General features: G+C 29.0%; 4 protein-coding genes across 4 annotated transcripts; all 4 read left to right on the top strand.

Moving 5' to 3' along the window:
* The first annotated feature begins 4452 nt into the window (after window positions 1-4452).
* LOC129959953 (uncharacterized) lies at window positions 4453-11843 on the top strand. The gene is made up of 3 exons (XM_056072873.1): window positions 4453-4510; window positions 6125-6169; window positions 10758-11843. Exons 2-3 carry the CDS (start codon window positions 6136-6138, stop codon window positions 11399-11401), a joined length of 678 nt encoding a protein of 225 aa, XP_055928848.1. The 5' UTR covers window positions 4453-4510; window positions 6125-6135; the 3' UTR covers window positions 11402-11843.
* Window positions 11844-17030: 5187 nt separating this feature from the next.
* Window positions 17031-22020, top strand: LOC129960593 (uncharacterized). The gene is made up of 3 exons (XM_056074091.1): window positions 17031-17076; window positions 18894-18936; window positions 21163-22020. The coding sequence occupies exons 2-3, from the start codon at window positions 18903-18905 to the stop codon at window positions 21813-21815; spliced, it is 687 nt and encodes a 228-aa protein (XP_055930066.1). The 5' UTR covers window positions 17031-17076; window positions 18894-18902; the 3' UTR covers window positions 21816-22020.
* A 3974-nt stretch (window positions 22021-25994) lies between these two features.
* Window positions 25995-34033, top strand: LOC129959936 (uncharacterized). The gene is made up of 3 exons (XM_056072852.1): window positions 25995-26104; window positions 30780-30872; window positions 33379-34033. The coding sequence occupies exons 2-3, from the start codon at window positions 30803-30805 to the stop codon at window positions 33978-33980; spliced, it is 672 nt and encodes a 223-aa protein (XP_055928827.1). The 5' UTR covers window positions 25995-26104; window positions 30780-30802; the 3' UTR covers window positions 33981-34033.
* Window positions 34034-37012: 2979 nt separating this feature from the next.
* Window positions 37013-44340, top strand: LOC129959643 (uncharacterized). The gene is made up of 4 exons (XM_056072527.1): window positions 37013-37472; window positions 39772-39872; window positions 42658-42758; window positions 43118-44340. The coding sequence occupies exons 1-4, from the start codon at window positions 37389-37391 to the stop codon at window positions 43273-43275; spliced, it is 444 nt and encodes a 147-aa protein (XP_055928502.1). The 5' UTR covers window positions 37013-37388; the 3' UTR covers window positions 43276-44340.
* The last annotated feature ends 27749 nt before the right edge of the window (window positions 44341-72089 follow it).

Below are 72089 nucleotides of genomic sequence, written 5' to 3'. Positions count from 1 at the left end.
AGCTTTAAGACATTATTTTTAGCCTTAATTTAAAGAAATAACACTGAAGCTATTAAAGTTAATTGCCATTTAGTTAGTAAATCAGCATTTTTAGATAATTCATGAATAAAAAAATCATTATTTTCCCATAGTTTCGTTACTATGGATAAAAATCCATATAATAAACTTATCTTTGTAATAATAATAAATATTGGACTTTTTATCAATATAGTTGTGGGGTTTTTTTGGATGCATATTTTGATGTGAAATTAATTTCCCACAAAAAAACTGCATAATGCTTTTTCTAAGATAGTTCTGTTAGCACTAGTATAATCCGTGAGAAATGGTATTAAATTACAATAAATAAAATTCTCAGTAAAAGAATGACGTAAAAGGCTGTTTAAAACAAAAGCTTTGTTCGAGATTAAGTATCAATATCGAACGATTTAAATTATTTTTACAATGTTGTTGAAACTGATAATAACAATAAAAATAAATAAATAAACTCAAATCGACTGCATATAAAAACAATTATATTTGAGAAGTATTCAAGTTTCAAATAAACCTTTACGAAAAAATCTTTATAAAAAAATCAATTTTTCTATCGATAATTTTAATTGTTCATACTGAAAATACAAAACCACTATTTTTGTTGATAATTTTTGCTTATTATTTTATCAATTCTAGTTTATCTAATTTAAAATATCATAAGAATAGCATACTGCTGTAGAATGTATAAATTTAAGCTGACTGCACATTTTGATATTAAAATGATCACTTAATATGTTCGTCGCTGATAGCGACATTTGACTCATGCCTGTGATTCATGCATACTATCTAATTAAGGAGACCGTTCTCTACGATAGTTAACTGATAACACAGAAAATCTTGCCTAATTAAACAAAAGGTCAGAATCGCAGGAGTGATAGATTGCAACAAATGTGTTAAATGTGAAGATAAAAATTGAAACACTAAAAAAAATCAATATAATAGGAAATTTTCTTTCCTTAATTTACGTAGTTATAAAAATGATGAGAAGAATGTAAAACAGATTATAAATCTAATCCACTGATTTTTAGAAAATGGTAATCAAAAAGTTAAACAAAGTGCATTATTAAAATGGAAAAAGTGTGTACTTAATTATGATTCCCCCAAGAGTAACATTCTATGATTGTAAATACAAATAGTTCCATTTATAGATATTTGTCGAACTAATTCTCACATTTTCTTCTAGGTCTTCTCAATGATAACCGTATTCTTTTCTTCTTTGAAAGGATTTCACACACACACAAAATCCAGTTATTTATAATCCTAATTATCGCAAGAATGAGGGTAAAAATCTACCTGGAAGTCATTTCAATTTGTATTATTATAAAATACAGTCTTCCTTAGAGGAAAAAGACTCTGTTTTTTTTAATATTTTTTTTTTCATTTCATAAGTTATTACATTTTATTTTATTTTTCTTTATCAAATTCTAATCTCATGGTTAGCGCGTCTTCCCCGTGATCTGGGCGTCCCGGTTTCGAGTCCCGGTTCGGGCATTATTCTTCTTCTTCTGTGTTCTATCTGTAAAGTGTGTGAATGTCCCCCCCCCCTGTTAAAAAGGGTTGTGCAAGCAAATGTGGCGCATAAAGTAGCTAAATCGTACTCTTGGTCCTAGTTGGCACTACTGAAAAAACAAGAGACGCTCACTCTGCTTAAATCACTGACAGATAACTGTCAGCGGGCTTGTAAAATGTCTTAAGTCACAACAACAACAATCTCATGATGATTTAACGACTCAAATATAAAGAAATCAAAATGTTTAAAAATACATGCAATCTAGAGAAACAGGAGTGAAATTCCGTAAATAATCTAAACTCTGTAAGAACTGATTCACAACTTTTCTTTTGCCCACAAATACTATGTTATAATTCATCATTTTCAACTTTTGCTTATAAATACGATGATATAATTCACCACTTCGAACTTTTTCTCACAAAAACTGTGATATAATTCATAATTTTCCACTTTTGCACACAAATACTATAAAATAATATGTCATTTTCAAATTTTGCTCACAATTACTGTGATACAATTCATCAGTTTCAAATTTTCCTCATAAAGATTATGAAGCAAACTTAAAATCTAGTCAAGATTTCATGGCAATTAATTAAATAGTTAATTTTTTATTAACTAAAAATTTTCCTCTACATAGAAAACATTATTTTATGTTTAGTTTTGCCATTCGCGCAGAATGAAAATATTATAAATATTTCAAATCCTTTTATTTATTTTCCTCCGAGTTACGTTTCGTATTGCTTAATAAGCTTTTGTATAATTCATTAAAAATTATTAATATACACTATGTGATCAAAAGTATCTAGATACTATCAGATTTACACATTTTTTCGCATCTCTGCCGATGAGCTGAATGAACTGCTCTTGAATTTCGTCCAAGTAAAGAATGTGCATGAACTTAAGAGTGTAGATTCGCTTACAAGGATATTTCAGTCCAGAAATTAACAAAGTATGAAATTAGCTGGGTTCACACATTTCATAGAAAACTGATAATAATTTGTAACTTTTATCATTGATTGTGTTTGCTGTTACATGCATTTTCACTACAATATTACTTATATTCAAAAAGATATAAAGGTTTTATTTTTTAAAAAAATTCCACGTTTTTCCGCATACTTTTTTTTAAATTTAACATGGTTACTTTTCAACCATGTTATACAAAACTTACAGAATAGGTGAAAAAGTATTATTAAAGTATTATAATTAAACTAAATTACATGTGTATTTAAGGAAATATGAGTATGCGTATTAAATAAATTTTAATTGTGAATGTGGAAAATATAACATATTTTGCTTTTCAAAATTTTAAAGCCTAATAAATGCGGTAGATTATAAAAAGCATACCATCTGAATACCGTGAAAATTTAAAAAGATACTGATATTGCAGCATGCTGAATTTCAGTTATGTTCTTAAAGAAGCTAAATGATTTTGTTTTATTTCTATAAACTGATATTTTCTTAACTTGAATCTTCGAGTACTGTAAATGAATTGTAGATAAGGTAGAAATATCTTTTCATATTAAATCGCAGCTTCCATTCAAACTTCTTTATTCTCTATAAATAAAATAAGATTTACGAACACCTATAGTTTCATGATTCCTTATTTCACCCTTAATATACTGTTTAAGAGTTGAAAAAATCGAATATCTTAAGTATTTAATATAAAATAAGAATATTTTCATGGAATTTTATTTAAGATAGCAGTAAAACGATATCTCGGTGAGAGTTTTGAAAAACTTCTTTATTACTGAAATATGACATGAAAAAGTCTATATATTATTTTCATGCCAAAGTTTTCATCAAACGAAAGCTTATATAAGTTGAGAAAATTTTTAATGTAGCATTATTTATATTCAATTAATTTTCAGTTGAATGAATCATTAATAAGAAAATGAAATTTGCACATTTCAAAATTTAGAGTAGTTGTAAAACAATAATTTGGTAATAGTCGTGAAAAACTTTTTAATCACTGAAATATATCAGGATGAAGTCTATATTTATCATTTTCATGATAAAGTTTTCATCGCACAAAAAGTCATATCATCAAACTTCATAAAAAGAAAATCCATATATTTTTTTTTTTCGTTTAATGGTGCGGTGTCATAATTTCAATTACTCATAATTCAGCATTAACTTCAGTGAAATAGAAAAGCTTGATGTTTCAATTATAAACAAATTTATTAAGGAAAATTTGAATATAAATTTCAAATTTTTAATTGCTATTTGAAAAAAATCAAGCCAGTACGAATTTAAATCTGAGACTGTGTGCGAGCTCATGTAAAAGAAAATTTGAATTAAGTATCAGCTTTAATTTTCGTCGTTTAATTTTTTGATTAATGGCAGTTTTTTCTGCATATGTTCCACTTTTTGACATGAAAAAAAACAACATTCTGTTGCCTATTTTTGTCTAACTCACGTCCCCAAACATGCCAACACTTTGGGAAATAGAGCAAGCAAAAATAACATTATTGAATAAGAGGCAAAAAATTTGATTTCCTTTTCTGCAAAGTCATACCGGAATTTTTGAATGTTAGCATTTAATGAGCCGATAATGACATGAGCTCCGAAAATTCAACTATGGAACCTCTTTTGCAGTTTTTACAAACAATTTTTTAAAAATTTGTTTTACTTTGTTATGCCATTTACTTTTGAAACATAAAAAATAATGCGAGTCCTACATCAAATATACGCATTTAGATCTTTCTACATATAATACATTTCTATCTTATTAAGAGATTGCAGAAAATGTTAAGTTAAATGTAGAAGGGTTGTCAAAACTTAAATTCGAAAGCTGTCGTCGTTGCTATTTTTCAAGCAAATTAGTAACATCTGTTCGTTTTTGGCATATCTAATGCGTTATCTTCTGCTACTCTGATTTAAAGAAACTCTTCTTTTCTGATAAAATTTCCTATAAAAATTATCACAGACATTTTCCATTTACTAAGCATATTGTACTCTGTGGTTAACCAGGTAAGATTTTTTGTGTTCTCTATGCATTTATGCAACGTACCTAATTTTACTTGGAACATTTTCGTAAATGAATTTTATATCATTTTTAGAGAACTCGTAATTATCATCACCATGATGTTAATCTGAGCTCGTAAATGTCTTTTATATCTATTATAGAAAAATCTAAATTATTATCATGATGATCTAAATCTAGATTTGTTACTTAAATCTCGACGCGTGAAACGATAATACGGTTGCAAAAAATTCTGTAGTAATTTTATGCTTTTGGATTGTTTGGAAAAGAATTTAAAAAGTCATTATAACAAAAACATCATGAATTAAGATTTACTGAATGGTTGCTTATAATCAAATTTCTTTCTATTCAACGTTAATTAATTTCTGTTTAGTTGTTTAGTTTTCAGTTTCAAGAACACGATAAAGTTTTTAAAAAGAAAAATGGGGTAACAAGAAGAAGTAATTTAAGAAGATCTGATCTGAATTATTAACTAGAATATACATATCACGTAAAATTACTCAAATGATATTCATCTCAGAATTTTACAAAATGCGATGCATATAGAATTCAAGATTGAAATATTGCAATTTGATTTTTTAATTTATCATTAAGAAATTAAAATAGAATCTTTGCTGTTTTAAAAAGAATTAGGAATGAATTTTGTTAAGATTTAATTTCATTATGAAGTCCATTTCACAACTAAATTGCGTCTTCTTTATAATTTAAAAAAACTGAAAAACCCAATACTTTATGTTTTTATTGTCCAAAAATAAATTAATCGAAGTATAATTATTACAACTGTTGTGCAACATTTTATGCTTTTTAGATATTATAGTTTTGAAAATGAAATTACTGCCATAGCGGAATATTTTATGAATTATGAAATTTCTTCATTGTGACCTTTCGAGAAAAAAAAATGTAATTCCATTATAAAATTATTTTTTGTTAAGTCATAAGTTTGGTTTTACTTTCTCTTATTAAACCTGGCTTGCTTCATGTTTGTAAAGAAGGAATTTTTAAACGAATTTTTACTCACTTTCAGATGTTCTAGAGTTTAAAAAGTTAACTTATTTACATGTTCTTGAAGGTATTATAATATTTTAATACTTTAAGTATTTAATTATCAGTTAATCGACTCACTTAAATTGGAATTACACACGTGGCGCCCCCTGGTAATGAATTTTTTAAAAAATGATTACAAAATTTCATAATATTTATGAAGATGAATTATGAACTAATGATTTAAAAATAGAAAATCGGGAAAAGAAATTCATACAAAATATTTTCGAAATTTAATCATGAATTAATCGATTAATCTTAGTAATTTTTAATTCTATACAAATTACGCCACTTGGTAAAGAATTTCGGAAAAAAAATATTTCTAAATTCCAAAGTATTTTTAATAATGAATTATAAATTTCACACTAAAAAAAGTATAAAATTATAAAAATAAAAATTCTACTTTTTAATACACTAAATAAGATCATTTTTAAGAATCATTTTTATTAATTATTTTTATTTTTTAACTAAATAAATTCATATTCACGCTTGCATTATCATCTACTGTTACAAATTTTTAAAAATTGCTTCCTTTGATAAAGCTTATAAAATTCTTTTAGAGGAAAGAAGCATGCAGTTCGTCACAGTTATTTTCCTGGCCCTTGGTAAGTTTTTTTTTCTCTCTCATCGAGCTATAGATGTTCGTAATTTCAGTTATTACATACAATTTATGTTTAAGCTAATACTTTTCTTTATTTAAATGTACGTCTTAAAGAGTTGCTTTAAAATTTCAGCAATTTATTGCAAAAGAATCTTACTGAAAACGCTGAAGTATAACTTGCTTTGTTTATTTAAAGCAATTATTTTTTTTAAAAGTTCTCACTTAACAAGTTGGAACTATTTGAAAACACGCACATGACAATTAAAAAAAGACAAGAACCAACTCCAAGTTGCATTCCGAAAATGTATAAACTGCTATGAATTATTACAAGCAAAATCACATTGATTGAATTAATGAAAAAAAAAAAGAATTATACTGCGAGAAAAGAAAAAAAAATTAAATTGCTTATTGAGATAAGATGTAGAGAGACTATACCTTGAAAGGAGAAAAATTAGTATGTATATACGTAAGTGTGTGTGTGCATGTAATAATTTCTAATTAATCTACATTTTTTAAAAAAATTTCCTAATTACTCGAACGTCGGCTTCATTGTAACTTTAAATTCTGAGTTGCACAGGCTATATTTTTTCCCTACAGAACCGAAGCGCTGTGTCGGCAAGTTCTTTTTAAAAATTATATAAGCTCAAAATGCTTTCTCACTGACTCTCTTTCCTGCTTTCTTATTTCCTATTTGTTCACTGTGCTGCTTTCGTCACGGCTTTAACAAAAAAATTTTGACAAGAAAATAAAAATTGGAATTGAAATTTACCTTGTTGTTTTCCTTGAAATTATGAAGAATCAAAATCGTTTAAAGAACTCCATGCCTGTTTCTTCAAAGAATATTTTAAACCCATACACGCATAAACACACACATGCGCACACACACATATATATATATATATATAGCCTTCACCCAGCCCAAGCAAGCGAAGTAACCACATGACCCTCACTGCGTCAACTCGGTGGTGAGAATTTAGGATGAGTTCTAATGGTCATTACTGGTTGTAAGAGGTACAACTCATCATGGAAGTGGAGGCAACTCAAACCCCATAGCATTTTTTCTTTGGTAAGAGTAGTGAAATGAGTAATGAAATAATTTTATTATATCTTGTATCTCTGAAATGAAGATCCTACATTCAAATTAATTTCCTATTACTGTTTCATATTGTATGCAAATGATATAAATATACTTATATACATATTTTTGGCGGCTTTTCAAAAATAATTTTTGTTAAAAGAAGTAACAATAAATAGAATAGTTAAAATATTTCTGGCATTGCCATGTATAAATAAATTATGTCGCACAGTCAGCTTTTCATGTTCATATAGTTAGTTCATGTTTATTTGGGGAACTAAAATCGGCAGGATAGGTATTAAATCTTTGATGAATTTAATTAATATTTGAATCTTTCTTATTTTGAATATGGGTAAATTTTTTGGGATTTAAAAAAGTGTAGAAGTGTAGAGATTTAAAAAAGTGTAGAAGACAACTTAAATTGGCTTAAAATAAAAGTTATGTGAATATTAAAACCGAACACAATAATTCATTGCTCGTGGTTATATCATCTTGAATAAAAAAAAAGCAAAGCAAGCAAGTTAGCAAAAATAACATAGATCAAGGAAGATGTTGGAACTGTTAGCCACAAGTTGTATTCATCGTTTGCATTACTTGCTCATAGAATTCCAAGTATTCTAGAAGATTCAAGAATGTCTACGACTTCCCCGGCAGATACTGCGAATCATGTAATCAGTTCCTCGTTGTCAACGAAAGTGCCATACGCAAGTATCTTCTCCCACCCACGGAAAAATTAATCATGGCATGTTAAATCTAGCGATCGAACAGGCCAATGTATTGGACCGTAACTCGAAAATTTTTTGTTGGTCATGTAATTATGAATACTATGACTGAAATGAATGGAAACTCATCGTGTTAGAACTACAAGGAAGGTCACATTTACGCAGAAAGCTGTTCGGTGGGCAGAAGATAAGACAACGCGTTTTCTAGAAAGATAAAGTAATTTAACCCTATCAGACCTTCAGAAAGCAAATAATGTCAGCTAGCCACAAAATTGTCCGATGAAAAGTATTAGGGTTCCAATCCAGAAGGGGAATAAAGATTCCTTACAAGAACTATCTGAACTTCTGCACCCATTCTACCCCATCTACCACTCCAGGAAAACATATCTGATCCTGCATTACAGTGTGATTATGAATTGTCTAACTGTATCCTATCCCTCCCACAATTTTTTAATCACGATACTGGAAATATATATGGTTTTATTCATTATATTCATGATGACATCCAAAAGCTAGCAACCCAGGTATGGGGATCAGAAGCTTCTGATGTGGTAGTTGTTTCTCGCTTTCTTGTTGAGTATTGCTGTCCGCCAAGAGAACTCTTGCCGCAAAATGTTTTCATTTACAACGGTCGCTATAGAAACAGGTTATCATTCGAAGGATCCATTTTGGATCGATAATAGTTCCTTCAAATTTCTTACAATGGCACGTTTAATGCCAAATTGGCAACATCTGGTATTATAACCTTTGACTTTTGAAAACAAATTATTAGAATACCCGGAATCTTGAAAGTATCCGATATCCCTATCTTATGTATAAAAAGAGCAGCACAAATCAAATGAAAAAATTATATAATTATTTGTATAGCACACGATTGCACAATAAACCGAAAAAAATCAATTAAGAAATATAAATTAGCATTAGGATCAATTCATACCAAAAAATAATCCTTTTTATTTCATTTGTATTAAATTCAGTTAAGCAATAAACACCAGAGTCTCCAAGCAAACTCAGGATAATTCATCTAATTGAACATAAAAACTATAGTATAATTAGTCGTAATTATTTCAGAATTTTTATAAAAGTTGGTTTATATCTTAATATCAAATGTTCATTATTAAATATCTACGAAACCTTTTCGAAATTTATATTTATTTATTTTCTTAAACACAAAACTAGTAATTATCATGTTACAAAACATTTAAAAATTGTTTGTAACTGAATTTAATTTGTAACTTAATTTCAACATGCACATACTTTCTAAAACATAAATAACTTCGCAAGGTTTATTCGTAAAAATATTCAGATTTTTAAAACAATTCAACTGAACATTCAGGCGTGCTCCATAGATTTCAAACTTAAAGGAGAGTCCAAATAAAACCTTGTTTCCCTCCCCCATATTTTAAATATTGCTTTAAATTGTTTCTACAGAAAAAAAACCAACAAAAGTTTATTTCAGATTGTATTGCACATGATCAGAAATTTTTTTTCCGAAGCTTGAAAAAAAGAAACCCAATTATTACAAAGAAAATATTTTCTGAAGAAATGTCATTCAAACCGTAGATTGAAAAATGAGCTTTACAATTTCCATGAATAACAATATTCATTAGCAGTACAGCGATAAAGGAACAGTCCTCAGAGCAAAACATTCCAACTTTAGACATAATTTTGAGTGCTTGGGAGTTTCAAATCTCTAGTTTCTTAAATCGATAAGTAATTTTAAAAAATGCCTAGCTTTAAGAAACAAAACAAAAAAGTTAGTAAACAGCGAAATGCAATTACATTATTTTGGAAAAAAAATTAATAATATTTAAAAGCAGCAAGATATTTAAATATAAAGACACGTACAGTCGCTGCAAAAACGATGGACGAATGATCAAGAACTTTTTCACTGAACTTAAATTGATGCTGAGAATACAATAAACCCCTGAACTCCGACGGGTTCCTTTTATCCGAATCCTAGACACTTGGCGGCAAGAGTTCTCGTGGCAGACAGACAGCAAATTAAAGGGGTTGTTCAAGTTACCTCCAGTCTGGTGACGGTACATACCTTCGAAGGGTAGATGTACCGTATCCAATGATGACCATTAGGATTCAATCTTAGTTCCCGTCTTAGCTACAGTCCTGTCGGACAGACAGTCACTCAATTTAATCCTGAGTGCCTTCGGATGGGGCAAGAATAATTTCGATGTGGTTATATTCATGAAAAACATATACATTATGAAGATAACAGACTTAATATAGTATGAAATTCCGAATGAATATAACTGCGTAAATTGGAATAAAACAGGGCATCAAAGGGTTAGAGATGCTTAGTTAACTGCAGAAGTATTGATATTGATATAGCTTAAATAAATAAATTTACAGTTATTCAGATATCATTAATAAAAATAAAACACAAACTTCTGTTCAACTGATTTCAGATAAATGCCTTCATATAAAATAGACTGAACAAATATAACTTTCATTTATTTCATGTTTTTAATCAAATCTCTTAAAGTTTAAATGAACTTTTAATGAAATGTAATAGGTATATACTCCTTTCCCTTAAAAACAGATTGTATATTATTTCATAATTATCTTAACTTTGAATAAAATTATTTCATTTTTTCCACTTATTATTATCTTTGATTTCCGTAGTATTAATGCACGGAATTTACTTCTCTCTCTTTTAAGCATTTCTGTATTTTAATTTTTGCAAGAAAACTAATTAGATTCCAGTTTCGAAATAAAGATAGTTTCTTGTTGCGAATTATTACGAATTTCAAACATAATTAATATTATTCTTATTTCAGCTTTCACCTGCTGCATTGGTGACAAGCTAGATGACGCTAATAATTACTTGGATGAAGTCCTCACAGACTATCTGCCATCGGCCATTGAAGCTGAAAATTTAAGAGTTTACGAAATGCCAAACTTCTCTCACAATCACCAGGATAGAACGTCAGATGGTGCCGTGCTCAATACCAAAATTATGTACTGGGGAGGAAATTTGACTGGACTGCAAGACGTAGTGAGAGAAAGCTGCGAAGAGCCATCATGGTCATCGGGAAATGTCAGTTTGGTTTGTCATATAGTTACGCCCCATTTACAAATAGAGTATGAGGGACGATTTCAATCTATTAAGGGATACAATAACCCCTTCGGTGTACACATACGACAATTTGATTTTAGCCTCGATATAGATATCAGACAAGCGAAAGCCAGATTAGAAGTAACCTCTTCACCCCTCACTCAGATACCTTCAATAAAAGAACTAAGTCTCGTATCTAAAGGAGAGTTTTCTATAACTACCCACACAGCAGATACTGTCAAAGAAGATCCAACTGAAGGAGTAAAACATAGATTAGATGAATTTTTGCTCGATCTTTTCAACGGACCTTTCAAAAATGCTCTGGAAGAAGCTGTAAGGAGTGTTCGTTACCCTAAAAATGAATGATTTTATAGCTTTACATTATCCTGAAATATTAATTTATGCATTTAATTTTAGTGAATTGCACGAACTAATCTTCCTGTTATAATTTTATTGCAACTGAAGAAAATGTTAACTTTATTAATGTGTAAAAAATTCTTTTGATAGTAAATTAATTGTTGATTGCAATTAATGACATTAATTGCAATCAACAATTTATAATCAAGAGAAATTTATAATCAACAATTATAATTATTGTCATTTATAATCAACAATTTATAAACAAGAGAAATTTCGAAAAGAAATCCCATTCAAAATAAAGTTTAGATGTTAAGTTATACTTTATTAATTATTTTTCATTCTATCAGAAAAGTTTTAATATTGAGTGATAATGTCACTGCTTTGAATAAGTATAATAATTATTTATTTAATCTTCTTATTAAATAAAAATATTTGTCCACCTTCTGAATTTTGAAATTATTTTTGCAAGTTCATTCATAACAGTACCATCATCTTTCTCAGAGCTGAAAGAGAAAACTCACATTATAAAATAAAAGAGATTTATTTCAACTAAACGTACAGCATTCGTTCGTGTAATGCTTGAAACAATGCTTATGACTCATGATTTATTGTAGCTTGTTCTCTGAAAAATGGCGCGTAAATTAAAATAGTGTGGTTCATATCATCGTATTCGACTTCACACATTGATATTTGATCACATTTTAAGGAGGAGTCGAATCTGCAGTCTGAAGCTATAATTTTCTAGGCTTGGTTCGATTGTATTATACGTATATTCTGTGTGAAACGTTTTTTACTTCATACACTGAAAGAATAACTATCTATAAACAAAAACTAAAAAAATTGGCATCACTAAAAACTATTTTTTTAAAATAAAATATATATTATGAAAATGTAATGTAAAAGTTACTCATGTGTGATAATATGATCTTAAGTTAATAAGGAAAAACATTAACAACTCACTTAATTTTTAAATAATTTATAGTCTATTTAATCTTTCACAAAATCCCTTTCTATTGTACAAGAAATAATTTCGGGTTAAATTTGGTAACTCTTAAATCTAACGGTTTGACTCTTTGAGCAATTTTGGACCGTTTTTGCATCATGCGCATTGCAGCTTTCCGAAAATATATTTTTTAAAATTATTATTGCATTAAAATATTTTATTTGGTTTCATCTTCCTCTGTTAGTAATAAAGTTACCTTTTTGTAATACATTCACTCCACTTCTACAACTATTAATTTGTTCAAAGATGAGGTTTCATTTCTTTAAACCATTTTTGCCCAAATGTCCCAGAAATTGATTTATTATAATCCGCAATCAAAGGCTACCCCAAAACTTCATCAACTCACTATCAATATATACCCCATAATATATACACATTATTAATATATACTCTAAAAATTACTATACTCATACTAAAAATTACTATAACGTATACTCAAATATTTTGAAAATGAACTAATAGAAAACTAAGACAATTTTCCAGCTCTGTAAAATTGATTTTTCTGTCACATATATATTTGCATTTACCTGTATATTATTTTTTAAATAGAAGTGACACATAAATGAAAGCTTTTATGCAATTTTTCCATTGAGTTCATTCAAAATTTTGGTTCTTCAAATCAAGGTTGGTTGTAAATAGTTACTAATTGTTTTATGGAGTTTAAATTATTTATTTTTGAAGGAGATTCCTTTTATAGAACTCAGTGGCTTAATCAAACAAACTTAAGTGGAGTTTTAATTCTTAAGGCTCTCCACATTTACATTAAAGACATCCCTGTTTACTAAAGTAAGGAAGAAAATTCTGTTAATAGGTTCTCATGTTTTATCCTAAGCAAAATATTTATGTAAAATAACATTCACATGTATTCATGATGTTATTTACTTATTTTTCTATGTTATAGGTAAAAGCAAGAAAATTTGGGGAACAAAACAAACATGAGATTTCAATTTTCACCTATATTTTATAATAAGACATCTTGTACCTGACTGTACTCAGGATAATTTTCCTCTAGAATACAATTTTAAAGATAAAGTATAGTGAAAAAATTTCTACTAATATTTCATCTTAATTATATTGATGTTTCAGAACACTCTTTATGACGTCAAATACCTACAGATATCATATTCATTTCCTGCTTAACAGGATTAAATAGGAATAACAAACAACACAAAAGACACAGATATTAATCGAAACGCTTTTCACTCATTTTAAGCATTTAAAGATACAATAATTATTTTAAAAAATATCAACGAAAAATTTTAAATAGTTGAAATTGGAAAAAAACAATAAACTTGTGGAATTATCGTGTTTTGCTCACAGATCCTACAGGGATTTAGTTGCTACCATGATTATACAGAACTTTTTAGGCGAAAAGAATATATACAGCAAATCGTTAGACAGGAAATATTAGACAGGAAATCGTTAATTGAATAAGAATAACAGTTACACATAGCGTACCATCACATCCACAGCTTACCAGCTTACTCCACAGGCACAATTCCATAAAGATATTCATCCATTTATTTGATCTCCTCTTATATAGCTTTTTAACAAAGCTTGTCGTTACATGAAATTCCTCAGAAGAATCTCTAGATATCGGTTCCTAATAGTGATAGAACCCTAATTCTAGCATTTCCATTTCATTTCCGTTGCCAAAATTACCAAATTTGTTACCATGCCGCCAAACAGTCGTCTCAGTCCGGAAACGTTGACTTGGCATCTATTAAGTATCCCTGATAATCTCTCTTTCCAAACATAGACTAACATGGCATAACGTATTACAAATTCATAATACACACATACATACATGTGTACATACGCATAAAAAAATAAAAAAGACTCAAACAGACGCATTTTCCAAATTGTTTAAAAAAGCTTTCAAATTGTGGCTTATAGTATTTTATAATATCCTATAAAAGTTTAAATCTGGAAAAAGAAGATTATTTATATAAATGAACGCCAAAGGAGCTTATTCGTAATGAATCATTCCAAAGAGGTTTTTTTTATCTATATCGGATTTATATATATATATATATATATATATATATTTGAAATTTTTAAGAAATCTATTTGCTTTTTTTTCTGCATATCAGAATAATACAGCAGAAAATTTTAAATAATACGTATTTTAGAATTGAACTTTGAAATTCATCTTGCCTTAGAACAAATTAAGACAAAATATCTGAAATTTTAAAAATAAATTTCAAACCAAATATAAATATTTTTACAAAAATACCTTTCTTTTTTAGAATATTGGGAAACCATTACTATCCCAATGTTTAAAAACACATTCTTTAAAACTATTTTCAGAAATGCAGTGGAATCCACATATATCGAATTCGTTTTAGGAATCTCAGATTTTCCAATATAAACAATTTCTGAATACAGAACCGAATATGGAATATACAATTTCGAATTTCTGAATATTTCTATATATCAACAAAAATTGTCAAATGAAAAATTTTGTATAATTATTGCAATTAAAAATGGCCAATTATTTCTATCAAAAGAAGGAATGTAAATAAAATAAGAATAAATTAAACTGTTCCACTGATACTTATTGAATTCGAAATTTTTGGAAAACCGGAAACCGTTTACATAAAAACAATAAACACTTGCCAATGAATAGAATGTTATTCGTAAATTTTGTTTGACGAATCCATCTCCTGACTTGGAGCGAAATTTTTACTTTAAATTCAGTTTAGCTTTATATTTTTCATTTTGAATATGCTTCTTAAATAAAATTCTTGAAAAAGGGATAAAAAACTAAAAAAACTGGCAAAAAAATGAAGAAATTTAGGAAATTTTGGCAAGTACATATAAAAAGTTTTGGAAAATCTTTATTTATATATTTTTCAAAAAAAAAAAAATCTTTGATAGTTTAATTTTTTTAATTCTCAAAGTCTTTTTAAATCTTCCTTAACACAATTATTTACGCATATTGTTTTTAGTAAGAAAAAAATGAAATTTTTTCATTATATATTTCTGCGTATTGTAATTTCTTTATATATTTAAATTTCAAGACATCGAATGTATTTCCAGGAGTTGACAGAAATTTTCAGGACGATTTCTTAGAATCTCTATTCATTTTAACAGATATTTGAAATCCGTTCTAGATCGGTGCTGAATCGTTGTTGTTTCTTATTGCACTTGCCACGGACAAGCCAGCTGTTCGAAGACAGCAGATTTAAGCCTAAGGGGGAGCACCTCGTGGTTTTACCGTAGAGCCATCTTGGACCAAGAGTACGACTTGACTAAGCACACATCACTCATTCTCTTGCACAACCCCTTTTCACAGGAGGGCACATTCACACATCTCACAGGTAGTACAGGAAGATCAACCATGCTCACTCCGGGACTCGAACCCGAGATGCCCAGATCACGGGGAAGACGCGCTACCCCTATGCCAGGACGCCGGCCGTGCTGAATCGAAACAAATGAAAGGGTTTGCGAATTTATCTTCAAGATCTCGCAAATACCTTCTTGAAAGGTTTAAACAAGTTAAAAATACCTGTTTCTGGTTTTATATTAAAAGAAAGAAAGAAGAAAAGGAATAAAGCATATAAATAAATAAATATAGGAAGGTTTCAATATAGAAGGCTAGTAATATTATAGTTTAATAACAGCTTAATTTTGTCCGAAATTTGATTGTTGTTTGGCATTTTTAATATAGATGATACAGCCTTCTTTTAACCTTTTTACTAATGAAAGCTTTTCTGTTCATAAAAAAATATAAAGGCATCAAAGGGAGCAAAACGCGAGCTGCGGTATTATTGCTATTAAGTAATTTATTCCAATTATAATTTTAAAAGCAGAAATATTTCAGTCATATCAAATCTTATTTCAGAATAATATGAAACGACGCACATACTGGAGTTTTGTTCACGCTAGATATTTGGAAATCATGAGTACTTCGAGAAAAACCTTTCATTTCTTAGTTGAAAATGGTATGAATAATGACGAATTTATTATTATTTTATAGATATTAAGACAAGGTCTTTCATTGATATTCCTGATGTATACTATCCATCAAATTTTGTGCATTTTGATTTTTAAAAAGTATGTTATTCAAACATCGAAATACAACATGCTTTAGACTTTGGAAAGCTATACTGGAAGAACGGAATAAAATACGTCTTAGAAAGAATGAAAGGAAGAATTTTATAAAAAGTATTATTGTCATGGACGTTATAATATAGAAAGATTGTTAATAATTATCACTTAAAATACAAAAGTTTATATAAAGTGGTTTTATAAATATAAAAATTAAAAAAAAGCACGAATAGTTTATGCAAATCGTCATCTTATATTATCAACTCTTAGACGGTAGCAGATAGAATGTTAACAACCTATGATGTACCTATGATATGTTAATATCCAGAAAAATATTATTTCATTTCGAATAGAATTATTAGCAACTAAATACTTCCCGCTGTATAAGATTATAAATCAAGTGTATAAGAAATTGAAAAAGTGAAAAAACAATATGCTGTTAAATTTATCATAACTTTATTTTTTTAATTTACCGACATCTGTTCGAATTTGGCATATCAAGCTTTATCACTGCTTGCCTTGATTTACATGAATCGACGTATTTCTGATAAAATTCCCTTTAAAAAGTACAGACACAATCACAGCATTCACTCTTTTTAAAGTAAAAGGCTTTTCTGCTAGAAAGGTAACAGCTTTAGATTTGCTTTTTTCCTACACATTTAAGAGGTTTTGTTTCATTGTTGTTGATAATCATAGAATCTTTCATCTCTTTTCGGTGAATCTTGAAATTATTATTTTGGGTTATGATATTTTTAGAGCCACCTAATGCCTCTTATTTTAAAATGCCGAACGTAGATCGTTCCTGGAAGAATGATAAAAATTAAAATTAAATTAAATTGAATGAAATATAAAAAAATTAGTGTTATCAATATTACAGGGAGAAGTTCAGTTAAACTCTGTAGTGCAAGCCTTTCGCAGAAATCTAGAGGGAAAAAAATAGACTTCGATTGTTATTTTAATCAAGAAAAGGTATTGCTCGTAATGTATTGTGGATGTATTTGGCTCTTAAAAATTTTACTTTAAAAGAAAAATATTCTGGATTTTAATAATGAAGTATACATTTGAAAATTTTAACAGATCTTGCATTGCTTCTGAGAGATCAAATCAGCAATATGAAATGTCAGATAATGATATTTAATTCTGGTATTTCATTTCTCTTTTTTATTATTTGATTAAGATGTTTAAGTGTCAACAGCATGTTTCCTTAGAATTCTTTTTTAAAAAATCTACGACAAAACTCTACAGAGATGCTTTTTTAATACAGTTATCTTTCTTTTAATCGAGATTATTGAAAAAACTCATGTTCGTTCCGGACTTTCGATCTTGATGGATTTTTATGAGCATGTGGTCCACGAATATGATGAATCTTTGATGAAATCGGATTTTAAGATTGAGGCCCACTGATTCTGAGAGTGAGAAATCGAAGTTCTTTTAATTTGGACATTGTAGCCATTGAGTATTCTGAAACCGAAAAGCAAGATGGGGATTCTTTTTTCCCCTCAAGTAGAATATAAAATTTCGAGTTGATAATTCTCATGCGCATGTAGCAATTCTTCTTTATTTGTGGTGTTTGTGTAATTTAAATATTCTTCGACCTCAGATAAACATGTATATGTTCGAAGAAGGCGAGCGATACGAAGCAGAGAACAAGTCAGAGAAATAGCAGGATTGAAATAAGTAGACCATTCTGATGTCTCTAAAGATCAAAATAGATTCGTCTGATATCCCATGATCCAGGAATATCAAAGCAGGAAGTGTTTAAGAAAGATGTCTTTACTACACGCGGGTATAGAGCAAAAGTTTGGTGAGAATGTTGATGACTTGGGAGTTCTCTTACTCTTTCGATCCGCTTCAACATTACCTGGGTCGACTCTTCAGAGTCATTCTCATATTTACTGAAAGATAAATAAAAATAGAAATTATGAGAAATATAGATTTATTTTTTTAATGTTACAATTTTTATTTACAAGTGTTTGCTTAAAAATATACAACAGCAATTGTGGAAGTCAATGACATTAAATGATGCAGATTCTTATGCATTAAATTTGTAATAAATTCATATTCATTTAAAAATATTTTTTTAATTATGTTTTTAAAATAAAATAGGAAATTTTATTTTAAAGATAAAATTTCTGAATAAAATTCGTCATTTCGCATCGCTTATGAATCAACTATGAAATATAACATTACTTTAATGTAATCATTTAATATGCAGTTATTGCTTGATCTTCTAAGACTTGTTTCAATGTGTAAAAACCCTCTTCTAAAATGAATAAATATATGTGAAAATTTTGTGTTATTAAAAACTTAATATTCGACAACGTGTTCTATTTCCTAATCTTAATTTGCTTTTTGCATTCCAAAAAATGTTAATGCAAGTTATTACTGTCTAAAAAGTAAAATAAATTATCTTTTTTCAAGTTTCTAATTCTTTTGTTTCAGGTAGAAAAGATGCGGCTGTGTGCAGTTACTTTTCTAGCATTTGGTAAGTCTTCCCTTAGAGCAAAAGCATGGAATGGCGAATTCAGTTTGTAACTTTGTGTAATCTTTAAATTGACATCGAGTCAAATATGGTTCCAATGAAGTTTATATTTGGGATGAAGCTGCAAATGTAGCCATCTCCGTCTTTCCCAAATAAGTTTTTTCGAAGAGAATTTTTGACCAAAAATTCGACCTAATAATTTTGATTAATTTTGAAGTGAGTGAGACCTTTTGAATCATTTTTAGAATTATGTCTGCCTGCCTATGAACACGGTAACTCAGAAACTTAAAACAGTTATATGAATAAAATTCAGTAAATGGTCTTTCTTCTAAAATTATAGATTTCTTCCAGAATTTGAACGAAATCCGTTCCCAGGAAGTTTTCTGTCTATCCATTCTTGGGTAATTGAATAGAAACAAAACATAACTATAAACAAAAAAAAATTACTTGCAGGATGAAATTTCATTACTAGCAAGAAAATACTAATAGGATGAAAATTTATTACTAGTAGGATGAAAATGTATTACTAGTAGGATGAAAATTTTTTACTAGTAGGATGAAATTTCATTACTAGTAAGAAAATACTAATAAGATGAAGATTTATTACTAGTAGGATGAAATTTTATTACTAATAAGATACTAATAGGATGATTTGTTTAAATCTTAAGAAATGCAGACACGCACCTAATTTTGATGAATTTTATCGACATTTCAATCATCTGTTGGTTCTGTCTTTTAGTAAGCACGTGAATGCAATGGCTCAAAAGCTCAATTATTTACATACTAGAAATTTAGTGTATGGTGTCATCACTCAAATTTCAGATTTATATCAAATTCTGGACTAATTTGGGAAGAGCGAAAACGTTCGAAATGCATATTGGCTTTTCTGCATTATGCAGTGCAACAGGAAACATGTCATGTTGTGTAAGAATAGGACAGGAGAATGATCCTGCTAGCCTGACTTGAATTAATCTTTCATATCCACATTTTTCAGTAGATTAAAATTCAGTAAATTTTTTGGTGCTACATAGTATGAAATTTAGTTTGATAATAAAGTAACAGGAAAGTAAGATGTTTAAAAAAGAACTGTTGATTCTTAAATGTATCTTTCAAATTTCTTAGACATATAGATCAAAAGTAGTTTCTTTAATCCAAAATTTCATTTCATTTTTTATTTTCAGCATAAAATGATTTTGAGTGCCAATTCAATATCTTGTCTTGATTTCATGCAATGAAAATACATATTCGTAAAGGTTTAGTTTTTTTTTTTTTTTTTTTTTTTGGTAATGCGATGTATAGATTTTTTTCTCTGAAACTATCAATAAGAAGTTGGCAACTGAAATATTTGAATAAATAAAAAAAATCAAAGCCTTTGAATTAATATTTGAAATATTTGAATCAATCAAAAAAATCACAATATATTGTTTCGCATTCCGAATATGTATTTTAGACGAGTTATTCGCTGCTTACATGTTATTTTATTATGGATTTTCAATAGTGCTTCTATCAATGTACCATAAAGTAAATAAAAAAAGGAATAAGTTCAAATGCAATTGCTCAAAATAACAATTTGAGCAATAACAAATCGTAGAAAATCATCTTTTAAAACAAAATCTAGAGTTCAAAGCAAAAATAGTAAAGATGTGCACCTTTTATATAAATTTTTATCAAATACAGAATTCGATCTTTATTTATTTTGTATTTTATCATATTTATGATTTTATGATATATTTTAGGTATTTTGCTCTTTAATGAATATTTGAGGATTTTTTTAAATATTCATCGTGGCTTAATTTTCTTAAATATTTTAACAACTTACACTTTTACGATTTTGCTTTGACCGATAGACTTTTGAAGGGAAAAATAATTTTCTACGTTTTAGCACATTAATAAAAGCGTAGCTATTAAAATCATCTTTGTTTTTAATATTTTTACTTTATTGTCTTTGACATATATTATAATTCATTACTGTGATTGTTATGAAATCCCGGAATAATTTTTCTCAAATTCCCTGCCAGATGGCGCCATTCGTATACAATCAAAATTTAATGAAAATAAAATCGTTAACTGATAATTTAATTAAAAAATATTATAATAAGATACTCTCAAGAGGGACACGCAATTGCACAACATTTCAGAATTGTATATAGTATATATACATATAATTTTGTTTTCTTAAAAAAACATGTCAAGCAGATTCTTGAATCATAATCTAAATAATTCTTTCAGTACTGGTCTGTTGCACTGGTTACAAAATAGATGAGGCTTCAAATTACATGGATGAAGTGCTTACCATTTACATTCCATGGGCTGTCGAAGAGGATGATCTTGAAGTCTTCAAAATGCCACTTCTATATCTCAATGAACACTGGAGATTACCTGATGGAGCTGTGGTTAATAACCACACAATGTTTGGAGCCGGAAACTTAACAGGCTTGGAAACTATATATAAAAAATCATGCGAAGAACCTTCAACTTTGAAATCAGGCAACATCACTGTCGCGTGCAACATTGTTTTACCTAAAATACACGTAGAATGTCACGGACGATTTCAATCTACTAAAGGATATAATAACCCGTTTACTGTGCATGTTCATCAGTTCGATTTTGGTATTAAAATGACAGCGTTCAACTTAGAAGCCCGACTGGAAGTGACTTCCAATCCTCGTCTGAAGTTACCATCCGTAAGAGATGTGACTATCACTTCTAAGGGCTTTATTTCAATTAATGTCACAACGGACGCTCATCATGAACAGTTCATAACTAAGCAATTTTTACATACTTATGATCAATTCTTCCATGAATTTTTCGTGCATGGGCGTTATAGGAAGAAAGTTTTGGAAAGAGCTGTTTCAAGTGTTCTTTACCCTGAGGGGCAATGACATTAGTTATTTTCTGTTGAACAAAATTTAATAATACCATTTTTAAGCAACTTACATGTGCAGCTTTTTAATTTTTTTATATAGCACTACTTCATGGCACCTGACTGTTAAATTAAGAAATGTATCCAAATTTATCAAGTATAAAAAGCTGAATTACTATTTTCGCATCTGTTATAAAAATAAATGTGAAATTATTTTTAAAGTGCGATAGTTTGTCTGATTTCTTTTAACTGTACACACCTAATTCTTTAATTCTCAGTGGCTATAAAAACTGCTAGATGTTGGAAAAAATAAAATAATAAATTATTGAAAGAAAAATATCTTATTTTTTAAATATTATTCTGTTGTCTTATTTTTTTATTCATTATGTTGTTATTATATCGAAATTTCCAGAGAGTACTTATAATCACTTAATCACTTTTTAAAAAAAAAAAAAAAAAAAAACGTATTACAGTCAAAATCGAAAAAAAAAAAAAAAAATCCTGTCAGCAAGTCAGAAGGTTTTCTTTTCTTTAGATTAAATACAGATACTATTCATTTCAAAAACCCATGCTTACCTCTTTTGGATTATTTTATTCCGCAAAGGGGTGATGATTACTTGAAAGGAATTACCTATTTTTTAGACGCGCTTTCCCTGAAATTGTTCTTTTCTGTTTTTGATTTTCAACTTCCTTTTTAACCGTGCTAACTCGTTCTAATGCGAAACTTGTGTAATGGTTGAAAATATGGCCTTAAAAAATCAATATAATTCCCACTGTTTTCTATCTAACCCTATTTTGGTAAAATCAAAGCCGATTGGTGCATGCCCAAATGCGCAGAAGGTTTCCGTGTATGAACATAGATAATATGCTAGCTGTAGACATGGTGAAAGTCAGTGCAGTCGTGTCTCTGGTCTCACTATTAAGTCTCCTTAGCCTCGGCGAACAAAAACAAAACCTATAAGTGTTTCTGCATTGCAGTCTTATTATCTAGGAGTAATGTCATCGATTCTTAACTTCCTGGTGACAGGTATCAAAAGATTTTTGCTGCAAAGTTGTTTAGTATGATGAACTACTTATTCATCTAATGTGAATAATATTTCTATCTTCAACAGTTAAAGAATTATTAGAAAAAGAAAATTTAACCCCCCCCCCACAACAGTTTCTTCTTTTTCTAGCTAGAAAACCCAGTTACGAACTCGTCCAAGATTCTCATCCTCTTTACAACATGTATCTCAACTTCTCAGATATTTATTTGTTTCTATTAGGAAAATAGAAAATAAATTATATCTCTATCAATAATGAATAGCTTTTATAAATTTAGAATTCTCGTTAGAGTGTTAAAAGTAATGAATAAATTGTTTTGGGCATCTCACATTTTTATCACGCGTCTTTATTGCAACTGAAAATTTCCTTTAAAAAATCTATTTCGAGGAAAATTTCAAGTTAGTATAATAAATACATTTTTTAATAAAACGTAACACTTTTTTTTAAAAAATATCTATAATATTAATGATACGCCTTTCCCTTTGAACATTTGAAATTGAGAACTATCAAGTTTTGATTTTCAAAAGTTAATTACATTTCGCGCACTCGAATGCGCATGCATATGCAGGCCAGTTTGTTTGACCTAGAAAAACATAATTTGGCACAATTAAACTTTAGAGGTTAGGAATGTACATTTCGTAGTGATTTTTTAAAATTTTAATTTAAAAATTAACCTAGATTTTGGTACATTTTTGCGATAAATCCAGAAAACATTATTACTCAGAAAGGACTTTCACGCCCTTTTAAAATTTAAAAAATTGTCTTTTCAACAATACCAATTTAGTAGCCATGAAATGTTTCCCTTAATTTTGATAATTTTTTTAGGTATTTTTTGCAGAAAATACTTTCACCAATATTTTCTAATGTTACAATGACATCCATACCAAAATAGTTGCTTCCCTAGATATTTAACTGCATTTTTTTCCAATATAGAAAGCTAAGGAAGTACGATTCTGCTTATTATTTGAGTAGTTCACATAAAAAATTAGAAAGTAAAATTAAAACACGCTTAATTTTCCACCAGAGTATTTAATTAAGAATAAATTAAAACATGTATCAAATTTTTAATTTTAATATAAAAGTTAAAAATTAAGACATTAGCTTTCCTTCAGAACTAAACATCTATCTACATTACAACTGCTGACATTGAGACAGATTATATGATGAGCTTAAAATGCCCTTGATAAAATTTTATTTCTTTAAATAGTTTTTCCTGGCAAAATGGAATTGTTTTTCGCTTCGAGGACTTACTTTTGAATTCGACAATTGAAACCTTACGCAGTTGAATTTTTGATTCTCCAACAGAATTCAATCACTTGATATTATAGTCACATAACAAATATAGCTGTGCATGCATTCTAATATCTAACGGTACGTTGTCTTATTCTATGTTGTGACGTTGAGTCCTTTCTCCTCTTGTAAAATGTAAAATGAATCCTAAAATTAAGCCGGTGAGACACATTTAACCTGCATCACGTAAGCATGAATTAATTCCCCTGTTTCTGTTATTAATTTTAAATTAAAAGGATTATTGGCACATTTTAGATTATAAAACCAAAGAGAAGGAAAAAAAGAATTAAATTTCTATTTTTTTCTTGTAATCGTTAACAGAAATATGAGATATTTTAAATTAAATGCCCATGTTTTAAGGAAATTATTAAATTCACATGTTTTAAGGAAATTATTAAATTCACATGTTTTAAGGAAATTATTAAATTCACATGTTTTAAGGAAATAAAAATTATCACATAATTTTTTTCATACATCTGAGATTCATTTTCATACATTTCCTTTTTTTCATACTGCAGATACATCATATCTGCAGTAATTCCACTAAATAGTTTCAGCCTCATTTCTTTCGTGATTATACCGAATCATTTCAGATTACTTTTATGTTGATATTTTATTAAGATATCACATATTGTAACTTATAAATTTGCTTTCGTTAATGTCATAGAAACAAAGTGCTTATCCGCTGTACATTCATTGATGAATGTATAACTTTGTGACCATTAAGAAATAATTCTAATTTTCATTTATTTTAGCAACTTCGGACCAATCTACGTCATCTTACCTTTAACTACATAGAATTGTCTGAATTACTCTATATGATTTGGCGAGTCAAACTGAGATTATAATGTTACAGAATAAATCACATTGCTTATAAATGGCAAATCGTTACAAAAGTTTATAGACTTTCTCTTAAATGTTTCATTTAAATATTTAAAAATGGTCCTGATTTAAAAAGAAAATTTGGAAAATTCGTACACGTTTATTGGGTTCAGATTAGCAATTGTCTGTAAAATCTTTTGGCAGTTTATTATAACACTAATTAATTGTTTGAATTTCGCGGGCTTCGTATTGTAAATATATCACATTTAGGATAAAAAAGGATAAAAATTCCATTGCATAATAAAGAACAAATACTCGTTACAAAAGTGTTCCCTTTAAACTTTACATATAAATAATAATTAAAAATACCTAAATATTAGAAAAGAATATGAGGAAAATTCATCGGCTTATGGGATTAATTTTCTTTAAAATCTTTAGGGAGTTTATTATGATAGTGCCACAATGTTTGAATTTAGGAGGCTGTGCACCATCAATATATGGCATTTGAAATCTGTGATTCTATTGCATGTAAATAACAATTCGCTCTTTATAAAAGTGCTTGAACTTTTACCTGAAACGCTGCATATAAATGGTAACTATAAACTGGCACACGATTTAAAAAGAAGAGGAAAATTCATCGATTTCTCGAATTAACAATTATCTGTAAAATCTTTTGGATGCTCATTATAACAATATTCAGACGTTTGAATTTCGCAAGCTATGTATTGACAATATATGACATTTGGGATCAAAGATTCCATTGCATATAAATAGAAATCTCTTCAATGCAAAAGTGTTGAACGCTTCGACTGATTCAAATCATTTTTCAAATCAGTCTTGCCGAATCAAGCCTTGTGAAATCATTTTATAAACCTTGTCCAATTTTGTCTGTTCTGAACACCTGCAATATATGTTTATCTTTTACAATATTTCAAACATATTCAAATGGCTTAAATTTAGATTGCCGCGCGTGTATCCGATTCTCACGACATTCGTGTTTATCTTTTTTGAATTCTTATTATTTATTACAGCTGTATATTAGATATGTTATCAGTGAGAAATTAACAGATGGCTAATACAGTTTTCTGTACAAAAATTCACTTGTTTAGGATTCGAAGAAACCTTGCATCCGTGTTGTGGGCGTTATCAAGGGTAAGTAGTTAAATATATGAATAGTTTTTCAAAAAATTGTACTACAAATAAATTTTGAAAGATTAACTTCAAGCAATTAATGTTATATGCAATTTTAAATATCTGTAACGATTAAAAAGGATAATTACTTTGTATTTATGGATATTTTCCTTAATTATACAAGACTAGTTTTGGGTATACCGATATTAAATTCATTTATTCTTTATTGAAACCAAATCTGTAAAGACTAAACATTGTTTTTTAAAGCATTTTAGCATCGTCTTCAGTAACATCAACCGTTCCTTCTCTATCACACTTTAAATAAAAATACTGATTAAAAAGATTACAAATGATTTTATTTTAAAATTTCTTATGTTTTTACCTCTTACTTTTATAATAATTGGAAAACAATCGATAATTTGATGTTGTGAAAGTAATTAGAATTAAATAATTTGTGACTGTAATTTTGACAGCGATTACGTAGTTTGTTTAGTAACTTTAGCCCTTTGAAATAAATAGTTTGAGTAGATGAAAAAAATTTTAATGATTTTTTTTCTCCTTTGATAAAGATAATCAATCAATTAGTTCTAATTATTGTTTCTCTAACAAAATGAGCAGTATTTCATACAATGTTTTGCAATTCATCTTTGTTCCATAGAAAGTACTGAAGATTATGGTAATTTATTTAAGAGAAAACAACCTATAAAATGTATTTGCCTGAATGTATGTGCACATGTATGTATTTTGAAATATATTTACCTTATATGTATAAATAAAGTATGTAACATTATGTTCAGAACTATTATCTATTAGATCTATTCCTATAGAACTTTTAAAATTGTGGATTTTTTTTTTTTACTTGAAATAAAAAAATTATAGCGACATTCAAAAATTTCAATTTACAGATTTTAATAAAGTTCTCCTTTATAGACCTCCTAGAAACTGAATTTTTTTAATTCTATTTTTCTATCTGTCAGTCAATATGAGAACAAGATAACTCAAAAATACAACAAGCTAGAAAGTTATAGTTTGGTTGTGAGTTTAACATGAAAACTGTATATTTCTATCAAATTATAGATTGAATCCATCAAAGAGAAGTCTATTTGTCATTATGCTTATCTGCGTGTAATGTAATAACGCAAAACTTTCACTAAGAGGATCGATGGATGAAATTTTACATACAGTGTTAGATGTTTAAAAATTTGTGGATCAAATACGTCATGTCTACTTGTCTATCTATAATCTATATATATATATATATATATATATGTTAACATTATTGTTGTGAGACCATTCCAAATTGCTGCACTGAAACTCGCCTGAAAAATTGAGAAACTTTCAGACAGCTTTAATCATTATGAGTCGTCCCCTTTATCCCAAGACACCTGTTAACCACAGTTTTTCCTTCGTTTATTTGTTTGAGTGGATGCTATTTTTCTTAGAGTATAGTTAGTTTTTTCTTTATAGTTTGTTGTCTTGCGGCTTCGATTTGTAAAGAAGTTTTTGCCAGTGAGCCAGTTAAAATGAAACTCACTATTAGTTTCCGTAAGAACAATAACAAGACAACGTTCCTATCGTCAGCTTCTGGAAATTGCCTTTTTTTCTGAGGACTGACATGAATCCTCTCTCCTTATGTCCCGGTACAGAAACCTATACATGATAAAGACGAGCTAGTGATGTAGACGAACTTACTTCCGATATGAAAGGGATTCTTGATTTTACATCACTACTTCGCGCTTCTGCAACTTTTTATATCTCAAGTAAATCTATTGGCTGTGTGGGATCAACCATGGCCGATGGCAAGAAATCTTCATTAGCAAAATGTTCTTCTTAATTGTCGAGATCTTAACTATAAAAAAACCGTTTTAGATATTTTAACATTTGCAGAGCTTATTTCACTATAGAAGAAATGCCATATATGGTCATAGTCTTTCAAGGGCCTTTTCTTAGTTATAAGCCAATGATACTACTGACGAATTTTTTAAAAGACTTAAATATAGACCGGTCTAATGGTTGCAACTTATGTCATTTATAGAGAGGATAAGACAAAGGAACCACTTCCGCCTTTTTTAACGAAGTTCTTAAGTCTAGATGACATTGATGGTTTTCTAGAAGAACTTGGATACTCTTCTCTTAGATGTTTGCTAAAGTTTTAAAAATCTTGTCTAACATCCATACAAAATTATTGCTGAATCTACACTTCTTTCAGGTACGTTTGAGAGAAAATAATGTTTACATCTTTACAAGGGAAAACAATTGAACCTGAGTTACCTTTAGCAGCAACAATAAGAACCAGTCTTGACATAGTCCCTCCCCTTTGGTTATGACACGGCTCCAACCTGTTTGATACCTTTTCTCGCAACTGTCTTTCGTCTTCAACCAAGTCACTTCAACGTTATAAATATCTTGACATTGGAATTTGCACCTGCTAAAGACGGTGAAAAGATCGTAAAGACTTGTCTATACACTGTTTTGTAAAGCTCGTAGTTCTACTGAAACTATTCATCTGCAGAGTAAGACTTGAGCTTTACTATTAAAAAAGCTGGCAGCCAGTTACTTGAAGAACTTTCACATTCACTCGAAGCTACTGGAATTTTTATTTGATTTTTAATTGAGTAATTGTGCATCAATTTTTATACTTCTGTAATAGAAAGGACATAATATATCTTTAAAAGACTGTCTATATGTAATTGAAGTTCTGTGGCCTTTTATTCACGAAAGCCCGGTTCTTTTATAGTTTTTATAATGTTAGGTGCAATTGATTTTGGATTTGAAATAAAAAGCGATTCATTAAGTTAATTTATGTGCAAAATCACCAACAAATATCTTTAAATAATAAAATTTATCTATATTTTTTACTTATCTAATTAGTTTAATATAATTATCCTTAAAGTTGTTAAATAAGAAAGTGAAATTGATTAGAATAGCCGACTTTTACAAAGAAACACAGTCGTCACTTCTTCCGCTGCCTCCAAAAATATTTATTGTGCTAATGTACAGCTTCCCGCCTTTTTTTAATAGTTTCTCATGTCAAATTTAAAAGGAAAAATCATACTATAAAACTTACTCGGGCCAAGTTGTCACACGGTAACAACTAGATGCAACGGAATTTTAACAAGTTTGTGGCGCAATTTTGTATCTTGTTTCGAGTGATTGGTATAATACAATTGTACAAAATTTTTAAATGCGACATCACTTACCTGAAATCCAAGCTTTCTCGTGGTACAGACTTTACATAGGTATCTCCAAAGGTTTCGAATAAAATATTTCAATTTGAAAATATAATTACAAATAACTACATAGTTGGTGTCTTCATAAGTATTCAAGGAAGCTATACAAATGAGAACTATCGACCAGCAAGAGAAAAATGAATTTCTATTGAAAGTTAATTTAAAATCGATTATAAAAACTTACCCAGTGTAACAACTAGTCCCGATCTTCCCTGCAGGTCGAAGATTATTAAAAGTTCTTGATTCAGCGAAATTTCATTAGGAAATTGTTGATTTAAAAACAATATCAAGAGCACAGTAGTGTTCTGCCCCCCCCCCCTCTTCCCTTCTAATTCTCATAGTTCAGAGGCAAATTTATTTATGACCGGGGTTAATGTAAAAGCAAAATTAAATAAGTTCACCTAAATGGAACTGAAGACGGCTGCATGCTCTAGTGGTCTTCATTTTTAATATTTATCGGAGAGCATTTGTCAACAACCTTCATAGTTTCGACATTAAACAAGATATTTCATTATGTGCCATTATAAGAGATTTTTAATTAACTTTTGAGATACTTTTAATTCTTTATTAGGAATACTAATTTTATTTAGTTGTTAACTTAAAAGATTTTCAAAAATCTTGTGTGGTTTTAAATATGTAAATTCTCTGTGTAACTCTCATGGATGAACCGAATGATATCCTTTTGACTCTGTCCATGATTTTTGTATTAAAATTAACCTTTTAAATATTTTTAACTATTCATTGAAAATGTTTGACGCCTGTTGTTTTTAACTAATGCTCATTAGCCTTTTAAAAAATCTTGTGCACTCTTGTTTGCTCTCTAAGCCATTTACAAAAAATCTTAAAATTCTTTTTGTTCACAAATAATGTATATGTTTATTGAATTCCTAAATGCATTTCAGGGATTTCATTTTTTTTTTCTAGTTATTGCTTGTTTGATTTACGGAACATTAAATAATGTTAGGTACTTTTTTTTTATTTCAATGTGGAAATATCTCTAAGAATCAGTTCTTCTTGCTGAAAAGTCAGATGCTGTCAAATGTAATTATTCTTGATATAAAAGAACGAACTTTTAATGAATTTTGTAATGAATATTGTTTAGAAATATCATTCGATTATCATTTGAATACCATACTACGTCAGAGCTACAGCAGAGAAAATGACTGCCATGAAGATTGCTAATAATTGAAAGCTTAAAATGATGAATGATGCAAGTGCCAAAAAATAATCAGACACCATTTTTTCATGTTTATATCTGAAGTGAGGAAAGCCTTACAATGTAGTGAATGTAAAAAATACTTGGTAATCCTGTAAGTGAAAGAGGTGAGAGAAAGTTGCTAGTGTTAGCAGTTTTTGGTGATTTCCCAACCTGTTCGCTTTTGGCACTTACAGCCCTTGTCAGTTTTAATCTTTAATTAAAATTGTTGGAAGTTGATTTTTTCAATACTAATAATTTTCTTTTACAGAGACTCGATCAAGGCCTTGCAAAATGAAGTTCACAATGCTAGCTTGTGCTTTTGGAGCTATTTTTATGCAGGCTTTATTTGTTCTGAGTGAAGGTAAAAACTTTCTTTTGCTTTGATTAATATTGTTGAAGAAATTCAAACTTCCTAAATTGTAGACACCGAGATCAATAAACAGTTTCATTTAGCATTATTATAAATATCCGTTATGGTGACATATTAAAAATTTATTTCTTATTTTTTTAGCTCTTTTTACATTTTTTTGAGTTTATTACTCATTCGCTAGAAGTTTAAAGAAAGAAGATATTTTCTCGTGATTGATAGAAAAAGGTATAGAAAAACCACAAATTTACTCCGAGATTAAAGGCTTGAAATCAGCGATATTCAAGTGACTCTGGTGCTAGAAAGTAGTTATTCCAAGGATGAAGTTGATCACAATTTACATAATTTAAAGCTCAATTAAAATGCAATGGAGCTACAATTTATAAGTTGTAGACATTCTGAATTTAATGAAATGTAGTCTTTTTTAATGTTTTACTGAAAAAAAGTGTTGATAATTGTGACTTGCAAAAGAATTTAATTACTGAAAAATAATTTGCATTCTAGTTCACAAAGAACATTTCAGGGAGTTTTGAGATTTTGCTTAGGATTTATAATACTATTAAAGGAGCCACTTATACGTTTCAGCTAATTAAATGTGAAAGAAATTTTTTCAGTGCTATGAGATTTTGTTCCTTTTCTTATTATTTGTCGAACTTCAGTAATTCCTCGAGTTTGCAAACATTTTTGTTTATAAAACATATTAGAAATGAGTTTTCTGCGATATACTAAGAATATAATTTAGGCATTCGTTTAAGGGTGCTTAAAATCTGATTATCTTAATTATCTTACTATTTACAGGCATATTTTGCAGGCATAATTCCTTCATAAACGTTAGAAGACTTTCGCTGCTTAATAGAATTCGAATATGCATAATTTATTCTGAAAAAAAAAAAAACTTTCTGGTTTACAAGAGAAATCTGCAAAAGTGATTAAGCAATGAAATGATTTTGGTCAAGAATATTAATGCAGCCATATGATAAAGGAACATTCTCGCGGTGCAATAGTACCACTTGTTTCAATTTTATAGTAATTTTTCAAAATTCTAGCACATGATGAATTTTACTATTAATTGAACAAAATGACAGAAAACAATCTCAGGGTACAACGGTGCAGTCTACCAGATCTTTCATGGTAACTTTTAAGTTTTTTAATTTGATTTTTTTCATGGATATTAATGGATCTATTTGACGGAGAAACAACCTCCGGCGTAACGGTACAGCTTTCCCCTTCTTTTATGGTTATTTTTTCAGAAGTTCTTGTACTTTATATGATTATTTTTCATGACACTGTATGAATTTCAAAGCATTGATAGAGGTTTAAACGAAGAATGTTGCACTCTGTTTACAGTGCAACATCAGTTATATTTTATTTATTTTATATTACCTATCATGAATGTAACATTACAAAAAAAAAAGTTCAATGACTGATTGATCTCCAGTCTTTGGTCTTTATCAAATTCAATGACCGGTTGATCATCCGTCTTTGGTCTCTATCAAAGTTCAGTGAACAGTTGATCATCCGTCTTGGGTCTCTCTCAAAGGTCAGTGAACAGTTGATCATCCGCCTTTGGTCTCTATCGAAGTTCAATAATTGGTTGGTCATGCATCTTTGGTCTCTATCATTAAACAGTAAAATTTAGGCAGTATTGCAATGCATAATGAACTTTTAGAATTTCTGAAAGAATGAAGTAAATTACAAAAAATATCATGTGGTAATTGATCATTCCAGGTTAATATTTTACAATTATTTACTTAAAAATACGAAATTTTTCAAAACGTTTACATAGAATTTTAGATGCATTTGAAAATTTACACAAATGCACCAAACAAACTCACAACAATCTTCACATTTTAATTTTAATTTTTTTCTCCTAAACTTTTCGGGTATTTTGTATTCAAGATTCATCTGAAATAAGAATAATGTATTCTATTTCGTAAATCATTTGAATGCCAATTGCGCAAGAACCCCTCTTTAACATATGCACTTTGAATAAATAAATTATTTAATATGTAAATTTCAAAAACTGATACTTTGCATAGCTCAGGGATTCTCAACTTTTTAATCTTTGGAATTTAGTTTTCCATATGTGTTTTGATTGCATCTTCTTTCGAGGTGCTAACTTCGTTTGGAATTTCAAATAATTCAGAATAAAATAGATTTTGTGTTACTTAAATCTTTAAAAATTATTTGAAAAGACCAGATAAATTTAATTTGTTATTACCAGAATATGACATTTCTCATTTCGGATTCAATAACTATTTTGCATATTTTTTTGGAGTTACTTGCTCTTATCAAGTTGAGAATCACTGTCTAAGCTAAATGTTTTGTAATTCTTCTTTTCTCAATACATATCACTTTATTTCTTTTTAAAAGGCCCTTCTGTATTTTCAATAATAATTTATACGTTCATGACATCTATAACTTCTAATAAGCTTTTTATTCTATTTATTTTATCATACTAAACCTCTTAATAATTTCATATACCCATATTAATTTTCAGGTAACCCTTGCAATGATTACGTTGACGGAATATTGCGAGATCTTAAGGACGACAAAGAATACTTCCAAGATCCTTACATCATTCCTGAAAAATCAATTGAAGTCCATAAGAAGCTAATTTTCGTAAACTACACGGGCGAAGCAAGCATACACGATGGATATATCTTTGGAATGTCATCGTTACATCGTGATGGTGATGTCATAGTTGACAGAAAAAAGAGCACTCATCTAAAAATCTATCTTGGAGCTGGAGAACTGAAGCTGCAATGTAGCGGTAAAATTAAACTCATGGGCCATGGACCTGAAGTGAAAATTGAGGCAAAAATTGCATATGTCAACATGAAATTGGACATTGTACCCACAAGCAATGGAACCAATCCTAAGATTTCAAATTTCAAGATTGAGGACGTCAAAGGTGCTGAAGTGAAAGTATCGAAGATGGGCCCACTGAACTTCTTCCTAAATTCGTACATAAAAGTCATTGGTCATCTTTTCAGAGGTTTGATCAAGCTTGGAATTGAAGGAAGATTGAAAACATTTATGGATAAGAAGTTGAAGAAATATATTATTCCCGACGAATGTCTTGCTGAAGCATTTTTTTAAACGGATTTATGTAATGATATCAAAATTTGAATAAACTTATTTGCACATCTTTATCACTGAATATTAACAGCATATATTACATATCACCTATATCTAACAGTAAACATTTAGAACAGGTTTGGAAAAATAATAAAAAAAATCTTTTCTTAAAAGTAATTGAAATTCGTACGAAGTTTTAAGTTTTAATCACGTTAAAAGTTTGAACTTCTTCATAAAGAATGCAAAAATTATTATTTCTGAAAATTTATATCAAAAACTCAATAATAAAATAAAACAGTTCGGGTTTTCTTTTCACCTTGATTGAATGAAAATAGGTTTTATACTTTTTGATTTCTTGACTAAATTTGGAAATGAAATCAGCATAAAAGCAAAGTCATACTAAGGTGATTCTGCGCTCTTCAAACGATTGCCAGAGCTGCCCCTCCCTAAGCTATATGCTATATTTTTATTAATTCCCTCCTCTATGATCCCCCTCCCAACCTTCATATTCCTATAATTTTTACCTACACAAATTTAGCAAATTTTATAATTTGTCAGTATGTTTAAAAAAATTATGTAATCCTGAAAAATAATATTCTTATGAATGTATTAGTGAAAATACCATATCTAAAAATAAAGCCTATCATTTACCTATAAATAAATAACAAATTATACATAATTTCTAAAGATCTTTTGATTTTTTCGAATTTTTAATCAGCCGTAAAAGGCTTCCTCTTGAATTATTCTTTTTTTTCACAACTTATTGCATCAATCTAGCTCTTAAACTCTCTTAATGGTCATATTTGTGTCCTTGACGGGGACAAGTCATGTCACCCACTCATGTATGGCCCTACATTAAGAAACTAAGAACGCTCTTTGTGATATTGAGACAAATCCTTTAGAAAAAAAATAGCAATTTTAAAAAGTGCAAAAATAGTTTGAAATGCGGCTAATATAAATTGCATTGAGCCCTAAATAGTTATCAATGAGCCCTCACTTAGAGTGAAAAAAAAAATTTTTTTTTAATTCTCAATTTATTCCAAAATTTCCAATTGAAAATTCCAAAGTTTGGTTGGCATGAAACAATACTGACTTTAGTTCAGAATTCTCTAAATATTTGACTAATCTATAAAAGTTCGGAATCGGTTAAATTGTGATAATTTAACCCCCTGACTTCCGATTTTACTTAATCTCCTAACTAGATGATTCATCTAATTAGGGACATTTATTGTTTTTTTTAATTCCTATAATAGCATAAATGGAATTTGAGATATTAAAGGGTTTTCCAAGTGATTTTACACTTTTAATTACTTAATACTTTCACTTCATTGGAGATTTTAATACTAAAAATTCAGTAACTCGATGTGCATGTCGGATACGTTTCTGCAATTGAAGGAGTTAATGTAATAGTCATGCTTTAATCTTTCTTCAATTTCAAAAAAAAAAAAAAAAAAAAAAAAAATGCAGTTATGATTTTTTATCCATAAAAATATTATTTCACTGAAAAGCTAGATATTTAACTTTTTGTTTCTTAGAAATGCATATGGCCATTACAATTTCTTATGGGCAAAATTATCTCATGACTCTTTTTAATTTAACATTTTTCAGATACAATTGTTTCGCCGAAAGTCTGAAAATTTTTCCCTTTATCAAGAATTATGATGTAGTTTGTTTTTTCTTGCGTGTATATAAAAATCTCATACATTTATAAAAATAATTTATTAATGAAAAATCTTACATTTCTTTTAAGAATACTTCACTTGTCAAATATCACATTTTTAAATAGAATCTTCTACCAGTTCGCTATACGCATACACGTGTTATCCCTTGAGTTATAAGAATGTCATATATTAATTATTAATATGAATATTTCCATGATTTTGGGGAACGCAGGTTGGAAGAAATATTGTCTGGGAATAAGCTTTCTTTTTTTTTTTTTTTTCTTCTTAAGTTTCGTAACATTCTGAATCTTAACATAGATATATTAGAAATAGCATTTTTATATTGATTTTGCCCCATCTAGTCACAATTCAGAATACTAATTATGACTATAAGTATAAATTTTATCTAATCTAATTTTTATGTTGTCTTAGGCATCATTACAAACGCAGAAATTCAATAGGATTCCAATAAACAAAATTTCGTATATATCAATTCATTAAGATCGAAATAAAAATATCTAAAGCAGAATATTTTTATTATTATTTTTTTTAAAGAATTTTTTTTAAACTGTTGCAAGAAAGATATGAAAAAAATTAATATCTTAACCCAGTAATATGCTTGTTAAATCGAAGACGTTTGTATACATATGGTTTCACATTTTTATGGATATAATTTTTTAGAAAAATGACTTGAGATTTTCACCATCTTCAGATTTTCAAATAATCCGATTAAGAACCAAAACATTGAATTCGATGTTAATCTTTATTCTAACTTTCACTCAACCAAATTAGTGAAACTGATTTTTTAAATTAGAAACGTAGATTAAAAAAAAAAAAAAAAAAAAAAAAAAAACTTTGGAGACACTTGTGGATTTTAGAAGACAAAGGGGGGGGGGAAGAAAGAAGGTAAGAAAGGGGGAAAAATTTAAATGCACAATAAAAAGCCATAAACGATATAGCTGACCATGAGACAAAAAGTAATGTGACTCAATAGGCGATCAAAAGAAAGATGCTTTCAATATAGAAAATTTGAATTGCTTAAAAAATGAAAACAAAAACATTTATTTATTTTCATATCAGAAATTCTTGGAAGGGCTTTAAAAATGAAAAAAAGCAGTTTTTTATTTTTGTCTTTCAATTATAGTAATCTTGAATTCATCCCAAAAATTGTACAGCACTTAAATTCTATTATTCATTAGAAATCCTGAAAGCAACTACAGGATTATTTCCCATGATTCGCATTTCTAGATTTGTGATTTACTGATGCATCAATATTGTACTTACATCCTGTGGTTTTTAATACAGGCGCCATCTGTTGACTATATTATAGTTGTACAGAACTAAAAAAATATAATTTGCAGAAAATATAATGAAAATAAGTGATACTTTTTTATTTAATTTTTTAACAACTTTGCTTGCATTTATTCATCCTTTTTAGAAAATTCTAACTATGATTGAAATAGCAGTTATTTAAAAGATATTTTAAACTAACAATAAAGAAAATGTTCTTTTGTTGTTGCTCTAGTTGAATAATGGAACGTAATTTCTAAGCCCAGATATTTTGTCATTTGAGATGAAACCGACTCGCATGTAATGTAAACAAAAACTTCAAAACATTGCCTTAAACCCGCAAAGTTAAGATGGTTACATTTTTTTAATACTTATAATGGATTTATTATTATAATTTAAAAAAGTCATTATATATAAAGGAAAATATTTTGTCGTGTGGGGGTTTTTTTTTGTACGCAATAGTAACTTTTTAGAAAGAATGCGTGATGAATTAATCTGCTTGCGTTTCATGTTTTTGATATCTCATCTTCTCTTTTTGCTGATGATTTTAATTTTTAAAAAGGTAATATATATATATATATATATATATATATATATATATATATATATATATATATATATATATATATATATATATATATGATGATATGTGTGTAATAGATTAATATAGTGTTCATATCTATTCTTAGGAATTGAATGCTTTAGTTGCCATTATTATTTATTTAATTTCAAATAATTTTTTCTTGAAAAAACAATTTATTATGTAGTTTCACTCAGAATATTTTATCAAGAAATATATAATTACTGTCCCTTCTTACTTTGTGAGTCATTTTAGTGGTGTTTGCCTAATCTTGTTTACTATATTTTCAGGGATCAAATGTGTTAATTGTATATATATCTTTTTGATGATTGATATTAATTCTGTAGGATATGTGTATTATATTTAAGCGTTTATTATGTATGAAATATTGTAAGTATCTTTTTAGAAAGTTTATTAATAAAAGGAATAATATATGAAGAATAACATTAGATTTATATATTTTATCCATTATAATTTAGGACACTTGTTCTTTGGTTTCCAGCCTAATTACTTATGGTATTTTTAAGCTTGCAGTAACTGTTATTATTCTTAAGCTTGAAAAACTAATATACCTGATTCTTAAGCTTTTTTTTTCTTCCTAATTTTTTACTTTTGAACTTTTCTGTGTAACTGTATATTAATTTTATGAATTAATATATATATGTAATATTTTAAAATCTAATTTAAACTTAATTAATTTCCTAATTGTTTGCTCAATTCAGCACATATTAACTTCATTCTAAAACATTCTCTTATTTCTTGATCCCATTCCACTTTTTCTATTTAATTAATGCAACAGAAAGCTCTGTAAAAATGCTTTTGTCAGCGATTCCCATGCTGCGAGTGAAGGAATAAAAAATTCCTGACTTAAGCAAATTCTGCTAAAAGATCCCTCAGATTTCCTTGCCTGTAGTCGTCGCATATAGGAAATCCCTATTAAAATCTCACAGTATATATTCACAGGGATAAAATTTTCATTAGCTTTTCCTCATTTTCGTGTTGTGTTGTTCTGTGTTGTGCTCATACAAAATTTCTTGTACAAAAAATCATGCCTTCTGGGATAAAAATAAAACGAAGTTAAAAATTCAAAGTGTCATTTCTGACTTCGGCCATGGCCCTGCTTAAAAAATAATGTTTACACACACATATATATATATGTTAGTATGTTGGGTAATCTACAAATAAAATATTGAATTTAAAATTAAAATAAATATTTAGAATTAAAATATTTAATTATATTTATGGTGAGAAAATGGTTTATACTACTGTTATGTAGAAGAAATATGGTTTAAACTACTGTTATGTGACAATATTTTTCTGAAGTATAACTGTGCCAATATGGTAATCCAAAAAAGAGGCTGAATGGGTTATTACTATAACCCTTCAGCTTATTTATTAATATATTTTTTTTTTGTGTTTTTTCATTATTTAATTAATTTTGTTATATCAAAGCTACTAGGATCTTATGGTTCACAAAATCCTTAGTATTTTGTTTTAATTATAAATGTTTTATAATACTTATTTCTGATTTTTCAGACATAATGTACATTATTTACTCTACTTCATTTATTTAGTTAAGAAATATTCTTTATTCAATCAATCTGCTAACGAAGATATTATGTTCGTGAGAGTAGTAAAGTCTTGGAATATTAGTTATAGAAGGCAGAATAGAATTCAAGGCTGATTAAAAACATATTAATTATATTCATTTTCCCTTTATATGAAATGCTTGCTTCTATGGTATTCCATGTATAAAAAATAACTTATCAATTACTGATGAAATATTTAGATTAAGCAGATTTTTTTTTGAAAAAGAGCAATGAATATCTCCCCAAAATTAGTAGTGAATGTTACCTTTTTGTGCTTTTTTAAATATAATTATGAATATTTTTCTTTCTTGCTGTAATTTTTTTATTTGTTTCATTTTAGAAGAAATTAAGTTTTAAAAAAATTAGAAACCATTTAAAATTAAGTAACAAATTTCTTAGTTTCTGCTTTCCATCTTAGAAAATCTAAAGAAATTGGAGAAACCTGTAGTGCAGATAAGTCTTTTACAATGTTTCTGCTCATAACACTATGCACTAATTCGAAGTCTCTACTGTAGTGTATTTTAATATGAGAATGAGTTTGAAATATTAAAATAAGTAATTTTTAAAAAAGCTTTTTTGCCTTAGAAGCAGACTTTCCTAATATACTTAAAAAGTGCAGTATCATTTCAATTTTCTTCATTTATATTTCACTGTGATTATCCTTTAATCATTTGAAAACAATCTTTATCTAGGAAGGCATAGCTGAAAAAAATGTCCCTATATACTTAAATGTGAAAGATGGTGAATTACAAGCTCATTATGTGCAAGATGATCTTCAACAGATAATTAACAGGTATTTGATATTTCTTAAAACATTTTCATTTAAACTGTGATAGTTAAGCTGCCAAATGATACCATGCTTTTATATATAGTTGAGAAAGCCTTCACATATGCATAAAAGCAACGACATTGGAAATAATTTATATTGAATTCAGTTTTAAAGTACTTACCTCATATCAATATTGAATATATATTAGTATTTTAATTCAAATTCATGCATTCATAAGAGCTTAGAATTAGTTTTATGGCTTTAAAAGAAGCAACATTTCTTTAGTGTATAGTTTAAGTAATTCACTTTGTGAAAACAAGAACTTGAATTTTTGTCAGCACGTACTACTACTCCAATATCAGATTAGTATAATTTCTGTCATCACTGAAGCAAAACTAAATAGTTTTTATACTTATTAGCTTATAATATTTATTTTTAAAATGATGGTGCGTGGTTTTAGGACAAAGCGTGATACCTTTTTTTCCCCTAAAGACAAAATTGCAAAGCTTAAGAATGAACAAAATGAATTGCACAACATATATAATTACTTATTGTCATCTCTTGCACAATGCACAGCCAAGAAGATATGTAGCAACAAATGTGAATCAACAGAACGTTTGATATCTCTAATAAGTTTAGTGATAGTAAGTTATTGTATATTTTATAATGAAATTTATTTAACATATTTTAGCAGTTAAGTAATAATATATACCTAATTAATAATTATAACAGTAAAAATTTAATTATAAGATGGCAATATTAGATATGATAGAATTAATATTTACCTCTTTCATTTTGAGGTTAAACCAAAAATATTGCTAAAATTCAGTTTTGAGTATAAAGTCTCCTACTTCTTCTTTTTTTAAATTCTAAATTCAGTTTTTGTGCAAAATGTTGCATTACCTCATAATACAAACTCAGATCAGATTTTCTTAAAATGCCATTTCATGTAAAGCATTCTGACTAGTTATTATTTTCAAATGATTTGGCCACCACTATCATCTATTTTCACAGTATGGGACTTTTGGCTGTTAGGTGTTTTGGAAGGTTGTATCTCAAGATAAATGTCATGTAATCTCTAATCTGAAATATACTAAAGATTTCACATCTGCTTACTCCAACAAGAGGCATTACTGTTAGTAAAAAACACAATTTTCAGAATGAAATGCATGGTCGAAAATTATTCAGGTTTCATTGAGCATGCATAATTTTGTTTTTGCTTATTCACTGTTATCGAGTGCTTTGTTTTAATTTTTATTGACACAGCTTGCATCACATGAAATTATATTGTTTTTCTTTCCTATGTTATTTGAAACCACAGATCCAGCTCTATACTTTTTTGAAGTGTGAAATATAATTTTAATAATAATGAAGTAATTTTTTTTTTAGTTTATTTAATTAAAACTTTGTGAACATTATCTTAGTCTTCTCTTGATGATAATTTAACTTTCTTTTTCAGTTTTCATGAATCACCTAAGTTGTGCTACATATTATTGAAATTTATTTCATTTGGAACTATAGAACTGGCCTGAAAGCCGTCTGAATAAATGAGCGTTTATGACAACCTTATATGTATTTGATAAATTAAATCAATAATTTTGTGTGTTTTTAAACTATGCTCAATAACTAGTATTTTTTTTTTTTTAATGTTTAAACTATGTTTGACTAGATTTCTCTGTTCTTATCATTTTAAAGTAGGTATACTGTATTATCAATTATGTATATATATTTCTGTGTTTATGAGACTTTTTGTAGTTTTTTTTATTATTATTAAAGTGTAGGGATGCCAAACTATATGCTGATGTTTCTTTTTTTTTTTTCTTTTCTTTTTTTACAATAATATACATAACCTTGTGTTGAGGAATTATGTAGTTTTGTTTCCCTGTATTTCTTGTTTTCATTATTTTATCACTTAATGAATTTTCCTGAACTTGGAGTTTCCATTTTGTGTGTTTGATTATAAATTATCAGGTGCTTGGTTATAAATTATCTTAAATTGCTATCTAGGCTATAGTAAACTGATATACCAGATAGTCACAAGACCTAATCCCACTGAAGTGCATAAGTGTAACTTAGTGCATATTAAATCCATTGGGAGTCACATGTCCTAATATTGACTTGTTGCGGAAGTTTGGAAAAAGGGTTAAGATTTAGATGTCCATCATCCGATCATAGTTCAAAATTTAAAGTTCATCCTAAAATAACTCTCATGTAGCTATAAAACAGGATTTTTATTGAACTATAATTAAAATTAATTGTAAATATATGGTCTAAATTATCCGTGTTTATAAAATTTTAAATTCCATTGTTGTCAGCAGTGTTGATTTTGTTTATATTTGTTTAAACTGCTGTAAAAGAATGATTATCTTCTCTATTGTTTTTGAGAAATTGAATTGAATAATTTTTATAACACATCATACTTTATTCAGGGTTTTTATTAAAAATTTTTGGAAATTTATTATGACAAATTTTTATTGCGACTCCAAAATTTCTGGAAATTTGTGAATATCCTTGTACTGATATAATTTAGATCTGCGGCACCACAGTACTTTTGAAAAGTTATACTAGAAAATCATTACCATATGCACATTATGTGTAAATTCAAGCTCATTCTTATTGAGTCTTTATATCTGACTAATCTTTTTGTTTTATAACTGTGAGATAAATTATGTATATTTCCCTGTATGAGTATTGGAAGATTATCTATAGTTAATATCAGTCAGTTCTTGTAGAGCTTTCTTTATATCATCTTATAACTTATCTTAATTATATTTCTTTCAAACTTAATCTTGATATTTTTTGTTCACAGATATACAGTTGTTTTTAGTGTAAGTACTACATTGCTTTCCGTGGAGTTTTTGTCATTCATTGCAGGAGTGTCAATGTTTACAAAATGGCAAAATCAAGTGTGTATCCTTTAGTAAATATTCAGAAATAAATATTTTTCTTTATATGCATTATTCATGTTTTAAGCATATTTATTAAGTTTTTTCTAGTAAAAGGAACACTTAAAGCAAGTTTCCAAAATTGTTATTTAAAAAGGTTTTCATACTAAGCAAAGTGGCACTAGTTGTTTCTAAATATTCAATACAGTTAACATGTATTAATAAAATTTTGAGAGAGCAAAATGCTTGTTTAATAATTTTATAAACAATGCCATATTTATTTTCATTGTATTCTAATTTCGATTTCATTTGCATTGAATGTATATTTTATTTTTGAAATATAAAGTGAAAATTTTTTAATTGTTTTTCCTTAATTCTGCATAGCTATAATCTGTCATCTCCTAGGAACATGTTTCTTGTCTTTTCTTTTATATGTCAAATGGAATGATGAATTATTTTACTCATCGTTTTTATTGTGTGCAGTGCTTCCATTTATTACCGAAGCATTTCCAGCTGCAAATCATCTTTTGGTCAAAGTATGATATTTAGAACTGCAATATTAAGCAACCAATGTGGAGTGCTACTTAACCAAAGAAAGAGGCCTTAGGATTTTTGTGATATTTTCAAAGTAATTTAATTTTGTACTTTCATTTAATTTGTAAAGGACATGCACTTGAACTTATTCAAATTGAAATCAAATATAATTTAAATTTTGGATCATTATTTTAACAACATTTTTGGCTAATTATTTTTAACAAATTTTATGCTTTGTTGTTTTATAATTCTAAAAGATATGTTGCTTTATAATTTTTAAAAAATGCCCAGTGTCATAAAAAAAGTATTTATATTGTGTAAAAATAAGTATGGCCAATATTTTACTATTTTGTATAAAATTACTTTTAAATTATAATTTTTTATTTTTAAATGTAAAATACTGAAACCAACTCTCTTGAAGGTGACATGCAATCAAATATTTTTTAATTCAGTTTGTCAAAATTTTCTACATAAAACTACTTATATTGAGGTTAAATCAAAATCATTAAAGGAAATTTTTGATTTTGTTTACTGGGGTAGGAAAATGGGGCGGGGCCTGAGTTTTATATGTCTAAGGGTCCTTAGAGGGCATAACCCAGCCCTGGTGATGTGTTAAAAAGTGTCACTTCATTTCTGAAGATATATTAGCCAAAATTTTACAATTCTTCCATAAACTACTTTGTGTAAAACCAAAATCTGATGTTACTATCAAAATCTTTGCCAGGTTAGCAATAATAATTAATTTTGTGAAATTAGCAATGCTAGATGAAGTAAGTTTTTTTTTTTTTTTTTTTTTTAAATTTTTAATGCACTATCATAAAATTTCTTCCTTAGGTTTATATACCTTGTATGAAGGTATATAAACCAAAATGTTAGAACTCTTCCATAAATCACTTTGTATAAAAACAAAATCCGATTTTTTCACATCTCATAATTTTTGCTAACTTAGCATTATATAGGTTTTTTTTAAAAAAACTTTTTTGTGAATTTAAATGCACTTTAAGAAAGTTTCCTTCCTGAAGCAAAAATTTCATTGTTTTCTTAAAGTCTCAAAAAGGAAACAAAAGACAATGTTTTCTAGTCAATGTAACTATCTGTGTAAATAAATAAACTATTTTTATTAAAAAAAATTGCTTGTATTGTCATTACTAATGTATATTCATTTTCAATTCAATATTTAAACTAAAATTATCCTAGATGGAGTAAAACAAAGAAGCTGAAATATATTATATTAATAATTTTTTCTTTTGCTATTTTGGGATATTTTATTTTATGTCGTATTCTTTTAGTTTAAAAGCAAAATATAAGAATATCTTGATTATATATATATATATATATATATATATATATATATATATATATATATATATATATATATATATATGTATAACAATCTGTCTCATTGACTGTTTTAAATAAATTTTCTCTACTTGAAAATATTTTATCTTGCTTTTAAAGATATTCGTTCAGAACTGTAATTTTTATTACACATTTACTTAATATATTTTTGATAATTTAAATATGTTGACAGAATATTCACTCTAAAAAGAATAAGGAAATTTTTGATTTCCATATTTCAGATGCTACACATTGAAATGGCACATATGATAAATTTTCTTTTTATTCGTTCTTTAAAGAACTGTGAATGTAAACAAAATTTCTAAAAATTAATTTTCTTGTATTGAGGTTTTTTTTTTTTTTTTTTTTTTTTTTTTTTTTTGACAAACCCTCTCTTACATTTCTTAAATACTGTAAGCAGTGATAACATACTTTCAGCAAACGGAAATTTCGATAAAATACTTCTCATAGCATTTGAGTAGCAGTGTCTCATGTACAGGCATTGCAGAAAAACTGTAGGACATCTAATTTAGTTTTCACTATAAACACTTAATTGCTAATTTATTTAATTTTGCCCATAATATTGAAATTTATCAGCAATATAATGCAGTTTCCTTTTAAATCTTTCAGTCCTCAGAAGTAATGCAGAAAATAATTAAAAAGGAAAACTTTAGATTTAAACCATTTATATGAAGATTGTTACTCTTTGTAGAGGGAGAAAACTTCTTGAAGAGCTGTTTATTCCTCAGTACTATTTTTTACCGTTTTAGTTTATTTTTAATTTTTTACTCAGTACTATTTATTTATGTAAACTTTTTATCTGCCATAGTTATTCAAATGTAAAGTGCTGCTGAAGAGAACACTTCTAAAAATAATATGTATTAAACATTTTTCCCTCTGCTAAAAAAAAAAAAGCCTTAGAAAATAAATGATAAAATTATATTTAATTAATGATATTTAAAAAATAATTTGAAAGTTTGTTATTGTAGCAATGTGAATGAAATTTCTTATTATCCAAATTATTTTTTAATAATTTTTTCTTTCAAATATTGATGAATATGAAAGAAAACGTTTTTAAAATTCATATGATCCTCTAATATCATCATTATTTTGGGTTGTGATTTATAGTTTAAATACTTTGAATTAGAATAAAGCACATGTATCTTGAAGGGACACAAATACTTCAAGAATATTGATAAATCATCCCAAATACTTCAAGAATGTTAATAAATTGTTTCAATTTACATATATCATTACACACCTAGGAACAAATGCAAGTCATTTTCTTTTTATCTACACAATTTCAAGCTCACTAATTTGCTTCTTTTGGACATAAAATTGCTGCATTTTGTCAAGGGTTTAATATCTTTTACCAAAGGAATAATTTTAATATCTTTTGTTGTGTCTTATATTTTAGAATTATAAAGAATTATTCTCTCATACCTGTCTTCATGGATCTTTATTTTACAAATAGAATATATATTTTTTTTACTTCAGACCAATTAATAACATTTTTCAATAGGACAGATTTTTAAGTCCAGTTTATAAATGACATTCTTAATGTTCAAAATTGTCTAATAGTATTATATATATAGGCGATTCTGATCTTACTATGTAACATCTGAAGCTACAAATGGTCGCAAATATTCTACAAAACTATCTAATAAGTACAATTCTCATTCACTAATTGGAAAACCAATCAATGGCAAATCAACTATTACATCAAATCATTTCTTCGTCCATACAATATGTATTTGAAAATATTCATTCCTTTGAAGATTTAACAAATCAAACCAAATGGACGTTTTTTACCATTGATGCTATAATTACTTCTCCGTGCTTAATATAGGACGTGTAAAATTGAGCTGAATTTATTGAGAAGTTGTATTAATTTTATTTAATAGCTAGACTTATTATGAATTTTAAATTATTTCACTATTTTTCGATTGACTGTTTCTTTTCTTGTATGATCTTAAACAGACAGATGCTTTGATTAGTTATTTCACTCATAATTGAATATTTGTAAAGTAAGCATACCAAATTCGAAACCTTATTAGACCCAAATAAACAAAGTTAAATTTATTTAGGAAATAAAAAATATTCATTTGCAGAAACTGAGATTTATATTAAAAGGTACTCTTTCAAAAAAAAAAAAAAACATTTTAAAAATTCTTTGTGCTATTTTAGCATATCTTTCCTGATAATAAGTTTTTTTTTTTAAATTTATTTTAGAGGATATCTTGTTCATGATGACTGCATTCAAACTGATATAAAGAGAACTTAAATTGTGTTTTAAACATTTTTGACATGGGTACACCATTATTTGCATCGGAACATTCTATGATGAACGGATGCATTGGAATGAATTTCAAATATACATATTAAGTTTTTGAATGAGAGAAGATTTGCTTCTATGTAGATATGTACTTGACGATTCGGAGATGCATCGATGATATAGACGTGCTCTGCTCACTATGACTAAAAAAAAAACATTGCTATGGGTTCTGTGCATGCACGAAATATTTGTATATATATATAATTTTTGATAGACTGAGAAAGCGTTTGGAGGTCGCGTCATGTATTTGCTCTCTTCTCCAAGTTTGTTCGTTCAACGTCCTGCTGTCATCTGGTCATAGTCGAATCGATGGGGAATCATCATTAGTTGAAATTTTGCTATTTACTTCTTTAAAGGCCTGAGAAATGCTGACGTATTCCATTCTACAAATCTTTGTCCCGCCTTACTTCAGGCAACATGGTAATTAAACTAATTAATCGTTATTGTTCATATTATATGCAAATAAGTTGCAGTAATTCGCATAGTCTTTATTAATTTATAATAATTTAGACGAAGAAAATGTTAAAGGTTATAACATTCGCCAAATAAAATTGCAAAACTGATTATATCACTAGCTTGATTTAATGCATTAATATATTTGATGGGTCTATTTATCTACAATTGCTTAAGTACCCACGGAAATACAATATACGGGTATGTTTAGAATACAGCTTTAGACCGTAGTTTTTGCTATTTCGCTTTGATTCTCCAGGAGATACTTCAGATCTGGAGAGGAGAAATTACCTTATAAGAAAGAAATTTCTCGTTGATACAGAGGAAACAATAATGGTGGCAATGCTTGGTTAGCAGGCAAATGCAGATAGTGGGACGCACCTTGTCCAGAAGTGCATGAGCTGTGCTGTTACGGGATCACAGCAACAGCATTATTATTTGAGGCGACCGATCCTTCAGTTTACCCACATGCTAGAGCTGCCTAGGAGGTTTCTTTTGATTTACTGAAGAGTGAATGCCGTTTTGATCGTTGCTTAAACCATTCTATCCAGTTCAATTATTAATCAATTATTTATCCTCATGCAGTAGTCAAATCTCATACAATATCACAATTTTAAAAAGAAGGTTGTTTATTACCTTCTTGTTAATTTTAACTTTTTGACTCAATAGTGCATAGAAAATACTAATTCGCCTCTTTCTAAATGAATAGCTATACATACAAGAAGACCGATTTCTACTCACTGGGAAAGACTGAATGACACATTTTGCAGCTTTCCATCTCACCAAAATGCTTATCTGGGGGTCCAAAAAGCAATGTCGCTAAAAAGTAGTCGGCACACTCCTTGTTTAGAATATTATACTGTATGCAGTTTCATTGACATTATTTCATAAAAACTAGAATCTTCATAATTTTAGGATATATTTATGAGGATCTCTATGATATATGTTTCAGGGTCCGATTGAGCCTAATTGTGGCCTAGGGCAAAAACTTCTTTGGGGGGCCCCCTTTGTCTTTGAAAGGCAGTGTTATTTTAACTAATTTATTATTTTCTTTTCATTAACTAAATTAAAGATGCATAAAACGGTCAACAACGGATTTTACACTGAACTGATATTTTGTTTATAAAAGTTATTTAAAGAAGGAAACGTAGAATAAACTTTCTATTCGATTTTTTTTTTTGGGGGGGGGGGATGCTCTAATGTTGGGACCCGGGGCAACTGCAACTGCTTTAGTCAGACTTTATATGTTGTTTGAAAAACTGGATCCCTATGCTCTCGATCCCTATTTACTACATCTAGGATATACAAATTTAAAATAAAAATATATCACTTGAATACAGAGCTATTAATGGCTTTAAATTACACTTAGCATATAATTTTTTGTATGATATCGATAACCTTTTTTTATAATAAAATAAAATCTTTCATCTCGTAATTTTTATTTGAAAAAAAAAACACAGCTTTATTATTTATTCAGTTACATTTGTCACTTAAACGAGGATGAAAAATTGCCATCCCATTTCCCATAGTGGCGAGGCTGGTTAACGGTTCCATTGCTAATGACGGACGCACCTCCTTGATGTATAGATATACACTCGGAAATAATTCCAAAAAAAGATTTTTTAGGGATTTAAGAAGATGCAAAAAATTACTGAATTAATTACTGAAAATTCGTTAAAGGTGTAAAAATACTGAATACTTTATGTATGCTTTGTATACGATAATTTAAGGGTCCCAAACTATGATGCATGTACCATTAATAGTTGCATTATTTCAATTGGCACAGTTTTTATATAAAATATTTGAAGCAATGCTCAAAATGGCGCCACTTTTTAACATTTTGCTTTAATATTTATCTTTCAAATGCATGTATCTTTTGCCGGCGGCCACAGTTGTTTTATGCTGTTTATGGTTTTGAAGTTAATGATGAAATGAGTTATAGATTTTTCCAAGGAGAATTTTGGCTTTATGAATCGCAACATCACACCAGTTTATCTGACTTACGTTTTTGAAATAATTGAAGGTAAAGCCCAACATTCTAATTCGACAATAAAATAAATCTATTGTTAGCATAAATCCACTGATTGTAAATTATATTTCTTACTATACTTAATTACATATTATTTAATGCATTTTATAGTGTGTTTATATTTGCTTTTGAGTTAAAAGCTTCATTTACGAATATAATGAAATAAAACAAAATATTTTATTTTCTTATTGTAGTCACTTCATTTAGAATACACTAACTTTTAATCGGAATATGCTTTTATGAATATATGTACATATATATATTTTATTCTTATCTATATAGTGCAAATTTTTTAAATCATTGAGATCCTTTGCGGTAAAGTTAAAGCACAGAGCTAGACATTGTTTCTACTAGAATGGAAATCGCTAATAAAATTATGTTATAAAATAATAATGGGAATCTGTCTTCTTGATAATGCCTAAAAAGTTGTTTAAATGATTGATCACCATAGTTGATGTCGTTAAACTATATTAAAATATTATTGGATTAATGAAATAATTTTGTGATTTTGAAATAAATTGATTATATTAACTTTCCTAATTATCCAATTTGTCGATTTGAAGAAGCTGGTCTCTAGTATGTATATCATGTTTGTTGATTTATGGAGCGCTTCTTTACGTTTATGCTATTCGGGGGAAATTTAAAATAATATTGTCTTACGTCACAATTTATTCTAAATTTAATTGGTTTATTTTAAATTTCATTTCTTAATTTTATAAAGAGAAAAAAAAAAAAGAAATGTGAGCTTAGCGAAAGTGTCCCTTACGGTAGAAGGATTGGCTCCAAAAGTGATACAGAGCTATAGTTTTAGTTTCAGATCGCGTGCCAAGTTTCATTCATCTAGTTCGTCGAGTTCTGATACATCTAAGCACAAAGAAAGAGACAGCGCAAGCGATACACACACATAGTTTAGTATAAAAAAATAACTATTGTATGTTGAAAAAAATTATGTGTCAGAATTTTAAGCTTTCAATTTTTTTATCATTCTTACAAGATGGGATAAAGTCTCAAAAATGAATGTTTGTTCTTCATCATTTTATACTTTTATGTCAGGTATATTTAATGGACAGCAAAATTTATTATATATTTTTAATTAAAATATGTTAAAAATGTATTTATTAAAAGAAAATCAATTTCACTGAAAGATTTTATTTTCAAATCAATCAATGCACAGTTGCATTGATTGGATATAAAGAATAAGTTTTTGTGCTATTGAAAGGCATTTTTTATAATAATTATATTAGTAGATATGTATCAATTTATATTTTACACACACACACACACACATTTGATATATATATATATATATATATATATATATATATATATATATGATGTGTGTAAGTACTTTTACAATATATATGTATATACATTCGAATATAGGAATGTTTGAAGCAATATTATTCATCAAAATCTCGCTATTTAATTATTATTATAATGATGATAGCAATATATATATATTGCTATCATCATTATATATATTAGAAAAGGTTGGAGAGAAACGAGATTATAATTAAAATATATATGGAATAAACAGTAACATAGCAAAGGATAAATGATGCGCGGAGCATAGTATTATTTTTCTCCTGCCATTACCGTAGTTGGCCTTAAACATCTGTATAAACACATTATTATTTTGTCATCGGATCGTTCCCTTCAAGATCGATTCCCAGGAAATACATAGTCCCTTACACCCCCTTCGCTGCTCCGCTATACAGAAAGCAATAAATTATTATTCGAGCCAACTTAGTAGCTTTAATTTAATGAAAACCAACCCTGCCAAATAACTTTCAGTTTGCTTTTTCGATTGGAAAGTCAAACACAAGCTCTAACAAGATTGCGCTTTTACGTATCAACACCAATGGAACATTTACGATACAACAATTAGAAAAAGGGTAAGAAGTGAGAGGGTTGGGGGACGGGTAAAGAATCTTTGTTGAATATATTGACGTTCAATTCAATAAATGTCGTTCAAAGGCAGGGAGGAGGAGAAAATTAAATAAAAGCCGAAATCCTATTAATTGGGTAACGATTCCGGGTCCAGTGGCTTAGATAAATGAGAAAAACCGTTGTCGCAAACCATAACAACACAATAATCGGGAATCTCACGCTCGACATCCATAGTATTGTTAATCGTTTTTCGTGGATATCTCATCTGGCGAAGGGTTCCAATAATCGCAGTATCGGGAAAGGAATAGCCCATGAGGCAACCAATGAGCTGTTTCGCGATGCATGGTTTGTCATGCGCACCCATTTTTGCCATTCAAAACTCAGAGCCTTTTGAGAACCTTTGCGGCAGCTTTCACGGTGATTGCTCCATAAACGGCATGAAATCACAGCTCTGCACCAATGCATTCCCCCCACCAAGTACCACCCTCTTTGGATAATGGAGAGTAATGAGTACTGAAAGGAAGGTGCGGAACTGCTACGAATAAAAGATACTTCGTATGGGGAGGGTGTTGATCTACGACGATGAGGCCCTGTGATAACTGATTCGAGAACACGCGGTGCCTTTCGGCAACACTTTAGCAAGATATTTGATACTGCCCAGCGATTTAGTACATGCGGAATCCGTTCCCACACTTCTGTTATTGGCTTCTGGAGGGAGTCCCCATACTGTGCAGTGGTTTCTAATTGCTTGTTTTTGATATCTAACGATGAGAAAGAAATGTGATACTCTCAGTGGTTAAAATAGTGGTTTTTCCTCCTATTGATTTACTTTCCCACTCGCACATTTTTTGGATTAGTCGAATGGTAATCTTTGTAAAAAATGTGTGTCTAAGAAGCGTGGTTTGGTGAATTTCAGTTGCACAGCGATTTCACATCTCAACCTTTCCCTACGGGAAAAAAAATCAATCGAACTGTTTTCTAATTAACTTGGGTTTGGCCAAAAGGCATTAATAAAGGTCTGATTTTTGGGATAAAGAACATCTCTAGCCCAAAAATTTGCAGTTGATTTTGATGGAGGTTCAAACTTGGGTAGTTTTATCTTTAACAATTACAGTTTTGTTGTAATAACCAAAATATACAAAATTATAAATGAGTGAAGTGTGAAAGCTACTAACATCCAGTGGCGGATTCGACTAGGCAGCTAGCTGCCTAGGGTCCGTGGGCTAAGAGAGAGAATAGTTGCAGACAGGTCAATCAAAAAGATGTTATTAACCAAATTGCCAATTAAATAAATTCGTAAAACATACAAATTTTGTGAATTATAAAATGTTAGAATGATGTTAACCTTTTGTCAAATTATACTGATGTTCAGTTTCTTATCTGTTTCATTACACTCGTTTATTTTTTATAGCATTTATAAACAATAAGAGTCTGCTTATTCAATACTGGATACAAACATAGATGCCGTTCAATTACGAATCATAATGCATAAATCAAGTAAAGTATATGCATTCTCACAAGTTTCTTAAGTGAAAAAAGCAATTTAAAATAAATCATTAACGTGATGATTAAGTTAAAAATATATGTGAAATTAAATTGATCAATGTATTAAAAGAAGAACCTTCTAATATGTATTGTGTGGGGGACTGCGAGATAAATAAAACTGCCACTGCAATCGTCTCTATTTCTACTTGTAAATTGATTTAAAAATCTAACATTCTGAGATTCTCTGAATAGTTTAAAACAATTTTAACAATGTTACTGAAATGAAGGTATTTCTTCTTTTTATTTCCGGGCTGATATAAACCACTAATATTAAGAGCTACAAAGTCCAGCCTATGCAATTATCTCTAAAGAATTAACATAAAACTTTTCTTCCCTAATGAATACTGTAAAAAGTTATTTTAAAATTCTTTGGAATTTCCAAGTGTTTTGCTTTTGGAAGGTTTCACTTTCAGAAGTTTTCTCTTCTGTATCAACGTTTTAGATTATTTTTATTCAATTCTTGATATATATATTATGATCTAAATAAAGTTGCTATTTATTTTTAGAAAGTTCAGTATATTTCTAATTTTCACATAAAAAGATCATATCTTGCAGCAAGTAAAAATATTTTATTTGATATCAAGAAACCAAAAGTATGCCAAAAAATTGCTTAGATCTTCCAAATGAATAAGTTTTACACATAAAGAATTATTCTCCAATTAAATACAACAGTAAATTATAGTTGAAAAATGCCTTTAATTATTAATAATATAATATTTTTTAACGAGTTGATAAACCAACTCATTCACAATAGAATGTGAAATACAGTCGACAACTGTTTAGCAAAATCTCGTTCTTCCATTTTTTTTCCCACTTCTTTATAAAAAGAATTCGTTAAGTAGAAATTTGTGAATTTACTTGTAAAAACAACGGTGAAAACAATCCACTTTATTGACTTAAAAACACTATCATATACTGTAAAAAATAGTCTGTAATGGCACTTTGCACAGGTTTGTTAGAAAGAACATTTTTCATAATTTTTAAAGATAGAAACACATTATTTGTAACATTTTCTTGAAACTGTAATCCGCATCATATTGTATAAAATGCCTTTATAATTTTCTGTTTTGAAGCTTTTTTAAAAACCTCTTCTTTATCATTTTTATCACTTATTGTAGTGTTTTAATTACATTTTGTAATACTTTATAAAGTATCGACTCTATTGGATATACAGCAATTATAATAGAGGAAATTAAATAGTTCTTACCTTCTCCAACATTTGCCATGTCTTTCAGGTGTGAATTTTGTTGGAATTTAGTAGAAAAAGGTATGTTATATAGAAAGTGTCTCTCGTGGGATGGAAAATAAATGGCGTGTAAATGTCTTTCAAAGTTAAGATTTTGTAATAAACTTCGTTAAATGAAAATTCATTGGGTGGAAACTCTACAGTATATCAATCTTCTTCAGTATAGAGATCAAAATGGTCTTATGACAAAATATTGAATTTCTCTTATAAACATGGTCCACGGTCGCTGAATTTCTTATTTCTATTATTTTTATTTTTAAATGCCTCTTAATATTATATAATTAAAAAATTGGTTGTATGCATCCAGTGCATTGTTCTAATGTTAGCTATTCTCCACAAATAAGAACCCTGCAAAGGTTTTAAAGAAGCCATTTTATACTATGCCTATGCTTATCAATACTTCAGAGATTTTAAAAAATCTACGCTAGAAATTATTTTGAGTACTTAAATTGATTTTATTGCTTGTTTCTATGTACACCAATCAATATCTACTGACGTCATGTGCTTTTATAAAGTCAAATAATAGATGTTCTAAATTTCTCTAAATTTGAATAGAAAATTTGCATTGATTGCTTATTTCTCATTTTTTATGAATAATTATGGTTTTTCTAAAGTATTTCCTTTCTTTCTTTTATTTTTTATTTATTCATCCTTTTTTTCTTCATATATATATATATATATATATATATATATATATATATATATATATATATATATATATATATATATATATATATATATATATATATATATATATAAATGCGCTTTGAAGCCGTGAAAAATTTCTCGGTGGCCTAGTGGTGATACCTTGCATCGTTAATCTGACATTCTGGAACAAATATGTTCACTCTAGTTACATGTGACTGAGATTTAGAATAACAAGAGTCCGTCCCTCCATAGTCCTCTTGTTATTTCAAATGTAGGCCCAATTAATGAAAATGGTTAAATTTAATCTCCAATTTCTTGAAGTACTGTTAAAGAAAAATTGTTTTTTGGTCATGACATATGACTTTGTTTTTTGGTCATGACCGTTTGGGTGTGAATATCATTAGCAAATGACAGCCATTTGAATGACATTCATCAACGCATTTCGTAAGCAGAGAAACTCGATTGACAAAACAAGTATTTGTGATCTGAATGAAATAACTACAAATTATTCAAATTAAATTATATATATAAATGTGTTTTATTTATTTGGCCTTCAAAATTTCAAGACCGTGTGCAATTCTATGTCCCAGTACCAGTGGTTAACAAATTACGTTTGTCCTCAAGTCTTTCGAGAAATTTCTGTTCTCTAAGTATTAATTTATATAATGATGATCTAAAGACAATCACTGCTATCTTTCTCTCTCTCTTACTTCGCCCCCCCCCCTTGGAACCATAAAGAACCATATAATGTCTCATCTTTAATTAATAAAATTAATTTTAATGAACTATAGTCAAATAAGTTTAATGCAAGGATATTATAACGCATATTTTGATATTTATTATAGGGCAAAGTAAGGACTCTTAGTCTTTTATTAAAATATTTAGATGATGTTTCCTAAATGCAAACATTTGTTCTCTAACTGCAACCATGTAGGTATTTCTATAAAAAAAGGATCCTACAAAACTACTTTTACATCACTGCAACATTAGTCATTTACTTTGCGACTCAAATATTCAACAGAATTGATGACCTTACAAATATTTAACAAACTTTAAAAGTCCAGTCTAGATTTTTTTTTCTCAGATACAACAATGCTCCCTAACGGTAAAATTTCTAAAACAATAACAACTGAGAATATTTGCAATGGTTCAGTAACAACAAATTAGATTTAGTCGATGTTAGAGAATCTATTGAAGAATTCATATATGTAGGAAAAAAATATCGTATTTGCTAATGAACTTAGTAGTAGAAATTACAGCTCGGATAAAAATATGAACAACTACGAGAAACATACTTCTGCAAAGCGATTTTTTTCTTTTTCAAGTATAAGCTCTTTTCAGAGATTACAAGTCCTTTTTTTTTTTTTTTTCTTGCTGCACTTTTGGATTATATTTTTCTTTGGAAAAAATTGGATGTTTTATAGTATATTGATAATCTATCACTTCAAGCGATCTTGTTGTCACCTAATACACTGCGAACAAAAAAAGCCAATCTGAATCTCAAAAAAATATATATAAAGAAAGGACGAAAAGGCATACAAATCAAATTGACTCGTTTTGCTTCCATTTTCAGAAGAAACAGTCTGAGGGTCGAGTGACTGTAATTGGTTTTTCCAGGCTCATGGTGGGGAGATCAATGGAAAGGTAACAATCAGTTCACAATTGTTGGGGAGAGAATAACGCGTTTTTGAAGATGTGGAATCATGTGGCAGTAGTTTCTATGGCCCAGCAGGACCACCACTTGTTCAACAATGAAAGTCAAGATTCCCTCCCCAGTCGTCCAAGAAAAATTCTGAAAAGGAGGCTGAAAAACCCGAGAGTCGGTTAATCTAGTGGTGCGATACACTGGGTTTTCAGTTTCACCTTTTTGCGGATATCGACTTTTCGACAAAGAATGCATCCGAGCATAAAAGGAGTCATCGAAAAGCTGGTGAAAGAGCAGTTTGACAGGAAGGATTCTGTTTTTACATAAAGATCGTTTTCGCACTTCCTGTTGTTCCCTGTAGAAATCCTGATACGCGATCTAATCGCAGGCGTGAAGTCTCGGCTGATGCATTGATATGTTTGAGATCGTTTATTTACTTCCCCAAAAATATGGTAATCGAGTGTTAGTGTCGTATCAAGATTAAAAGTTTTTTTTTTCAGATAAATCTTTAAATTTTAAATTTGTATTTTAGAACTCAGTCCCCTTCGGATCGATAACTGAAGTTATCTCTATTATCCGGATTACTAGAGGAAAAGAGAGAGAAAAAGAATTCCGCTAATAAAATCGGGTGTAAGCGACTGGTAAATATTAAAGATATTTTTGAGACAATATTTCCAAATTTCTACAGTAGATATTCAAATATCTTAGCTCCAATTATTTGAATTCCCGATTATCTGCATCGTTTTAAGGAGGGGAAAAAACCATAAATAAAATTTTTTCAAGTTAAAACGAATAGACAGCAAAACAATTTACTTTACAAAATGCAGAAAATAAATCTGCTGCCTGTTGTTTCAATTTCCTGTGTGGCATCATATTCTGATCTTCCCTCATTAGCGATAAATATACCTAATACACATGGAATGATTCAGGATGTCAGGAATATAACATTGTCTATGAGTAAATAGAACATACAAGTTAATTCACAGGGGATAAGAATGATATTAAACGGTACCTCATTTTTATGAGCCGGTACGCAGATCGAAAAATGCTACCGCTACATCATATTTCTTACTGTGAAAGATGAAATGGAGTACAATTTCTCGAAATCTAATATCGATAGGTACACGAGGAGAAGAAAGAAGAAATTGAAGAACCGATGGTGATAGTTGAAAAAATGAAAAATTTTATGTTAGAGACAGAATCTAAATATGCGAAAATATAGTACATTCACCAGAAATATAAATAAAAGTTTTCAAATTTCTGAATTTTCATTTTCTGTACACTGAATAGAGTGCCAGATGTAGACAATTCAAAGAACTCGTCAATCGTTTATGTATGCCTGTGTTTATGTGAGTGTTTTTTAATTTTTATGGCATTAAATTGATGAAATACGGTTTATGATCAAATATTATATTTTATGGCCTAATTTTACATAGAAAAGTTTTTCTGATGCCATAAGAATCCAGTAAAGAATAAACAAAAGCGTAGCAAAGTAGATCTTGCATTGAAAAAAAAATCAATGATCATAGTTTCCAATTTTTAAAAAACTTTGATTTACTACTGAACGAATAAAAAAGCATTGCTTGTAAAAAATATCTTCTTTTATATTGTTTAAAAGAATAACTTCAAATAAATCTGTGTTGCAATCAATGTAGAAACTTCTTATTTACTTGCTCATACCGCTGCTCATAGGTTGTAGGGTATTGGAACGGATAATGGGGAATTTGAGTACAAAAACAAAATTACTGTTCAAAAAAAAAAGGGGGGGTAATATATCAGTAATAAATTACAGAAAATATACAAAAGCAAAGACAAAAATACAAAATTCACGAACAAACTCAGAAGACAAAACTTGGGTCAAAAAAGAAATTACGAATTCTTGCAACATAAACAAACTAAAATATAGAAATAATAAGAATCAATTAAAAATAAAATGCATTACTACATGGATGACTAACCAAAATATAACATTGTGTAGCTCCTTAATTGTAAGTCTCCTTAATTGTTAAAAGTATCTCTTAAATATAAAAAGTCTAATTAATTGTTAAAAGTATCTCTTAAATATAAAAAGTCTCCTTAATTGTTAAAAGTATCTCTTAAATATAAAAAGTCTCCTTAATTGTTAAAAGTATCAAAGCAACAATTTTTCGACAAGCCTCTTTCACTCAGAAAATTCTTTGCAGGTGCAACTTAAATTCCTAAAAATTCCTTTCAGTTTCATCAAATTTTTTTATGAACTAAAATCTAATTCATGCGGTTTTACCTTTATTTTACTTAATCTGTACATTTTCTATAATGCGATATGACTATCATTCATGTCATAATGACATGATATTCTCTAGTATAAATACAAACGGGACGTTAATATAACTAAACTCTAGAATAAATATTATTGAAAACATAATAATATATATCACCTTGTGAAATGCATATACAGTTTAAATTGCTGGCTAATTTGAAACGATGTAAGTACGAAGCAAATGAACCATGGGTTCTTAGAAAGTACGTATAGCATATTTCTCAGTAATTACTACATTAGGATCAACAGACCCAGCGACGCCCTTAACTCAGGTTTCTGATTCTGAATCCATCCTGTAGTTTTACCAGTTACATAATATGAATTCTTTACAGTCATTCCCCCTCTCCCGGAAAGTATATTAATTTTTGTTAAAGGTAATAAGCTCTTTGTCGGAAACGCCATCACAGGTTTCGACCCAAATAGAAACTTTTTTGTTAACTTCATATAGATTAGGGTTTTGCCTTTTTAAGGTCTTGTTAAAAATAAAAATAATTAGAACAGCAAGTAACTTCGATGATGCCAAGTGAAATCACAGGGCCGTAAAGAATTAAAATATTGATTAAATCCCATAAAGGGACTGGGAAAACATCGTCAGTAGTTTTTTTTTTTTTTAATTAGATTTCAAAATATTTACCTATTAGCAACATCATATTATATTTCTATGGCACTATTATTTTATAAATTATTCATTCTGTTATACCCAAATCATACCTTTTTAATTCACTTTATAATTTTAGGGATTTATTTAATTTTGTAAATGGAGAACTAAGTGAAAAGTTGGATATCTTCATCTTCCTCTGTGAATTATTGAGCAATGAAGAAAAATTTGGCACTTTTAATAGGCCAAATAATAGACAAAGAGAGAAAAATATTGAGCAAATTTATAGCTTTTCGCACCTCAGTAGTGCCTGAGCCAGACGAAGCACATATTAAAAACTAGTAAAAATGCATTAAAATTTCATATTCAATAAATGCATGCTATTGACGAAGTGCTTTACATCTTTCAAAAATTTTTGCTTCCAATTCAGATAGATTCATAAAAAAAGGCTATGAATAAAAAAAATTTGATCGATACTTTTTATAATAATCTTCAACACTTCATCATTCTTTTTATATAAAAATTCTCTTCATTCGGCCTTTCCTCCTACTCGTTCGATGGCCCTTTTTGATACCCTTCACACGCGATTTTTTCCACTCCTCTCTGCATTTAAACTTCCCGATAGTTGCAAAAAATCATCTTCCTAATTCAGGATCTCACTTTTTATACGAAAATCCCGTTTTATAGTTGAACATCCTTATAAGAATCATATTATCAACATAACAGTAGTAGTTTGCTCCCCCAACTTCTCCTCTATCGAGGCTTCAATAGAGAATAACAGAGCCTGAATAGTCTTCCTATTTATTCGCTGGCACATTTTTTTTTTTTTTCGAATCAGAAAAAAGCAAAGAAAACTTTTTTTTTATTCGATATTTAACTTCCGAGCTGTGTTCTATAGTTTTTTTTTTTTTTTTGTCTCATTTTCTTTTTACTTTACCTCCCCTCCATGGAGCATCCGGAGGAACACATTTCACATTCTTTTATTATTTAAAATTTCTCAATACCCCCCCTTTTTTGTTTAAAATTTTTGTAAAACAAAAGGGTTCGTTTAAAAAAAGGGGTTTTATGATGGACGCGAAGTAAGCGGTGAAAGGAGTGCAAAAACAATGGTAATTAATTTGATGCATTGATGCCGTTTTTTTTTTTCATGGAGTTTTTATGCGGTTTTTGTCTCGTCCCCTCCATAGCTAAATATTAAATTAAGGCACAACTTGATTGAAAAAAAAAAGCAAAACAAAACTCTTACAAAGAAGAGACAATGACATTATTCTAAATTTTAATACGGCATTTTGAACATAGCATGGTTTGAATAGCCTTCTTATAATGTTGAAACAGTTCTTAGAAACTGCTTTTTATAGAGGAAATCATACATTCAAAAGATCATTTTATTTGTTTAGGTCGCAATTTATAAATTGATATTAGTGGCCAAATCTTTTGGGTATTTAATATTAACTGCAAGATAAAATTCGACAGTAAAATAAAATGTTGTTCCGTCATAAATTAACTAAATTTTAGACTCATAAAATATTCTTATTTTATTTCTTATATATAATTTTATATAATCCATTTTTTGCTCTGAATATGTCCTCTGTTCTATTTGTAGAATTTACAATATTTATAGTTTGATATTGCTTAGGTATTTATTATTATTTTTCGTGAAAATTATTAATAAAGTCATTGATTGACCTCAACTATTCAGCTGTATTCGTTTTGTCTAGCCAGCAAAAAAATTTGGAAGATCATTGCAGAATGTTTTTATTAAGTTTAATAATATTGACAAATTTTCTTTGCACAATTTTTCCATAAATATTTAAATTTGATGTTCTCTGTACAGCTTCCTGTGTTTTTAAGGTTAAATGGCCTCAACAATTAAATTCATGACTGACTGGTGTATTCTTTTATTTGATTATAATGTCATGTAAAGGGAGAATATTTTTGTACAATTTTTTAAATTCATTCTTCTTTATTTCGTGCATTTTTTAATAGTTTTTTCTTCGGGTATTGTCATTTATTTGCATTTTGTCAAGCAACACAGTAAATGTTTTTTTTTTTTAATATTTTTTTTACTTTCTTTTTGTAATGAGTATTCTAAAATAAAATAAATATAAAGCTGCACAGACAACGAACTCCCGAATAATTCTGCTCATTTCTGTCTTTGTAAAATTGTTTTATTTAAAATATTTTTTAATTTTGTATCAAACTTAAAATGCAATTTCCTCAATTCGGACATAGTGTAATTATACTCTTTTATTTATTGCAATAGTTTAAAGCATTCCGAATTTCAGAAATATTTGTAAGAAATACCTTTATGCTATTTGATTACATTTCCTGAAAGGTCAGTGAATGCATCAATCAAATAATTATTTTCTCCTAACAGAATAACTCACTTTTAGAAATTTCTCTAAAAGAAGCGACTAATACTTTTTAAACTTTTCTCAATCTCGTCCCCTTTTTAGATGGAGAGTTTTCTCTGGCACATTTTTATTCAGCAATGTCTTCTCGACTCTAAAGTTGAAAAATAAAGTCCAACTGGAAATAATTTTTGATGGCGCATTTTTATTCCAGAAATTCTGTGCCTCAAGAAAAGTAGGAATTAATTTATCATAAATAAAATAAATTTCAGTTTAATAAAATGTTTTAAGTCGAAATAATTTCTTAAAATGTTCTTTCTCGTAAACAGAGAATGCATCCAAAAGAAGAAGGTTTTATAAACGTTTCCACAAAAACGATAATGTTCTGTGATTCTTAGCGAGTTCTGGCGATTTGGAAAATTTATTGATTTTAGAAACATACTGTGGATTTTTATTATTTTTTTAGTTCCGAAATATTTCTATGTACTTTTTTCTGTTTTTTAACAAAGATGAAAGTTATTTTAACTTTCAACTAATCCCATTTATCTAAATCTGAAGAATTCATGTACTCGAGTTAACAGCCGATTCGAGCAAAGGAGGAAAAAAACACCACATTTCCAGTCTGCTTAAATCAAATAACTTTCGATATTCTTTTCTCCTTCCTTGTTATTTTACCTTCGACATCTGCGTTATACCTACGGCTTCTCTCCTACGAAATATTTGAGACAATTTTAAACATTACGCTTAGGGCAGTTGAAAAGTTTTTCACTGACGCTAGAGCTTCTGTCATGACCAAACCTTAGCTTCCTACTGGAGATAGTTACTTTTTTTTTTTCTACTGTCCGAGAGGGGAAAAAAAGTAGTAATAACAGCTGAGGGGGAAAAAGTCATAGGAAATATCCATCCAGTAAAAATCAAGGCGGAATCATAGCGCTCATGGGAACACATTTAAACCCCAGTTAGGGTTCTGGCACGAGCAAGATTTTTCCCGAGAGTTTTGTTTTTTTATCAGTAGCTCCACTTTTTAAGACGGATAAGCCACAGACGAGGCGTTTCCGATGAGGCAGGGCGGGAAGATTAGGGCAACGTTTGGCCTGAGGCGGAGACAAACTGCCTCTCTTTCAGCTCTGGATACGACCTTTTGGAGAAGGGCCAATGACGATCTTGACCCAAAGGTTGCCCCAGGCTGCCAAAACTAAGCGCTTTCACTCACTATCAACTGTCCACTGTTTATCAGGCGGCGCTTGGTCCACTTGGCTACTTAATGACACCAGGAGTTCGCTTCCTGGCCACCAATGGACGAGATAATGCTGTTGCTGACGTGGATCGTTAAAGACTCACCTGGGGCAATGCGCGGAGACTGTCAACAAGAAATGAAAGCAAAACCCACCAAAATCTCGCTTTCTACTGTTACTTTCTACTTACACAAATTGCTAAAATTTCCGCTCTACTACAACAACCTTTAATTCGCTCATATCGTTAAATCAGATGACCGCATTGGTTGCTCTCTTAATTTGAGTGGATATTGTGAATAGCCACTTCAATCGCTCCACTTTAACCTCAGGCTTGTAATGATCTCAACAGCTCGAATTCATCACCTCGTTCGAGTGTTATCATTTTATTTCAGTTTTTCTTTACTTCTTTACAATTCATTTTTGCTTGTTTTGTAAGTTTGTCGGGAAAATCGAGCAGTTCGTTAGAAAAATAAAAGATTTCCTTTCGAAATGCTCTCAAAAGACTAATGGCTTTGAAAAGTATTCCGTGTTATTTTTATTTCTGTTTTGTTAATGTATTGAAGCATTTTAATATGAGTTTAGCTGTTCAATTAATTTTATGATCGCCTATATTTATTTCCAGTTTTCTATGTCATTAAAGAATAAATGATGCGAAGATTCAATGAAAGAATAAAATTATTGGCAATATATTGGGAATATATATATTCCATGTCACATATTATATTATAAAATAAACACAAATACTAATATGCCGAAATTTTGATTTCAAGGCAATTCGACTATTTTTTAAGATGTTCTTATTTTCAGATTGGGATAATTCAACGTTTTCGAATATAAATGCATAGATTTTTTTTTTCAAAACTTTTGGTTTCTTACTCAGTCAGCTTAAAAAACAGATGATTCATTTCGCAACCAGGAATAATGTTGCACATGTTTTTGAATTTGTTGAAAATTTAGACTTTTATTCATTAAATTGGGGCTATTAAATTGTATTAATTACACACATTTCTATGTTTTCTTCTACACACACAAATTAGATAATTTCTTTAGAAAATGAGTATTATATTCGCTAATATCATTGCACCAATATGCTTATGATAAATTATCATCAAGAAAAAAATTCACGTTCTTCTGGAGTAATTAAATGCTTATTCATTTATCATCGACCCCATAAGGAGTCAAGTAGTTAATTTCGGAATTAATTAATATAATACAATTTAATAAGACATTTCACCAAAATATTCAAATATCATATTCTTCTGTGTTGAAGATTTTTTTCCCTTCTTTTTTCCCTCAGTTCTTGCTTTATTTATGTGTTTTTGTTTTCCAAAATAAATACATAGTTATGACCATGAAAAAGATTTTTTAGATAAAATTGGATAGAAAGGGGGGGGGGACGATTCCGTCAGAAAAACGAAAGCGATTGAATAAAAAAAAAAAAATAAATAAATAAGCTTCCTTCTTCAGCTGTCAATGCGTATTTGATTCAATGTCACATATGAATGCTAGGCATAGAGGGTAAATTTTATTTAAAACTGTGCATTAGAAAAACAATATTTTATATAACTTCAACACTATAATATAATATTCATAACAAAGAGTGTTTCCAAAGAAAGACCGATGTCAGTATTTTTTGGAATATGTCAGCTGAAGTCAAATGGGACAAAACCATTTCAGCTACAGTTATCAGCACGTCAACAGAACAGCTTCTGATTTTGTAGAACTCAGACATCTTCTTAAAACATACAGTTACCCACAAATAAATGTCAAGAAAAAATGTATCTAAAATGTGAATTAGGAATTTCGAGAACGCTGAAAGCGACATACGATTTACGCTTTAGTAGCTCACACTTCTGACAAGTCAAAACTTCCGGAATTGGACAGTCTGTGCTTTCAATTGAGAAGGAATGGGTGGAAAAACAGCATTTTTTATTCGATTATTTCATTTTATTTGGCTATTTATATCCCCCATCTCCATTTGTGAGTGACAGCCCTGGGGGGAGGGCAAATCCCCCATATTAGCTCTCCCTTCGTAAAATTCAGCTCTCTCCGTTTTACATTTCCGTCAAACATGTTAAACGGATCCGAGAGCCAAGCACTTTTTTATAGCACCTCGCTTTTAAAAAAAGGGAATAAAAAAGGACTGAAAGGCAAGACAGGAAACAAGTGCAAGAAGTGAGCCTTTAACAGGGTGCCTCGGTTCGCTTCTTGCAGAGACAGAAAGCCGAAGTGCGACCCACACTTGAAAAGAAATCATTGACTTAGAATGACAGAAACGAAATTGTTTCCCCCATTGGAAGATTCGAAAGAGATAGAGAGACGTTCAAACATTGTATCAATGCTTAATCCGTGGCCATTTGCATCAACTTCTTTCTTCCTGGCTCTTTTATTCAATAAGGGAGGAATTGGTTTCTTTTTACTGTTATTGCTATTCGTGAATTACCTTTTTCTTCGGTTGGGGATGAGGTTTTGTTTGGCGACAGTTTCCTTTTAAAATTTTCTTTCAGTAAAACCATTCAGGTCTTACGCGGGCTTAGAATAGTTCTCTTAATTATAAAAAGGAAATATTTATTAACTTATTTGAATAATGGGTTTTGAATGTCTCCAAAAATTGTAAGACTCTCGAATTCTTGTAGAGTTACTCAAGTTATATTCTTTTTTATTACATCATTCAACTCAAGCAGTATATATATTTTATTCTTTTTTAAACTATAATTTAGTTAGGTTAGCGTCCTATTCTGAACTTTGCTCGAGGGCTATTTTGGAACAGGCTTTTTTATTTTGAACGATGATCAGACGACGAAGGCGGCATTTCAGTCTGCATACTACTCTTGCAACTTCCACGTGATACTAATGAAAGGATATTAGACACAATAACACATTTGAGCTTTCACTTGGATGTTGCTAATGCAACCCAGGGATGTCACACAGAGCAATTACTGCGACAAAAAAAAAACTTATCTTTTTGGTCCGTATCATGCTCAGACTTTTTCTTGTTTAGAAGGAGTGTTATATTTTGCTCTTAATCCTTCTTAAAGTCAATGAAAGCCGAGTTGATAGTACAAGGACTGCTACGTGAGATGCATTATTAAGTTCACTCTTGAATATATTTTCAGTTTTGAATGTATTAAAAGTAATCGGAATATCTGAATAGAATTTCATTTTAAAAGCCAATAATTAATTTTCTGTGTAGTAAACTTTCTGTTTAAACGAACGTAATTTAATTTATTGTTAGCTTCCTAGAGATTGTCAATATAAATTGACAGTGACTTTATTATTGATTAAAATTTATCAACATAATAAAATATATTACATTTTTCTGATTTACTAATTATATATATATATATATATATATTGTTCTAGAAGGATATGTGTAATGACATTCTGGAAGCAGTATAGCTTCCCATAATTTTACACGATTCTTCTTTACAATTTCCATGTTATGTCTTTCGCAAGGAATAAGCATACATACTGTGTTTTATTTCTTATCATAAAATAGTATCGTAAGAGCAATTTTTGGCTGATGAGCAAGAGTTTGTAATTCAAGATTGTTTAATCTGTATTCTGTCTAGTTAATTTTGAGACCTACAATGTATTCTTTTGCTTCTAATATTAGTTTAAATACCAATAATGACACTTCGAATTCGATATCTGTTATAGAAATAAATTTATCTGCATCTAGCGTTCTTATTTTTCATCATAAGCAATTTAAGAGCCATCATGGACATAAGGTTCGAAACATTTAACAATTTATGTATATTCTATTACATTTCTGTGCATTTATAGATTCAAGCATGTTGAATTTTTATTACACTTACTTTACTATTTTTAACTAATGCAATGTATTGCATTTATTTTTATTTTTTCTAATTTGAATATCGTGCTATTTACTTTCCTTTCGTTTTATTCAGGACTATTTTATCTAAGGGGCCATTCATCCAAGGGAGCCTAAAAATTTAATATATTGATTTCATTTTAATTTTGAAACCATAATTTATTTCATTAATTATTTTAAAAGTAAAAATACCAATAGAACTTGTATTTACACTAAATTTAAATCTATAATGTTACCTACAGTTAAATATTCATGCGAATACAACCAGTGAAAAATTATTTTTAACACAGGCTACATTATTAGTTAATATTCTGATGGGACATCATTTTACTCTAGTCTAGGGCACTCAAATTTATTAAGAAGTGCTTGAGTGTATCAAGCAATAAATGAATACATGGAAAAAAAGGGCATTTCACCATTTACTTCCTCGTGATGCACTCTAAAATTTCTGGCACATTTTCAAGGAGTGGAACGGAGCAAACAGATAATTTTCATTTCTTGTATTGAGAAGCCGAAACAAACGATAATTTTCTTGATAGTTCAAATACTGTACCAGCTACATCCAAACGTTTAAAACATTTTTGCGTGTATATGTCAATAAAAGATGGATATCCTGGTTAAAAGCCCTGTCCGCTAAATGTCATGAATCTTTTTTCGAAGAAACAATAAAAAAATTAATAAAAAAGACAATAGCAATGAATGGTAAAGAAAAAAAATTTTATAACTGGGAATATGATGTTGAAAATTGCAGTCATTCTGTATATCTGTAGAATACAATTCTTTTCAATATTTTGATATTCATGTATTAAGGAACAAAAGATAAAATGAAAATTTTCTGACCTGTTTGCTTAAAATATCTCTTTGTTAGAAATGCAAAGAAGTGGGGAAAAAAACGGATAAGGTTATTTCATTTGAGAAGTCTTCCACATTTAAATTTAAGAAGTTTAATGTTGCCTTTTAGAATCAATAGAAAATGTCAAGAAATCATTGGTTTAATTATTTTCGAAGTTTTATTTAGATATTTTTCAATGCACTAATTACGAATGGAATCAATGAATACTAATGTTATGCTGATTGAATTTTGAAATTCATTGCGCACTTTTCATCAGGGAAAATCATGTGACATCACAGTGAAGCGTACATGAGACGCCCAGTTAGATATGACGATGACGTCATTGAATTCAATATGTCATATCTATTTATAGATTTTGATATATCTAAATACAAGCTGAATGAAAACCAGGCTTTTCTCTGAAACAACTGCGTATTACTTATATTGATTCACCATAATAACTTCGTTATCGTGTAACAAAAAGTACGGCAATGATGTCGTAGTTATCAACTTTTGCATCAGTATAAGTATTTAAAGAATCTATAGCTGCTCATATTCCCTGCAACTCTTAAATATGCGACAAACTCAACCATGCATTAAAAAAAAAAAAAAAAAAAAAAAAAAAAAAAAAAAAAAAAAAAAAACTTGGCAAAGCAGAAAACCTGCACGGTTAAATTTTTTCTATAGAATGACGATCATATTATTCGTTTAGAAATCCCACACGAAACCTGAATGGTTAAATTTTATTTTTATAGAACGGTCGTCTTACTACCATTCGTTTCGGAATCCCGCACCTATCAGTATTGGACGATTTTACTTCTCAAAGGGGTGATAAGTAGTAAGAAAGATAAGACTACTTATTTGTTAAGCGCCTTTCTCTTTTAGTTGCTCTTTTCAATGTTAATTTTTATTTTCTTTTTTAATCGTTCTATTTCATTCTGATTAAAAATTTGTATAATGTTTCTATATATTGTGGTGAAAAAAGTAAACACCTTTTCCTCCATATTTTCTCTTTTTTTCTATTTTCCTGAAAGATAAATCAACTAACGTATGCTTAAAAGCACGGGTTTACGCATCTAAAAATAGATAGTATGGACTTTATGAGGATCGTATGAACTCAATAACCTATTATTTCTGTTCCCTAGATAGGCTTCTTTGTGTGGCTTACCAAATTTATAAATCAAATAGATTAGGGTCAACGATAAGGCAAAAGCTCATAGTTCATAAAAAGTTTTAAAAAATTTAATTTATTTAAATTTAAAAATAATGTCAGTAGAATAGAGGGAAAAAAATATGGATCAAACTAAAATCAACAAATAGGATTAGACTGGGAACATTTTCTAATATATCTATACTTATAATAAAGCTCAATGTGTGTGTGTGTGTTGGCGCTCTACAGGCCAGACCGTTTGACCTACAGCAACCAAATTTGGTACATGTATACCTTGGAGGTCGGGAAAGTGCACCTGGAGTTCCTTTTTTCGAATTTTTAATTAGAATTTTAATTATTAATTAAAAACTAACTTTCCCGCCAAAAAAATCTTTCATTTTTCCCACCGCCAACTTTTTCGCCAAAAAAATCTTCCATTTTTTCCACCGCCAAATGAGTAAGGCTTCAGTTTTTTTTTCCTCCAACAGTAATGAGGCTAGGGTTAATATTTTTCGGCGGATTATTTCAAACGATTCTGTTTATTTTCTTAATGTTTGATGCATTTAAAATTAAACATTGTTAATTAATCCATGTTTCAGATTCATTCTGAGGTAATTTTGAATTAAAATAAAACAGAATAAAGGAAATTAAAAATGTATAATCTGCATAGCGTTACCCCAACTGGCGTAGAAAAATTTACGCATTTGCGTTACCGTAAGTGGCGAAGAAAATTCACGCATGCGCACTGTGTTCTGATTGTTGCCATGACAACCGTTATCAATGGATGATTTAAATTATTTTTAGGTTAGTTGCATGCTTTTGTAAGTAAATTGTATTTATGTTAGTTATATATATTTTTTGTATATGCTTATAGTTTTAAGTATATCGTTTTTTAAGTAGTTTTTTTAAACCTGTTTTAGACCGATTATTTTAAACGATTCATTTTATTTTCTTAAAGTTTGATGCATTTAAAATTAAACATTGTTAATTAATCGATCTGTTCATGATGAATCTGAGAAAATTTTGTTGACAAATTCTTGAGATATTACATAACTTAAGAAAGATATTCTTTAGTGCCCATAAAGTTTAAACGTTCAGTGACTCTATTATCAGTAATCATATTATTAAAAAAAATGCTTTGTTTCAGTAAAAAATATTATTATATTAATTGCAGTTTAGTCATTTCCATTTTAATTTTAAGCATAAATTCTACCGAAACTAACAGAAAATTAGAGAGATACATATTATGTTATGGCTGAAGGACTTTATATTATTTAGAGTGAATTACATGACTATCAAAATTTGAAGCTTTAAAATATTTGATGAAGATATTAAAGTAGGAATTACATAAAATATTTAATTATTAAAATTTTAACGAGCATTAAGATTGGCGAACCGGCTGGTCGCCAAAGGCGGCTAGTAATCAAATAAGGAAGAAAAATAAATGTAGAAAGTGTGTCTTGATTTAGACTCTGATTTCTGCTATTTTGGTTCTTTGATTTTCTGATTATTTGCAAAGCTTGTCCTCTGAATCAACTTTTGATTGAATGTGAACTCCGGTTTTTTGAGATTGTTGATTGCAGAAAAGATGAATTTATTTTTTCAATAAGTGAATAGGGATATTTTTGCAACATTGTCGACAATATAGAAGTTAATGGTTTGATTTGGCCTGTTTATAATTTGAAAAATCTTTTCTTTTATTGTTCCCTTATGTTCATAGGGTTTAATTTCTTTTAACTTCCAACTTTATTTCTGTTTAAAAGGTAAAGTAAATATGCGTAATGTTTATCCTCCGTTAAATTGCATCATTTTTAATTGAGGTTCTTAAGACATAATTTATATAATGCTGCGTGATTATTATTGCAGTTGTATCAATTCATGCAATACCAAAGTCAAATGACCAACATAAATATACATTTTATTTAAATATGTGGCTAAATATAAAATATTACATAGCTATATATTTTATTTAAATATGCAGCTAAATATATGTGAATCACAATATATTTTATTTAAATATGTAGCTAAATATATGTGAATCACAATGTATTTTATTTAAATATGTAGCTAAATATATGTAAATCACAATATATTTTATTTAAATATGTAGCTAAATATATGTGAATCACAATATATTTTATTTAAATATATAGCTAAATATATGTGAATCACAATACATTTTATTTAAATATGTAGCTAAATGTAAAATATATGCATATGGTTGTATATTTCATTTAAATATGTAGTTTAATATAAAATATATACATAATTATACATTTTATTTAAATACACTAGTGTGCAAAACTTAAGCAACAGGTTTTTTTTTTTTTTTTTTTTTCATATCTCTACAAGAAATTATCTGAGAGACATTAAATTCAGAAATGAGAGACAGCATTTTGTACTTGAACAATGACGAAAGCATAGTTGCGCAAAAATGAATACATTACATGTAGTATGGAATCAAACAAACAAAAAGATTTTACTGAACTCATAGTAACACTACAAATGATTGTCTGTCCAAGAGGAAGAACAACAAGCAGATATTCCTTAGTATGGGATATGCTCTCCCTTTACTGCATTGGTTGCTTCGCACCGTCTCTCCATACTCAGCACCAGATTGTCCAACAGTTCTTGAGGTAAGAGTGACCATTCCTCAATCAACAGCTGTTTCCCTGAGGATGTAATCGTGCCGCAAGACGTCTCCCCAAAGCATACCTCGCACATTTTATGGGATTTAAACCAGGAGAGAATGCTGGTCAATCCATTTGAGTGACATCTTCACTTTCCAGTAGCTGCTGAAGATCAGCAGTCCGATGTGGTCGTGCATTATCATCCATAAAAATGAAGTGTGGTTCAATAGCACTTCGGAACAGATGCACATGGGGAAGGATCAACTCTTTACAATAGCGATGTCCGATTACAGAACCTCTATCGAAAACATCGAACTCAGTCTGCCCGTTCAGCATAATGCCTCCCTGACGACAACTCCAGGACCACCGTAAAGGTCTCTTTCCGTGATGTTACTGAGATGAAATCATGTCCTGATCTCTCACCAAATCAACTGGCGTAGATAATCATTTGTGGCACTGAAACGACTCTCATCCGTAAAGCGGACACGACTCCATTGATGAGATGTCCAGTTTTTGTGCTCCTTACACCACTCTAAACAGTGCCACCGATGGCCAACTTTCAAAGGGATGCAGCGTTTAGGACGGTGGGCGAATAGGTCACCTTTGTGAAGGCATCTGGCCACTGCAAACCGCGACACTTGTCTCCCTGTTGCTGTACACAGTTGCTGAGCAGTGGCGCTTGCTGACTGGTATCGGGCTCTTTTCGCCTGCCTGATGATATATCGGTCATCCACTACAATTCTTTTCCTAGGGCGGCCACCAC

Source organism: Argiope bruennichi, chromosome X2, assembly GCF_947563725.1.
Source record: "Argiope bruennichi chromosome X2, qqArgBrue1.1, whole genome shotgun sequence".
Taxonomy (NCBI): Eukaryota; Metazoa; Arthropoda; class Arachnida; order Araneae; family Araneidae; genus Argiope; species Argiope bruennichi.
Note: the sequence above shows the minus strand (reverse complement) of the source record. Positions and strands in the feature narration are given on the sequence as shown.

Excerpts from the sequence above, each read along its gene's own strand:
- LOC129959953 (XM_056072873.1), top strand. The coding sequence starts at position 6,136 with ATGCAGTTCGTCACAGTTATTTTCCTGGCCCTTG. Across the intron at positions 6,170-10,757 it reads AGTTATTTTCCTGGCCCTTG|CTTTCACCTGCTGCATTGGT; the intron begins GTAAGTTTTTTT and ends TTCTTATTTCAG.
- LOC129960593 (XM_056074091.1), top strand. The coding sequence starts at position 18,903 with ATGCGGCTGTGTGCAGTTACTTTTCTAGCATTTG. Across the intron at positions 18,937-21,162 it reads AGTTACTTTTCTAGCATTTG|TACTGGTCTGTTGCACTGGT; the intron begins GTAAGTCTTCCC and ends TAATTCTTTCAG.
- LOC129959936 (XM_056072852.1), top strand. The coding sequence starts at position 30,803 with ATGAAGTTCACAATGCTAGCTTGTGCTTTTGGAGCTATTTTTATGCAG. Across the intron at positions 30,873-33,378 it reads TTTATTTGTTCTGAGTGAAG|GTAACCCTTGCAATGATTAC; the intron begins GTAAAAACTTTC and ends ATTAATTTTCAG.
- LOC129959643 (XM_056072527.1), top strand. The coding sequence starts at position 37,389 with ATGCGTGATGAATTAATCTGCTTGCGTTTCATGTTTTTGATATCTCAT. Across the intron at positions 37,473-39,771 it reads TGATTTTAATTTTTAAAAAG|GAAGGCATAGCTGAAAAAAA; the intron begins GTAATATATATA and ends ATCTTTATCTAG. Across the intron at positions 42,759-43,117 it reads AAAATGGCAAAATCAAGTGT|CTATAATCTGTCATCTCCTA; the intron begins GTATCCTTTAGT and ends AATTCTGCATAG.